The sequence below is a fragment of the Nesoenas mayeri genome (genome assembly GCF_963082525.1).
Source record: "Nesoenas mayeri genome assembly, chromosome: 5".
NCBI lineage: Eukaryota > Metazoa > Chordata > Aves > Columbiformes > Columbidae > Nesoenas > Nesoenas mayeri.
In genome coordinates this window covers 13,593,929-13,658,190 of record NC_137548.1, presented here as the reverse complement: position 1 = coordinate 13,658,190, position 64,262 = coordinate 13,593,929, and the positions used below count along the sequence as shown (strand labels likewise).

Sequence of the window (64,262 nt, the reverse complement as noted above, 5' to 3'; positions counted from 1 at the left end):
AATGTACTGGGGTAATAATCCTGCAATATTTACCCCTTTTGAAAGGATATTAAAAAAACCCAAAACTCATTTTGTCTGAAATGTTTTTTTTTTTTCACCCAAGTGGTGATTGGAGACACATGGTCTCCTTTTCTGTGGTTTCTCTGCACTTGCTAGCATTTTGCCTAGTTAAGTTTTCCCTAATATAATCAGGATAGGTTTTAGCTTGCTGCTTAGACAAGAACATAAGAAAGACAAGATGAAACAAATGTAAAATGATGAGTGCATCCAGAAGAGTTCACAAGCAAAACCTTGTATCTAAAGCTTTTACTGTGGATGTTTATTTTAATTCCCCAATTAGGAGTTGACAGTGTTCTTCTTGGGCTAAAACATTGACACATATGGTAAATGAATGCAGTTTTGTGTTTCCTGAACTGTCTGATATACACATTAAATACTGTTTTATATTGCAGGATATCTTCACAATACAAAAGCAGATGATCAGAAAAATAGCAATGTCTCCCTAGTTCTTTTCAAGTATAAAGGAGGGAGCAAAATACTACTCTTACTTTGTTGGAAAACCTACAAATGCCATCAGTCACTATAGTGTCATTGGGCTTTTCCCACTGCAGTGAAGGTGCAAACGCATCTGTGCATCTGTCTTAAGCACAAACATTCACTTCAGGCACATCAAAACGTTCAGGGAACCGGAGAGCCCTTTGTACATTCTTCTGTTAAAAGAGTTGGTGTTTCTTGAGCTGATGGGACTGGAGGGCTGAACAAAAACATAAAATGGAGATACAATCTTTCTTCTTCCAAATTCCTCTTCTGCTTCTTCTGGCTGCTTAGCCAAATTTCAGCTAAACTCTAGCTGTGAGATTTTTAAGGAGAATTTTGGTTGTAGTTAAAAACTTCTGGGTAGAAAAAAGGCCTGTGCAACAAAAGTTACCCTAAATTGAGATAATTTGAGGATGTCTGCCACAGACCAATTAGACAGGAATTTTACCATCATTTTCCAGGTATTTAATATTCTTTTTCTGATGTAACTGTTGGTTACCCTATGCATGCTATAGGCCATTTGATTCTCCTGAGGCCACCTACTTCTTGCATATTGCCGGTGGTGACTGCCACCAGCCCCCAGCTGGAAGTCCCTCTGTGACCACAGTCTCTGGTGACAGCTAAAGGCACATGGGAGCCAGTCCAGGCGGAGCAGTGGTCAGTAGGTCCCAGCTGTGCTGTGCCTCAGAAGACAGCAAACACAGAGCCGTACACGCCCAGGGGTTTGCCGCTGGTATTCTGTGGGTGCCTCTGGCTTCACAGGGGAAATATTTATCAGCAGAAGAAGAGGAAAGGCTTGCAACTAAGTTTTGTCCTCCCTTTTCCTTTCTCCCAGTCTACACTGAGCAGGGAAGGCATTCAAGTAGGCGCCAATTGAGTACATGTGGATGTGTGTGCATGTCTGTGCCAGCCAGCTCTCTACGCTGTTATGATGCTGGGAAAATATTTCTGACCATTGTGGTCCCTTCCAAGCTTAAAATATATCTACTCTAAATCCTAGTATTTGTCAGTCAAGTTCCCTGGTATTTAAATAATAAGCCTGTACTATTCAAAGCACAGAAGTACATGTACATTTAAATACCTTATATATCATCTGCTGTTTAATAGGATTATTATTGATTGCATTTTTTTTATTTAAAAATGCTTTCATATTCCAAGATGTAACACAAATTGAACTTTAGATAAACTGGTAAGCCCTGCTACTTCATTTGGACATGCCAGTATACCACCTGGATGCTGATTCAGGATGAAGGTCTTAAAATAGCCCAGAATAATGCTGGTTATGACAGTGCAGCTGCTTTTCTGCATATGTTATGTGGCAGTCCCAGAATTTTGTCTGGTAACAATATGGTTTGTTGCCTTCTCTCCTGATTCACCTCTGTGACTAAGACAGGAGCATCTGCATTTTTCCTTACACATTTTTCCTTTCCTTATGTTAGCACAGCTGCATCACATGGAGGACCCAGCAGATCTCAAAGGGAACAGTGTAGACCGAGCCTTGCTACCCCTTTTTCTCTGCCTCCAAGGCAGAGTAGCTCTGTGCAGAGTCAGCTGGGGTTCTTTTCACTTTGCTTCTGCAACCCAGCATCAGCCCAAGCACTGCCATGCTGCATTGCAGCCTGTGGTATAGACATTATCTTCAGGCCAAAATCATTCAAACTTCCCATGTTCTTTCCAAGACATCCGTTATACAAATCCTCCCACAAGTACTGGGAAAAAAAACTTCAGAGCTTGCTGCCAAAGCAATGGAGAGATAGGGAAACAGGTAGGGTGTTGCAGCAGGGATGCTCACTCAAATGCTGGCAAAAGCCCTCCGGGTGCTGAGCCCCAGATGAAGCACGCTGTGAGGACATCCCCCATATGGGGGAGCTTGGGCTCTGCCCAGCTTCTCCGTGTCAGGTTGCAGGGTATGAATAGCATGAGGCACATATATCACGTTACTAAGCACAGTGGCTTATGATTACATATCACTGAGGTGGCGACTCAAGCTCACAAACTCTCGACGGTGGCTCTGTGCGCAGCACTGGCACCAGGTGCAGAGATGAGCCTGGGGGCCCAACTTCACATGGGACCTTTATCTCCCCTACCAGCCTCTCCCTCACCTCTCACCAGTCAGTACCTTCATTTTGGGCCTCAGGATGGCCAAGGGAGCAGCTCAGGCAGCACTACCCCAGCCCAAACCAAGCAAACACTTCCAGGAACACACTGAGCAGAGCTTGGCTCACCCTTAACCTGTTCGCATCTATGTGGTTGTGTGTGGGCGTCCCCAGTACAAATTCATTCCACTGTGCATGAACTCAGCCCAGCACTGTTTGGTTATGATCAAAATAGAAATTCAGAAATGCAGAGGAGAAAACCAGTCACAACATATCAATATCTGAGCTTGTTCTTCCTCTCTGAAAGATGCCACCAGACCTCTTTATAAGGTCAGTCTGGCATGTGAGATGCATTGGCCCCATTAGATAGTTTCAGACATAAGCACACATTTTTCTATATGAAAGAGATTTAAGCATTGTTTGATAACTAATAACTGCATTCCAAATTTAAGTTTTAAGAATTCATAGTTTTTCCTCTGTTAAATGAATAAGACCTCAAACACATTTGACATGCACCAATGCCTTACTGCCTTGGACATGATTTTCCCAAGGTTTTCATGTCTAGACTTTACCTTGGGGCACAGGCGCAGCTATAGAGCTAGCTGCCTTAAGCAATGTTTTAATGTAGGCAGAAAAGCAGATATGATGGAAACGACAATGATTCCTTAAAAATAATGTGGTGAATAGGGATGCTATTTTTAAGGGGAAGAAAAGTCTCTAGTGTTCAGCCAACTGCAAGCACTGACATCAAGTAGCTTGTTCCTCAGGAGCATTAGCTGTTGGCATTGACTAAACCCTTGGACTGTTTTCATTATTATTAACCATCTTGCCAATTACTTGCCCACTCCACACTGGAAAATCTTACTGACTATGAAGGATCGGCTTTCTTCTTCCAGTCCTTGTGGACCTCAGCATATATGAGCTGGGTGACAATTGACTCAGGGTGAAAAGTCACCACAATTTCCCAGCAGGTTTTGAAACTTGGGACACTGTGCCCACAGAGTTGTTTTTCCCAGCATCAGACAGAAGGTCGAGTTTTTATTATTAACTTGATGCCACTTTTCAGTTTCCTGTTCCTTCATAATCAGGTTAAAAAAATGGGTAAAATATACATAACTGTCCTCACTAGCTTTGGCTTGGCTGAATTTAATTATTTTTTACACTGTTACACAGATACAAAAAACCAGCAGAATTGGTCTCCTGCTTTACATTTTATATCCATAAATATATGTATACATATGCTGAAGAAAGTTAAATATTTGCTTATGAACAGAAGTAACATTTTTATTTTAATTTTATTAATAACTGGATTTTAAATAGGTTATATATCGAATTGTGCTAGCAACACAATTTAAGTCATATTTTGTAGCATTAGTAATAACGTTGCAATTTGTTTTATATAAGAAAAATAACAAAATGTTTACATTAAAATATGCATTTTATTTTTTTCAGCGTATGAATGAATATAACCATAAGCACACAGCAGCAAATATCTCCTTGTACCTTGCAAATGACTAGTAACAGAGAAGCAATCACTGACTGTTTAAGGGGAGGGGCGTTAAGGTAAATGTCTCTCCTCTATTTGTTAAAACTTCTGTATGGTCTTACTTTAAATAAATTCATCTGCCTCACTACTTTTCACACTGGCTGTCATAATGATAGTAAAAATACAGAGAGATCAGATATTATTACCTGGCCATCAGAAGAACAAGGTGGGTTTTTGAGGTGTACTTCAATGAATATTTTGAAATCTGGTTATATTCCTCTACCAGCGTTGCTCTGAGCTAGATGGTGATCTGCTGGCATCATGGCATTCAGATCCCAGGTTCAAAGATTCACAAAATATGAACCTGTCTGAACTCTCAGGCTATGATAGATTGAATAGTAAGCTGAGCTGCAGTTATGCAGCAAGAAAGCTTTAGAATATACATTTTATGTCCTCAACTTTCCAACCCTTGGAGCAGAGAACTTTATCTTTTGCACTGCTAAAAGCAAATGATTATTTGCCACAATATAGCAACTATGTGAGTTGATCAAATGGAGAAAGGTGAAGGCACACTGTGCACAGGCACAGTGATCATGTGGGACACAGTGCTTCGTGTGGGATTGCCCACATGTGAGAGAGCCGCTGGAGTCGGGCAGAAGGACTGAAATCCCATAACAGCAGCTGGTCCTGGCATTCAACCCAGTAAAAACAGTCCTGAAGTCTGCATTTCTGCTGGCCATGGATGAAGTGCAGGGCTCATGCTAGTCCTGGACCCCCACTAGTTCCATATGGACCTTTAGGCAGGGGGTGAGGTTTTAGACTGTAAATTCTCCAGAAGAGGTACTAATTTAATCACCATCTGCACTTAATCAGTAGCACACAACAGATGAAGACATTTAACAATAAAATTAAAAACTCTTTAATGAGAAATGTATTTTATTGGTAAATTCAGACTGGCCCAGGATACCCAGCCCTCTGGCTACTTGTGTGCTGCTGAGGGCATTTCCCAGCACTAGAGATGCCTGTGCTGTGCCTGCTCCTCACTGACCTCACAGCCTTTACAATGCCGGGCCTCAGGAGAGAGAGCAGTAAATGTTTTCAAACCTAAATAGCTATGAAAAGACAAGCAAAAGAGAGCAGGAGTTTGGACTAACCCTGTGTCCCATCAATTTTCTAAATTCACCTTGTAACTTCACACCACTTAATGGTTCCCTGCTCTTCTGTTCGGCTCCCAAGTCTCTCTTGATCTCTGTGTTTATAGGAACGTGCAAGGTGGCAAAATGTCCACGCGATGGCAGTTCTGTCCCCAGCAGAAGGGTGACAGACAGGGAAGTTCAGCGTGCCTGAGCCCGCACTCTCTCCTCCTCACTGCAGCCTGTGCTCCCAGGCAGGTAATAAATATATCAATGCAGTCACTTGGTATCATGTCCTTTACTCAGGGGTATAGAAACATGTTGGGATACAAACAGAAGTTGTTATTAGAGCTTCTTAGAATACAAACAAAAGGTTTTATTAAATCTTGTCTTTCAAGTCTGAAATACAAGTTAATTTCTGTAGTCCACGCAGGCTGGATACTTAGGGAAGGGAAGTTATCAGCTGATAATTACATCTGCATGGGAAGATTTTTTCTGAGAGCTTGCCTGTTCTAGACAGGGATCAGAATTATATTACATGGCCTCCCTATCCCATCAAAATTTATAAAATGCCAAATATTTTATTACCTCCCTGTGAACTGCTCTCAAACAAGGCACAAGCAGAAATTTTCCAGAGGAATTATTCTGAGTGATTTCAAATGAAAGAACACCTTACAGATAGTTGCAACCTATTCTTGAAATATGCTGAAAAAATATACTTTGATGAAACTCAGAAAACCAATGTTTCAGCAGGAAGTTAACTAAGTGGCTTTAAATATGTGGTTTCACTAGCTAGCTTTAGTTATTAAGCACTTTCTCTTGGTGATGCTATTCTTGTGAGTAGCTAAATCTTTCCTAGTGATGGGTATTCATATAATGAGATCAAGATATATATTGCCTGACCAAATAGGAAGGTATGTTAACTTTTTTTTTCTGAAAATAAAAGGTTAAAAAAACCCCAGCCTTAACAGGCAAAAAGAAATTTCTATGTTTCAATTAAGATAAACAGAAACAGCAGTTAGATAATGTTATTGGTCTTTAAGAATATAATGGCAACGTAATTTCCAGAAAAAACATCTGTGTGAAAGTATGTGTACCCAAAACAGAGGGGAAAGTCATTCCAGGGCTGTTGCAATTATTTCAAGCCAAAGAAGGAACTACCAGTTCTACAAAAATCAGTGTTAAGATTAAACGTAACAGAAAGCCAAACAATATTTTTAAAAATACAACCAGCTTTTCCTCCATTGTGTACCAACAGCTGGAGACTTTGGTTTCTAATGTTTTGTACCATCCAGTTGTTACCAAGAGCCAGCATTTCTCCAAGGACATACTGTGGCATTACCACCAGACTCCTCTGCTGGGCAGTGTGAAGCCAGAGGGCGATGCTGGCCACCAAGCATGTCCTGCAGAGCCGCCCTCCCCACCTGCAGTCTGGGAGTCCACAGATGAAGTGATCAGGTGTGTTTGTCCTCATAGGGCACCTCAGGTGTCCTTCCTCCCCTCCACTGAGCACGGTGGACACCCAAAAGTAAAAGCCCAGGAGCTCCTGACAGGCTTTCACAGTTTTACGATGAATTTGGCATTGCAATACCAAACCTTTCTTTAGCCTAGCTCACACTACCTAGTCAGTGCGATCCTGTCATTTGCCACCTTTTAGAGCATTTTGTGATCTATGTTTCCATGGCAAGTTTAGTTGAAGTTGGCCAGTAGCTGTTAGCCAATAAGTTGCTTGTGAGGGACAAGTGGACACACATCCACATAGAAGAGCACCATGAATCAGTCACTACAGTGCTCCTTAAGTTCCCCTTCACCACTGACCCCCCACTGTCTCTCTGTCACTAACAGCCCATTCAAAATCATTTATGTTTTGGAACAAAAATGAAACCTCTCACCTTACACAGGCATGTGCTGTTGTTGCTTTGATAGCTTGTCTCTGCTCTCTCTGATCTCCTAGTCTTGAACACAGGCAGAAATGACAACAGGAAGCTAAGGAAGACCTGCAGATTGTGGCCTTTTAGCACAGTCACTACTTCAACTTGGAAACTGAAGCAAGCTGACCCTTGGAGGTGCCTGGCAGATGATTGCTGCATCAGATGGACAAAAACAGGGGGTGCCGTGAGTTACATCCTCTCACTCCTGCTGCGGAGAGGCACGGCCATATGGGAGCTGCTGTGGGAGGGGAGCAGGGGAAGGGCACCCCACTGGAAACAACAGGGATGAAAACTGCAGAAGCCTCGTATGGTGCTGCAAAACAAGTCAGAGACTCACAGGCAGCAAACAGACATGGTAAAAATCTGTGTAGCTTACTATTCTGTCTCCAGACGGTTGAGTAAATCTTGTGTGGGGAAAGAGTGTGTGAATGGGGTTCTCCTGTGAAAGCCTGATAGGCAGGTGGTATGCTACTTTTCTTTAAAGTGTGTCTTGCTTCTCCTTCCCCTGCTGCAGTCAGGGCCGTGGCAATGGTGGAGAGGGGTGTCTGCCACCCTGCGTGTGAGGTGGGCAACCCTCAAAGGGAAGGAGTGGGCACCGCATGCTGCAGCACCAGGAAGGGACTGAGGGTGTAGGCAGCGGGTCTTAGAGGAGGAAGGAAGAAACGGGGGGGTTGTAAAAGACTGTGGAGACTGTTGCAGGGATTAAAAGGCTGAGGGCAGGATGGGAAAACAGGAGGATGCAGTGGAAGGTCTGTGTATCCTCAGAGCCTGGGCCATTCAGGGAGTCTCCATGGGCTGTTTGGAGCCCTGCTGTCTCTCCCGGGAATCCTCAGAGTACAGAGCTCTTTCTGAGAAAAATCTCTTCTTCTTTTAGGCCTGCTGCTGGATCACTTCAGTGGGTGACTCCTTATTCTTAAATGACACAAAATAATCATTAGTTTGCCTCTATTCACCACCAAACCACTGATCATTTTTCAGACCCTTGTCATCACCTCCCTCAGTCAACTTTTTTCCGGTTTGGAGGCCTAATCTGTTCTGTCTGTCTTTACACCAAGCTGGGAGGAAGAGCACGTGTGGTATTCATACATACACAAGGCCGTGCTCCAGATTTAGAGAGTCCTCTATATACTAAACCAGTCAGGCATCTTGTTTTGCTCACTTTCCCATTGCTAATCGCTGCCAATGCTTTGCTCGCTTCTTTGATCTGTACTGAACATTAAGCTGATGTTTTCCGAACAAGTGCCACCACTGAATTTATACCACTTGGTTGGATGTATAGTTTATATTTCCTCGTGCACTACTTTTCATTTACGAGAAATGAATTTCCACCATTTTATGACTTGGCCCCTTGTGTCCTGCAATCCTTATGCAATTTGTGGCAGTCAGCTTGAGATCACCCATTTTGATTAAAACTGTATCATCTCTCACTCCCATGCTTTGATGATTAATGAGTACATTGTATTAATATAACATGGGGCCGAGAGCAGACTGCTCTGGAAAACTTCATCTATTGATTCCTCCAGGCATCAACAGCATATGCCCTTTCATTTTGTATTTTAAAAGTAAAACACAGAGCCTCTGCCTTCCTGTCTTGTGGCAGTTTAGGCTCAGTTTGGAGCCTTCAGTGATGAGCTTTATTTAAAACACTCTGTAAACAAATCCATGAAGGTGCAGCACCCTTCCAGGCCTCCTCACACGCTTGTGCAAAGCACCACCTCCACCCAGGAAAGCAGACAAGCGCGCTCCTGCCAGGCACCTGGGTGGCTTTGCACCTGCTCCGAGGCTCCCGGCTCAGCACCGCAGCCGCCGGGCTCTTTAAGCGGGACCGGCCCCGCCCGCCGCCCTCCCTGTCACAGCCGGGCCTCTCCCGGGCCTCCCGGTAGCGGCCATGGCGGTGCTGGGGGCGGTGTGGGGGCTGCTGGCGGCCCTCGGCCTCCTGGCCCTCGGCCTGTACTGCTGCTATGTGAGATACATCCACTCCAAGTACGACCACATCCCCGGCGCCCCGCGGGAGAGGTAAGGGCCGCCGGGCAGGGCCGCGGTGGGGAGGCGGGGACCCGCGGGGGTTTCAGCCGTTCTCACCGCCGGCCCCAGCCCCGTTCCCGCGGCCGGCGGAGCGCAGCCTGGCACCCCGGCTGCCCGCTCTGCCAGGCTCGGGCCGTGGAACAATGTCAGAGCAGAAGATAACAGCCCAGCCCGTATCGCTGCGGGGCAACCTGCAGGACGGGCGAGCAAGGGCAAGGAGGTCAGGCTGGCTGGGAACAGCTTCCCAGGGAAGGCGGGCACCACGAAACTGGTGAAGGGGTTGGAGGGGAAGCTGTATAAGGAGTGGTTAAAGTCACTGGGTTTGTTCAGCCTGGAGGAGACTGAGGGGAGATCTCATCATGGTCTGCAGCTTCTTCACAAGGGCAGGACGAGAGGAAGGCACTGAACTCCTCTGTTTAGTGACCAGTGACAGAACTGCAGGGAAAGGCAGGAAGACGTGCCAGGGGAGGTTTAGGTTGGACATTAGGAAAAGGTTCTTCACCCAGAGGGTGCAGGAGCACTGGAACAGGCTCGCCAGGGAGGTGTCACAGCCCCAAGCCTGACAGTGTTCAAGAAGAGACTGGAAAACATCCTCAAGACACGTAGTGTGAACTGTGGGGTTGTCATATGCAGGGACAGGAGTTGAACCTGATGGTCCTTGTGGGTCCCTTCCAACTTAGGACATTCTATGATTCATTGGGCAGGACTGGGGATCCCACTGCTTTGCTCTGCAGCACTGTCTGGTTGGTGGGATCTGCTGGCCTACATCTCCCTCCCTGGATGATCACTACAGGTGGCCACAGCAGCGTGAAATGAGCAGCTTAGAGTTACCCATCTGAGCTGTGCATTTTCTTATATCACCAAAGATGGACCTGGCAGGCAGCACCAGCCATGCAGGAGGGGATGTCTGTGCTGGACCAGCACAGCCTACCCTCCCACACGTCACCAGAAGGCACATTGACACTAACTCCACCAGGCACCTCTCTCTCGTGTGCCAACTGGTTTCTGCCAATAAAATGTGTCATAAGTGGTAAAGGTCAGTGAGAAAGCTGCCAGCGTGGCAGTGCTGTCACAAGGAGCCGTGGTTCTTCCAGGAGTGTGTGGGAAATCCAACCTCACCTTGAGGTGCACGTGCTGCCCATAACGTGCCATGGGAAAAGGCACCACAGCAGCACTCTCACACACAGTCCTCCAGGGACACCAGGCTTGGCTGCCTAACTCCAGGTTTCAGCCTACTTGTGTAACCAGGGTCAGATACTAAGATTAGAGAGAAGATGGATCTTGTCATACCTGAACCTGGTAGTCCCTAGGTTCATTTTGAGGTGTCAAGTAACACCCTAGAGTAATGGCAGCTTGAGAAGCCCTGTGGCTGCTTTTCTGTCCCATCTTCAGGGTTTGAGCTTGGTGTTGGTGATCAGCCTAGGATCCTTCCCAGGAAGGTTTCTGGTATTGGTATGTCTAGGTGGAAGTTTGTATGTCATGCAAGCCCACAGTACTTTATAGCTTTTCAAAAGTATAAACTGCCAGGGACAGTCCAAAACATCCATGTCAATACTTGTTGCACAAACACTTCCACTCTTAAATGTCCAAGGTAAGGAAAATCAAATGCCTCCACCTTTGACAAGTCACTTATTAAAAAAAGAAAATAAAGCCAAGTGCTGTGCATGGTGGTGGTGTCTCCAGTACAAGAAAGACATTGACACACATGGTGTGAACTGTGGAGCTGTCATATGCAGGGACAGGAGTTGGACTTGATGGTCCTTGTGGTCCCTTCCAACTGAGGACATTCTATGATTTTATGACAAACTGAGTTGAGTCCAGTGGAGGCCAGCTGGGATGCATGGGAAGCTGAGACCTGGCTTGGCTTTGAGTGGAGAAGCAGTGAAGAGTGAAGAGCAGGAGGGATCCATTGGCTGTTTTCAGCTACCTAATGGTAGTTGTGAGAAGATAGAGCCAGACCCTCCTTGGAGTTTCAAAGTGAATGACAAAGAGCAATGGGCACAAGTTGTCCCAAGGAAAATAGCAGTTAGATGTAGGGCAAAACACCTTCACCGTGAAGGAGCTCAAACACTGGCACAGGTGACTGGGCAAAGCCCTGAGCCTTGTACCATATTTCTGACGTTGAATGGCCTGGAGCAGCGGACTGGACCAGTGGCCTCGTGAGGTCCAGGCCAACCCAAATTACTCTGAAATGGGATTCATCCAAACCTAAATGCTTCTCAATTGAGAGTGCAGCTGGTAAACTGGAGAAGAGCAGCACTGGAAGCAAAGGCTGGCTTGTGTCCATTTTTCTTCTCACCAGGACCAGCCTTTAGGTTGTGGTCAGCAGATCTGCTCCGCAGCCAGCCAGTCTACAGCCTGTATCCTTTGAAGGTGTTATTCTGTCCCAGGTGCACAACTTTCACATTGCCCTTGGCTCTTGCCCTCTGATAAAAGCTTAATAAAGCCTTATTTTTGGATGAAGTGCAACAAGATCTTATCAAAACCTCAGGCTGTGTCTAAGGTCTTATGGCTGCATGATGACAAGATAACATTAATGCCTTTGATTTCCTGGGCTGATTCATTTTGTTGGAACTATCACAGCACATCTCTAAATGAGTCTTGTGCAGGACAGGCTGGAAAAGTGAGTGCTAGTGGCTCTGTGTCATTTTTACTGCATGAATTGCTCACCTGTGAAGAGAGGAGGCCATCTCTTCAAAGGCTTGCTTCATATTAAAGACTTAATAGAAAGAAATGGGAAAAAGTGATTTCTTTGCAAATACCTGTTTTCAGGTGATAGTGTCACGTAGTTGTATATCCCAAACCAAGCCCTTGCTTAGCTTTTTCATGGCACACGGTAAGTGGGACTTCTCATTAGCAGATGAATGTTTTAGGCCTGTTGTAACACTTGACTTAATTGAGTAGCGATGGAACAGGGGATGAAAAATATCTCTGAGGATTCCTGTGTCACACATGAGGAGCCATGGGAAAGACCTTGTGTCATGCACTGCAGATTGACCGTTTTCTGGAGCTTTAGCTAATGAAGTACTCTTCTGTCTTATTTTGAGCTTTCACATCTTTTTGGAGTCCAGTTACAATGGAGGAGACAAACAAGTGAAGGATTATAAGTTTCTGTAGATGCTGGGTAACTTTGAGTGCATGTTATTTTAAGTGCCTCCCAGTTCCAAGAGAAATAAAATGAGAGCCTGTTTTTCCCCTGTAGCTTGTTTATACAGAAAAGGATGATAGCACGGCTGTCTGTCTCTCAAATGGAAAACAGATCTTGATTGCTTCATTTATAGAGGAGCTTGGCCGATTCTTCCTTCAGATGTACACGAAAGTGGGAATTTGTCGCTTGCCGCCAAAAGAAGGGATTGATCTCTAACTTTTTAATACAGCTATTATATTAGAAGAGTTAACCTTTGTTATTCATTTCTGCAATTTCCATATTAGCCAGTGATTATCCTTCTAGGTTGTCCTCTTTTTTTCAGCCTTTGAGCTGATATGGCTTTAGACAGAAGGAGAACATTCCTAATTTTACTCAATTTGACTCCACTGACAGAACCTTACGAGGAGAAGAACATGAGCAACAGTTGTATTGCATCACTGAGTAGCAATCCATATGAAATGCTGTGCTGACATCCCTGTGACACTCTTAACCTTCATTTTCTGCAGCTTTATATTTGGACATCTGCCGATCTTGTGGAGAATGCTGAGGAAACAGGAGTTTATGCATGATCTCTTCCTGCAGTGGTAAGTTGAGACACATCATTAACATCAAATGGGGTAGCTCTGTAGCACAGGTTGGGAAATCAAGGCACAGAGGCCCTGAATTACTTATTTATTGTCATTCAAAAGGTTGGTAGAGGAGCTAGAAAAGAGATCATGGGTCTTCCTCTTAATGGCTTTATTTGCTGAAGACTGTGGTAGTTCCCAGTGCATACTGCTGGGGTCCTTTGAGGTTATTAGGTCTGAACTGTTACATGTTGATGGTTTGTACCGTAATTCTCTTTTTTCTCTTTGTCTTATAGGGCAGAGAAATATGGACCTGTTGTACGGCTTAATGCCTTTCACAGAGTCTCGTTAATGATTGTGAGCCCTGAAGGAGTGAAGGTACTGCAAAATAAAGCTGAATCAACAGTGGGGGTCGGCCCGTCCCTCCAGAAAGAGAGTTGGTGCCTGATGTTCAGGGCAGCGTGGTGCAGCCAGTCCATGTCTGCAGAGAGGACGGCTCGGGTGGGTTGGGAGGACGAGGTGTGCTGCTCTCTGGGCTGTCCTGATTTATTTTCTTCCTTGATCAGTTGATTTACTTTGTTACCTTTATTTAAACAACAGACAGAGCAAGTATCCACCATTTCTGAAAAGCAGACTCTCTGCAAGAGCTTAATATCTCAGATGAGTGAGGCACAAGGGACTGAATTTCTTCCTCTAAATCTTTGCAATAACCAGAGGGTGAGATTTCAGGTCATTGGGCAAAAAGTGCTAGAGGTGTGCAAAGCAAGCTAGCAGCACGGGAACTGGGGAATCAGGGCACACCAAATAATTCATGTAGTCTTCAGACTATTGCAACAGGAGAAAAAGAGTGAACATGTGAGTGGCTTTTTATGTTTTGTCTGGGAAATGGATTGCACTCAGTGTTCACTGACCTGAGATTTGATTTTAGGAGTTCTTGATGTCACCACAATACTCAAAGGATCCGCTGGTGTACAGTCGTATCTTCAGTATATTTGGCGAGAGGTAGGTGAAACCTGTCTGAAGCTATTTGGATCTGAAAATAAGTGAAAGATTAATAACATTGCAGGCATGACACTTACTTTGACTCAGACCATTTACCTTAGTGTGGGGATTTAATAACTAGTTCCAGACATATGTAAGCAGCATGTACCTATAGAATTATGTGTCAAGTCAAATGTCTTCCCAGTCAGGGAGCAGGTTATGTTGGATTTTTTTACATTGATAATTTTTTTTCCTCCCCATGAATGTTCAGTTAGTCTCAGAATAGTTTGCTTAAGACCATCACCAAACGTCTCACTTAGATTGTAAAGCACTGAATTATTCCTTAATGCATGGGAGTTTCCAGCTTCTAAGTTCAGTAACAAAAAAAGAGGATTATTCTCTGTTAGTCTGAAGCTTTTAAAAATATAATAATCCCATTATTATATTAATTATTTGCATGAAAACTGTAATGAACCACCATCTTGTTGGACTTGGCAGTCCACATCTACCAGGCAAAACACCTGCAGTTCAGTTGTTGTCTACAGTGATGTACTTGAAGCAGCGTGATGCTCCCTACATGTGGGAAAAATAGAAGAAAGTAGATGTGAAAGAGTTTATATCTTCGTGACTACATAGGGTTTGGCTGGCTGAAAACTGTTCCTTTCCTTGTTATCCTAAATGCCAGGTTTATAGGGAATGGCTTGGTCACTGTTTGCAACCACGAGCATTGGCACAAGCAGCGGAGGATAATGGATCCAGCTTTCAGCCGAAAGTAAGGCAAATATCTCTGGGACGATATCACTGTTATTTCTACTGTATTTTCATGATTCTCCCTGTCATTGATCCATTATTTGATAGTGATTATTTGATCATGTTTTACTTGGAGGCCAATGCACCATTTCCATGACAAGTGCAACTTGACCTGGCTTCCCATGGAGCAGTGACATCCCTGTGAGCTGAGTGACAGCAGGAAGGTCCCAGGGCTCTCAGTGAGAGTAAAAGATCACTGGAACCGGCTGCCCAGGGGGGTTGTGGAGTCTCCTTCTCTGGAGACATTCAGAACCCACCTGGACACCTTCCTGTGTAGCCTCCTCTAGGTGTTCCTGCTTTGGCAGGGAGATTGGACTAGATGATCTATTGAGGTCCCTTCCAGTCCCTAACATTCTGTGATTCTGTGTTGCGTATCCATGAGTGTGGCGATCCTGTTGGAAAACAGACCTTAGGGATTTGACATGGGCAAGCCTCATTGTTCCCCCGAGTGCTTCCCTGTGGGAGATACGGTGTGACTGATAAGCAAGGGGTTGGTCTGGTTTGCTTGTGTGTGCCTTGATGCATTGGTTTAGGGCCTGAAGATAAAGTCTGTTTGCTTTGGCATCCACAGGCCAAAGTCCTTTGCCCCAACAGCTGTTGTTTACATGGCAGGATGGAGCAGGGCTGTTATAAGAAGAATTCAGCTCATGTTATCTGTTTGCTTTTTAAACTATTAAGGCAAATTTATTATAAATTAAAAAGCAAAAATACTTTACAATTTTCAATGGAAAATAATGAAAATAATTTTGCCTGAGCAAAGATGTTCTTTTCAGAGCCCCCATCACTCATCTTTATTAATTATTCAGCTACCTGATTGGTCTGATGGAAACTTTTAATGAAAAAGCAGAGGAGCTGATGATGAAGCTAGAGGAAAAGGCAGATGGAAAAAAAGAGTTTAGCATGCTGACGATGATGAGCCGGGTGACTATGGATATCATTGCAAAGGTACCAGCTGTCCGCTTTCGTGTTTTCACTGCAGCTGGCAGGAAGGAATAGAAGTAGCAGGTACCGGCGGCAGGATGAGAGCAGGAACTGGAGCCAGGGAACAAAAGCGTTACCCAGCAGTGCCAGGAGAGCTGAACTGTGCCACTTCCATTTGGGCTCAGCCATAGGAAAAGGCAGTTAGGGAAGGATCTGCGCAGTCCTGGTGTGGCCTGCAGGATGGGGACCCTTTGCAAAAGCTGTCACAGCCTCATACCTCCCACCCTCCGTGCCGAAAGGGTCATACCAGTGCTCATTCATGTGTGGATGATGTAATATTACCATTATATGTCAGCCTGAAATCTGCCTTAGGCTGGCTTTTCCCTTCTCTAAGCAAAACAGTTTGGGATGAATGGAGTGTAATAGTAAATTATTAATCCCACCCCCAAATAAGGAGGAAGCATAATGTAGATATTACCCTTCCCTTGCAACCTCCTGTAAGGCAGGTTCTAGCCTGAAGTGCTTTTAGGGGAAAAGGTGGCGATGTGAGGTTCTGCTCTTTCACCTCAGTCCCAGGGAGCCAGGAGGATGCAGCGAGTTGGCTTTTTCTCTCCCGCTCCTCAGGTAGCCTTTGGCTTGGAACTGAACGCACTAAGCGATGACCAGACACCTCTCCCTCGTGCTGTGACTGTGACTTTGGAAGGAATGACCAAGACGCGCATCCCCTTCATACAGGTCTGTACAGTCATCACTTCAGTCCTCTCTCCTTGCATCCAGCTGGAGCCTCTGCTCCTGCATGAGTTGGTGGGCTGGAGCTGTGCAAGGTCCATATGCGATGGGGAGGCAGTCATCAGTCATTCCCTTTCCTTCCAACATGTATCAAGATAAAATCCATTAGTGCTTTAAAACACTTGAAAGATTAACATTTAATGCTTCCTTTGTGTCTTTCTTCCTTCTCCTTCCCCCTGCATGTGTCCTCTCAGAAGGTTTTACACTTTCACACTCACCACTGCAAAAATTGAGATTTTTGCCATTTGTCCAAGAAGGATGGCAGCCTTCACTCAGGGTGGAAAAAATTTGAACCTTCTTACCATAAAAAAAAATATATTTTTGGCCCAAATTCATGTGCTAGGAAATTATGGATGTAATATGAAATATTTAAGTTAAAAATCATTCCACAGTTTCTCATGAAAGCTGTAGTTCAGGCTTTTAGAGCTCTTGTTTTCCTTTTTGGGCCCAGAGGTGAGATTCTGTATTACATGCTGCAGTTTCTTTCCATGGAGAGGTGAGGAATTTTGCTTACGGTGCCCAAAACATCAGCTCTGACAAGGGAGGACATCAGCATGCACAGATGGAAATATTTCTCATTTCAGACCAAACGCTTTACCTTGGGGAGGTTCACTTTGCTCCATGGAGAGCAGATGTTTGCGTGACGAATGTCATTTAGCAGAAAAGAAGGTGCTCACTTGAAAAATAACACTTGCAATATTTTTTACCAGCAAAAGGAATAAAATTACTAAAGAAATTCTGTATTCAGTACATGCCATGGAAACAGAAGCTGATAAAGGAGGTCAAGGAGAGTGTGAGGCTGCTGCGGCGTGTGGGGAAGGAGTGTCTTGACCAGAGGAGGGAGGACATCCAGAATGGGAAGGAAGTCACCCTGGATATCCTTACACAGATACTGAAAGGAGATGGTAGGCGACACGTTGCTGTTTGAGTGAATGTCTCTGTGGAATGGTTTGCCATGAAATTCAGAGAGGATTGTTTTGGGGATCTGAACTCTGATCCTCCTTTAATGTCTTTTTCACCCTGAAGATAATGAGAGTTGCTTTGAAAATTCCCTGTTTCTTTGTGTTGGATCAAATATTGGTTGCAAGTCACTGCTGAGTTGCTCATTCAGCATCTCCTCTTGATGCCACCTCAGACCAAATGTGCAGAATAGAGCAGAGCATTCTGGCTGTTCCAGCTGGGGCACAGGAGCTGTTTTCTAATATAATTTGCTTTTCTCTTGGCAGCTCTGGAAGAAACTAGAGATGATGAAAACATTCTGGATAACTTTGTCACTTTCTTTGTTGCAGGTTGGTAGCTATTTAATTGTTTGGATATGTCACGTGGGAAGCTGCACTCATTTCTTGGGCTGTCCACAGGGTCATGATTAGGGTCGTTGCTCAGTCCATGTGATGCTGCTGTAACCAGGAGTCACTTGGTTATCAGACAGCAGTATTACACTGGTATAAGACCATCTGGGCAAGGTCTGAAAAGAAATCCTAGTTTTCTTATAAGTAAATGATGTGTTATCCTCCTTCATTCATACCAACACAGCAAATATTGCCAGGCCAGTTGTTTCCAACCTGTGGTGCAGAGGGCAGTGCTGCTTGCTGGTTTGCAGGGCTGTTCCCCATGGAGCCCTAGCCCTTCCTCCCAGATCCTGCTAAACCCTGCTGAAAGCATCTTTAACATATTCCATATGTGTCACCTCACCCACATGACTAAACACCATTCTTGCCTTAAGTGCATTAGTCAGCACTTGGTAGGAGAAGTCACTGTCAAACCCATCAGAAAAAGCAGGGGCTCAGATGATATGTGAGTTAAACACCATAGAAAGATCAATCTTACAAGTCAGGAGGGTTTATGTTCTGAAGAAGTTGAGGTCAAAACACTGTTCTTTGGCAATAAAGATGTTATTGCAACAAATACATCTTTGCAGAAGTCTGTTTTCTGTAACACTTCAAAATAGCACATATGCGTATCCATGAAAAAAACAAAAACTATCCACATAAAGCAGACATTTCAAGGAAAGATGGTTAGAAGCTCTGTTTTCCCTCAAAACCAGTGAATCTTGGCTTCTTGGCAGAACTGCATGTCCCATAACATGACAAGGCCAATATTGAATGATGCTGGCCCTTCTGTTCAGGAGCCCATAACCATGAGGTGCCGTATGCAGCCACTGCAGCTTTGAGTTGGGCAAGATGGCTCATATCTTTACCAGCTATGTCTTGTTCTTGTCACTCTTGAAAGCTCCTTATGTGGAATTTACATCCCTTTTAGTGTTTCTGTTAATTTCTAGCATACTTGAAATAAAACATTTGAGGCCTGACATTTAAAGTTTCCTGTTCACAATCACACTAGTAGACCATGTTTGTATCATTTTATTATTTCATACTAACCTTTACATCAATTTTTGGTGTTGTTAGGTCATGAAACTACTGCCAATCAGCTGTCATTTACAGTAATGGCACTGGGTCAGCATCCTGAAATACTGGAAAGGTATGTGCTCTCCAATTTGCAAAGCCAGTTTGCTGTTGATTTCAAGGTGAACTTAATTACAAGGATTATTTAAAAGCTAGGATCAATTCTCAATACCTCAATAGCCTCAGTTACAAAACAAAAAGCTTCGTAGTCCCAATACGTCTAAATTTTTTAAAAAGCTTAAGATGAATTATTCCAATTCCATCTAGGTGACCTTTTTCAAAGTTTTTATACATGCTGGTCACGAATCCCTGATTCGGCTCCACTGTACACACATTGCTCCATCCTGATACGAGGCACAAGTTCAGGCAGGCTGGCTGGGAATCAGTAGGCATTTTGCCTGAGGATGGGAGTCAAAGTCCAACTCAGTGCCTGGAAAGTAAAAAATGTAATTTGTTAACTTGCCTAGCAAGAAATGGGTGTCTGCAACTAACATTTTTTAATTTAACTGCAGGCTTCAGGCTGAAGTGGATGATGTTCTTGGTGCCAAAAGAGACATTGACTATGAAGATCTTGGCAAACTCACCTACTTATCGCAGGTACTGTAGGAGTGAGGTAAAATACCAGTCAGAGCTGTTTGGTAGCACCTCTGCCATGTCGTGGAGAAGCCCCATACTTTTAAGAACAATGCCTGTATTTTATCCTGACAGTGTTTATCCCCAGAGAGTCAGCAAGAAGGCTGAGCCATTTGCCATGAGCCATTTGCAGCAGCCCAGTCTTGTTGGGAAGGATGGTCCTCAAATTTATTTCCAAAATCCCACATGATTCCTTCACTGCTTTCTGTAATTATTACTTAGCTAGGAGCTAGAGTGGAGTTGCTTAATCCCTACCTGTTTAAGCTGAAACCATAGCTGTATTTTAAGAATGGTTTGCAACTTTGAGCCCAACCTGTGTGTGAATCCCACGCAGTTCCCAGACTCACAGCTCTATTTTTGATGATTGCTAAGGCATTTCCAGCTATGATCTCACCCTGCACCATAAACTCAGCAGGATTTGAGGACATCCAAAAATAATGGCTAGTTTTTGTAAATTCTATTTTTTATTATTCAGTCTTGAAACCTTACTCAGTCACTTGATGGGGTGGGTGTTGCAGTAAGAGAGAGTTTAATCCTAAAAGAGGTCTTGTGCGTAAAATGCCAGTCAGTAACGAACTGCACAGCCAGGGCTTGGCTGCTCACTAGTGTTTCTGTTGCGTATCCTTTTTTACAAGATGAGGGACACCAGTAGCCCCCAGGAGAGGCTGAATCACAATCCTGGCAGCTCTTCTTCTGCTTAAATTTCCCCTATTTATTTTAGTAGTCTATCATGATCACTTTTCTCTGTAACTGCCCTGCTGAGGTAGATGATGGTGTTTTACCATTTGTCATATCCCATCTCACAAATCACTGTGCCTTGGCAGTGGGTAGATTTGAAAGGTGTATTTTTCGTAAGGAAAAAGCATCTCTTTGTCATTATAGAAATCAGCAGGTTTCCTTAGGCTCCTCCAAATACCCTCACAATTATATCACTCCAATTAGGATGAGGTGTCTAAGCCTTTTAGTTTTAAGACAGATCACATTAGAGCCTCCCAAAGCAGTCTGTTTATTTAAAAGAACAAGCTTGGATCTGTGCAATCAAAATCATGGTCACCCTTGGTCAGAGCCAGGCCATCACTGGAGTATCAGAGACCATGGGACTCCTCTCCTGTCGCTCAGCCTATTCTGAATCCTTTTGTCCATGCTTCTCTTTCATTACTCCACTCATGCATACACACTGTTAATTGCATTTGCAGTGCAATGCTAATGTGCACTGTTAATTAGGTTTCACTTTGATGAAATAAGCCATTCTTACAGCTCACTGCCACCAAAAGAAATGGTCTTATTCCATTTTTTTTCTCACTGTACCCTATTCATTTTCCTTTGCGAGGTTGTTTTTTGTTATTTTGGTGCTCTGACCTGGCTCAGCTCCCCAGGCAGCAGAAGCAGGACAAAAGCAGGAGTGGGAGCTCAGTGGCATGGGGCTTCACCCTTAGATATTCTCTTTGAATTTACTTCCCAGTACTTTTTCACTTAGTGGTTGACCTGACTTGACATGTTAGGTCTGTTCAATGCTTGGTATCTCTTGGGGTTTTTGCTTCATTTTCTCTGTATTTTACCAGTTGTAAGAAAGAGCCAGGCCTGAAGGAGCTGACTTAGCCATGTGTTTTGTCCACAGGAGTCCAAGGGAGATACAGCAGCATCTATTCCACAAGTCAAAAGCTCCCATTTAGCCAAAGCAAAAGGCCACAGGGAGGTAATTAATTTTATTTCTGCTTCCTGCACTGTATTAACTAACTGACCTTTTGTGCTTTTCACTGACCCAGGTTCTGAAGGAATCGCTGCGGCTGTACCCGCCTGTCCCGGGGACGGTACGCTGGTTGGAGAAGGAGCACGTCGTCAATGGCATCAGAATTCCTGCAAACACGACGCTTGTTGTGAGTCTGTCCCATCCACCAGCAGCAGCTTTTAGGGGCTGCAGCTGATCCAAATATAATGTGTTTCAGAGGGCCAGAACACTCCCGGAGTATATTTCTTGATGCCTTTTTTGGGCAAAACTAGGGTATGAATTGGGACTCTGGATCATTTTTGCCTGAGGACTGGAAGGCAGTTACGGTTTTGTACCTGTGATAAGAAAGAGAGGTTTTCAGTGTGCTGACTAACGCAAATAAACTCTTTTTTGGCAGTTAAGCACTTATATAATGGGAAGGATGGAAAGGTATTTCAAGGATCCGCTCACTTTCAATCCAGACCGATTTAGCAAAGATGCACCTAAGTGAGTTTCTTTTTACTCTCGGGTTATTAAATATGTAATAAGGAACCATTATAGGAAGAGATTTCAAGGGGAAGAAAGTAGGGTAGAACTATTTTCCCATTCCAGTATGAGTAACACTAAAGCCTTAACCAAATGCAAATAGAAAGCAATAATGTGCAGTATCTGTTCAGAAGTTCTTTATACCACACGATACCTTGCGAAAAAAGACCAATACTAATATTATTTAATGTTTATACTGAGGTAAAAACCAAAGATTTGGGCCAAAACTAGGCTGAATATTTGCCTCACACTTAACACAGACACTTAATGCGGGGCAGCCCTGGCCCCAGGATTCTTTAAGTGTCTGCAGATTAAAGAGGGGACAATGGGCTGAGGAACAGAAGATGCTGTTCAGCTGTGGGGGCAGACAGCCTCACTTTATCAGTAGGCATGAGTGCAATAGGAGGGATCAGTGACCTAAACAGCTGGTGCTGATCCCTGCATCAAACTGCTTTGTGAGCCAGGGATTTTACTTCAGTCTAGAATTAGTGTGGTCTCCTGAACCAAACACCCCCTAACTCACATGGTTCAGGTCTGTCCAAAGGAGCAATAATTGGGTGGACCATTAAGTTCTCCTGATGGGCTGGAGAGCATTTAGAGTATGCTTGGCATTCAACTTTGAAATAAGGTTTGCACGCATCAAAACAGCTCTGTGAGCTGAGCCATATAGTAAACAGAGATGACAAGGAAATCTGCTGCAGAGCTGCACTGCTACTCTGAAGCAGAAAAAAGTTAATTTGGAGATTGTCTTAACAAGTTGGCTAAGTAGGGTGGTATTTAGACCATTTGCTTGCTGCTGTGATGAAATTTTTGCTTGTTTCTTTAGAACCAAGCCATCAGAATGAGAGATTTGAACATTATTCTTTGCAGGCCATATTACTGCTATTTTCCATTCTCCCTGGGACCTCGATCCTGCATTGGGCAGGTGTTTGCACAGGTAAGCAGAGGCCTGGAATGAGGCTTCATTAGCGAGCACTGGGCCTGCTCAGTGTGCTGGCCATGGCTGTTTGGGGGGGACTAGAGGCCACGCTGGTGGCACACTGACCCTTTTCCCTCTGGAGGGAAGCTCCTCACCATACATGGACCAAACTTATCCCGTGTCACCCATGTCCCTGCACATAGCCAAGGTACCTGTAGGGGAGGGTGAAGCTGGCTGCTCGCCCTCTGAACTGTCCTGGGTCACCCTGCTTGAATCCAAACCCTGTGATGGGAATTACAGTCAGCATCCCTTTGCCAGCTGAGGTCAGACACACAGGGGTTGCGCAGGGTCTCTTGGGGACCATCCTGTGCCTGCAGCTGGCAGAGTCAATGCAGGGACAGTGTCAACTGGCAGAGGGGCACGAGTCAGGACTGGCACTGAGAAGGTGAGAAGGGGTCTGTGTGGATGGGGGGAACAATTTGAGGAAGTACATGAGCATGGCAGAAAGCATTTCAGAACTGTAGGATGCCAGCTCTTCAGGTTTGTGCTGTGAGTTCATCTAAGCACCAGTTCTCAAAATCTTCAGGTTAGAATGTTTAGTTTTACACTCTGATTTCCAAAATGGGGTTAATGCATAAACACAAGGACCAATCCCAGTGACTTTCAGTTGCCTTCAAATCCAGAAAGCCCCACACGACTCTGTTCTTCCTGTCCAAACTCAGCTGGCTGCATGAACAGAGTAACATTTCACTTTTAAATCTCTATATTGGCAAAGCAGCATGACATAACACAGTGACTTTAAGAAGCTGCAGTCCAAGCTGTATTTGCTGTCACTGATGGTGAGTTTGCTTTTCTTCTTAACAGATGGAGGCGAAAGTGGTGATGGCAAAACTGCTGCAGAGGTTTGAATTCCAGCTGGTACCTGGGCAGAGTTTTAAACTCGTGGATGCTGGGACCGTAAGGCCACTAGATGGAGTAATGTGTAAATTAAAGCCCAGGAGCTGCGCAGGAAGCTGCCAGGCGTGACTACTCGGTGAAGTAGCGTGACATGGTAGTGGTAGCAATTCTTCTGATTTTTAAGATCTTCACACTAATCAAAGGTTAGATTTTGCAGGACCCTTTAGAGGGTTAATAGGCTAATTCTTTTACCTAGCCTTTCTCATAATTTACTGAAGAAGACTTTAGGCGAGTCACTCTAGATATGTTGGAGCATCTTTGATCTAGAAGCAAACCTGGAATTGCAAAGCTTGTTCTTTTCCTCAAGGACTGTTTGTTTCTGACCAGACTTGGAAGAGAATGTCCTTTCACTGGAGTATCCCTGAGGCTCCACACAAACCTAAACTCAAATCCCAGCTGATCGTTTCTCCTAACTTGATTTACAACACAATATGGTGTAAGTAAGCCCTTGTTTGAGGAATTTCATAGTAGACCTCAAGATTTGGGCTGAACTTGAGAAGATAATTTAGCTGTTCTCTTGGTCAAAGCAATTTTCCTGTCCTTCCTCTAAATGAGAGGAACAATTGATAAAAGCAACCTGAAACAACAGTTATTTTAACCTGGTTCATTTTCCCCATCTGGCTCATCCCAAAGCTACATGAATTCTTGGACCAAAGGGTCTAATAGGTACAGCAGACTTGGAAGTAGGTGCCTGGAACCAAATGCTGCTTAAAATTATATTGCTGCTGCAGAAACACCTGTGCAACTTGAGCCAGGAGGCAGGGGAAGGTCCTGCACCCCTTTTTTTTGCAGCTCTGCCAAAATCGGTCACTGTGTACAGGCTTGCAGCCTGGCTCTGCTAGGGAAAAATGATCATGTGAAAATGCTGCCTTCCAGAAATAGGTGAATAATGTGAGTTTGGGCCCTGAAATACAGGAAATTCGAGACATCTGGTGCTTCCACTGTTATTTCTTACCTTTTTGAATTAAAATGGTAAGAATCTGATCTGTACACTGTCAAGTTCCCATGGTGGTTTCCACACCAGGAGAGTCAAATTCCAGAGCTTTCCCTGGTTGTGCTGCTTTTGTGCTCTATCTCAGTGCAGTAGTGGGATAACAGGCCAATAAGGTTGATGTGGCTTTTGATAACATAACCAATGTTGTACAGTGTATTAATATGACTTATACCTGGAGGTACCAATACTTGTATTGCTAGGGAAGGTTTAGTCTATCTGTTGGTAGACCAGCTCTTCAATCCCTTGTGCTGAAGATCAGCTTATATCCTCCTAGACATTAATAAAATCTGATTGGGAAAACTGAGGAATCTCCAGCTGGTTGTGTGTTCCTTGGAGGTGATGTGTTCAGGAGCAGGATGCTCAATGCTAGTTGGGCTACATGTGCTGGTAGTGTAAGAAAAGGCTGAGAATATGTCAAAGGGAGGGAAGTATCTCAGCAGTGCAGTGAGTGGTGGGGGAAGCTGTGAACAGCACACAGACAGCTCAACAGACATGCTGGCAAACCGTGTTGTGGAGATGTGAGACACCACCATGCCATCTCTCAACTTGGCCCTGCTAATGAATGAGATGCATTCATTGCACAAACATGTATTCCCTTCTGCTACCTCCACAATGGGGACAGGCACTTCCAAGGAGCACTCAAGAGGGGTGGTAGCATGTTAAAACCCTGCAGTGAGTCTTGTCATACCTCATCTGCCCAAGATTGGTGCTTCCTTCCCTCAGAGGATGCTCTTCCTGCTTTGTGCAAGCCCAAGTGCCATCCAGCTCTCCAGGGACTGCTGACACAGGGCTTTCTCCTGTTCCATCCTACACCCAAGAGCTCTTGTCATACTGTCGTCTGTCAATGCTGATCGCTTTCCAGCAGAGGGCAAGCTCTCCTAGTCTGTGCAAGCTCACCTGTTCCTCAGCCTTAACAGCTCCTTCTCTTAGGAGACAAACTGCCCTTGCTCCTCCAGGGCATCCTCATACTGCAGGAGTAGATGATGCCCTGTGATGTGAAAATGCCATGAAGTGTTCTTGCAGTTTCATCCTGAGCCCCCAGCCAGGAGGTGATCCCTTGTCTGCTAAAAAATAAAAAGCAGGTTTAGGAAACCTGCTCTCTGGGGCTGTGGATGCCAACCAACTGCTAGCATAGGCTCTGCCAAATGCTGTTGAGAAACTTCAGGCCAGAAGTGCCTAGGGAGACACAGCTGTGCTTGCCATGGGCTATGAAGAGACCTGGGGGTTGCAGCATTCTTGGACATCACAGAAAAGGACAGTTTCTCCTTCTTCTGGAGAAGAGAAACATGTTATTTCATTTCTAGGGCAAGTAGTCGTTACCTGCACCAAGCACTCTGCTAGGGATCGTGGCCAGTAAGGCAAAAAAGCAGAGCATGGTCTGTCTCCCCCAGTGTCCTTCCCAGCTGCTTGCAGGAAAGTATCATACCTGCAGCTAATTTTCATCTCCTTTTTCTGGCTCTTGGCCAAAGCAAAGAAAAAATCTAGAAATGGCTGGTGGGCTGATTTTTCCATGGCTGCCACCCAGGTGGGGCCCAGCACAGCTCTGTGTGGCATTCCTGGAGGCTGGGTGCAAAAAGGTTTCTTGGTTTACATGGAACTGCAAAGCCAGGCTGCTCAGGACGGCTCCTGCCCTCCAGCAGCTCCTCATGCTTTCACCCTGCCCTGGATGAGCACATTTGCAGATGGACCAAAATTTTTTGGAGGCAGCCAAGAGCTCAGCTGGCAGGAGTCAAGGTAAGTAGCTGCCCCCAAAGGTGAGGGCACTGACGGCTACACTCATTCCCAAGAAGTGTCTAAGTCTTCCTCCTGTTTTGATGGATGGCTCCTTCAGGATTCTTTGATCCCCCTCCTCTTTGCCTCCTTCTTCTGAGTTGATGTCCCAGACTTTCATGTATGTGCTCAGTGTCAGGACTTCCCCCCCACCTTGGATTTCTCCCCAGGTTTCTGTGCTAACCCAGGAGCCTGATCTTATCTCTTCTAGATCAGTGTCATAGTCAAGAAACAGGGAAAAAGCTGCTGCCTAGACCTCTTGGGACAGGAGGGGACCAGTTAGGGGAATACACCCAGAGAAGTCTCTGTCTTTCGAAGAGAGACAAATTCCTTCACCACTGGCATGGGAGAAGGGGGTGGTTTCTCAACCCAGCTGGTCTGGAGCACAGAAGACTCCCAGTTTTGCATCTACACCTTATGTACAGTTTCACCTCCATTTCCAGGGAGGAGCTCAGCTAGTAGTGCCATCAGGGAAGTGGGAAAAATAATCACAATTTTGCATGAGAGAATTCTCCTACCCTTTGCAGGAGACCAGGAGAAGCTCTGAAGCATGAGATTCAATCACAGTAATTGCAATTATAGCACAGCCTGATATTTTCTGAACAGTGGACAATGTTCTGTGCCATCTATAGCCTCTGTGGGAATGAGTGTAGGTAAGAAAGCATAGGATACTGTCCTCTGTTGCTGGAGCCACAAATGCAAAGCAGAAATTGGGTTATTTTGTTCCCTTTCAGGCTCATCTATCCAGCCACGGCCAGCTTCTTCTAGCTGCTTTCTTTACCGCAGCAGCTTTAGAGTGCCATGCTACAGGTGTGCTGCACATCTAATCACTGTATCTTCAAAAAAAACCTGGTTCTCATAGGACATGGTTGATGGGCCTAGTGCAAGCACACGGGTTAACCACAGATGCATTTGCACTTGGTCTGGTTTTATGTTGAGAGCTGCAACAGGAGGCCTTCCTTGGATCTAACAACATCTGCTATTGAGAGAAAACAATCACAAAGCAGGTGTCCACAACATGTACCCCAAACCGTCTCCTCAACACAGTGCTCACATGCCAGTAAAGGCAATAAAGTCCGGCAGAAACTTCCCTCTGCTGTGTCACAACGGAAGGCTGGGATGGGATGTACTGGGTCTGGCAGGGCCATTGTGCCTCCTCTCTGTTTTGCTCCAAATTACAACATCTTGTGTTCTCCTGGACTTAGGGACAAAGGAAGCACTTTTACAGGAGGAATAGCATTTCCTCACTGAGGCAGTGTGTCTGCTTTTCTTCAGTGATTATCAGGGACAAGGGAGGCACCAGTGGGGTGGAAGAACTGCCCACACTGGAACACTACAATCCTGACAGCATCTCAGTAGGATCATTTTCAAGTTTCTCCATCTTCCTGCCCACGCCAATGCTTTGGTCTGCTCTGCAGGACACTTGATGACGTTATTTGTAATTAATCACTGCCTGTCTCTTTTGTGGTAAGGTTTGGAGTCAGCACCCAGGTGACACTGAAGCTGAAGTGGGGCCCTTTGCTTTGTTTCACTCCCTGTGAAACACTCATTTTCTTGCTGTAGACTCACAGCCCCTCAGTTCCAGGTACTACGAGTCAGGGAGGCTCAGCACACGGAAAATAAAACAGCATAAAGAGATCTAAGCTAGCAAGCTCAGAAAATTTTCTGCAATGCCTTCCCTTCTCACAGAAGACCTGTATGTGAAACATTTGGTGGCAAGCCCTGCCCTGCTCCCCGTGCCCACATGTGCCCAGCCACAGATCCACATAAGGTAGTGAGTATTTTTTTCCATCTCTGAACCAGTAGTGATGGGTGTTCAACAAGGCAGAAAGTACTAACTCGGGTATTTCCCGTTCAAGCCCTGAAGAGTCTTCTGGCCTTGTCCTGCTCCACTGTCACAGCAGGCTCTGGGGTGGACATGGTCAAAGCTACCTGGTTCCCACTGCAGTGAGCAGCTAGACTTCTCCCTGATGGGAGTTTGCTCTCTCTACATTGGGCACTTCTTTGCTCCCTCCCAGGACCTACAACATACTTGCTCTGCTCTGAAGTTCTGCAATGGTTTTGTACCCTCAGAACAAACCATCTTTCGATCCTCCTGTTTCAGCCAGCACAGGCTCCCAGAGCTGCTGGGAGTGAGACAGTGCTCAGGAGCAGGACCTTCTCAAGGATTGGTGCTATTTTCCCTTCTCTCTTCAAAACACTTAAGTTACATCTATATTAACAAAGGAATCATAGAATACCAGGTTGGAAGGGACCTCAAGGAAACATGCCCCAGACCTTTCCCTGGCACTGAGGCAGACTGGTGCAGAACAGCCATGTCTATTGAGCTCTCTTACCCTTCAAAATATGGTGGTCATGTGCAAGCTATGTGTGAGGAATGGTCTCTGGCACATCTTGACTCCCAGATCATATCAGGAATTGTCAGCAGGGGCTGCTCTAACAGGGAAGATCGAGTGTTGGTGCCTGGGAATGTACCTGACACTTCAACTTTTTCAGTCTGTACTAGTTTGAAGACTGTCTTTAGACTCAGTCTGTACTGGTAGGCTAACGCTGCTAGCAGGCTATTTTGTTCTAACACTGAACTTCTGCCTCTCATCCTTTCCTTCTCTCCATGCCCTCCTTCCCGCAGTGATGCTGTTTTTCACGTATCTCCTCTCCTTCTCTGTGGAAACATGACCACACTGATGCCTCATGCTCCAGCTGTCCTTCTCCTTTTTGATCCATCTACAGGATTTGCTTCCTAGCTATAGTGCCCCATACTGAGGTCCAACTGATGGTCTTGAACTCTGCCAGTGTCCTCACTGGACTGGTGTAGGAGAAATTGTTCCTTCAGTACAGACTTACTGTAAAAACAATGAGCAACTGCTTCCTTCTTTTCAATGGACTTTATTTAATTAGCTTTGCTCTCACTCAGTTTCCTCAGAAGATTACAGCACTGTAAGCTACAAGCAGACACTGGAGCATCTCCAGTGCCTGAAGAACTAGCAGCACCCAGTAAATATTACACTGGATCCACTCCGAAGATCCTACCAGGGGATACTGGAGCCAAGCACTGGGAAGGACTCCAGCCCTGTGGGGTCTTTTCAGCTCTTCTGGTAAGGGTGGATCCTTGTCTCGTTCACCTTCACCTTCCAAGTCTTCCATTCTTTCATTTGCACAGATCCTCAAGGAATTAAAGGACTTTCAAATGACCATGTACTCCTCTGCTACACCCTTGCAGCAGCACATTGCTGTGTTTACTGTTCCAGGTGTCACCTCTGTTGGGAAAGGCCACCACTTGTGCCATTGTCTGCAAGAAGCCTTGTGCAGCAGAGCCATGATCTTGGCAGGAATCCTTAAGTGCTACTATAAAGCAAATAAATAATCAATCATTATTACTTTTATTTATCTGTGAGTCTGCTCTAATAGGTTTTGATATTATTACGGTGCTGACGACAGTCTGAAATTAGATAATACTATACTCAGCTGGTATCCATTCCCTTGGAAACACAGGTAAAAATGTATTTAATATCTCTCCAGTTACAATGAATATTCATTGATATGACACAGATGTATACTTGATTTGAAAATAAGGACAGTAATTAAAGAGCTATTAAGGTTAAAAAGCAACAAAGGAAATTCAGCTACTGAAAGAGCTGTTCTGGGATCAGCCCTAAACTATACGTGCATGGATAAGCACAGGCCGCCTGAGATTTTCTGCATTATTTTACATATTGGTGTACAGTGGGCTCCAACTTCCCTCCCAAACTCGGTCATCTAGAAATGTCCCAATGAATTCCGAGTTCATTTTTCCTGCAGTCTTACAGAGCAGCTGTACTCCACTGTGGTGCTGCCACTCATACCCTGCCTCACATGCTGCTCTGGTGGTATTGAACTAGCAAGAACTGGAGGGGAAACTTTCTGCAGGCTTTTGCAAAGGAAACTATTTATAGTTGATCACTTATATTAATTATTTCTATTAAAACAGTCTTGGGGATCACCAGTCATGATAGCTGCTCTGCTGTACTCTCTGAAAATCTCATTGTGCAGGTTGTGATATTAAAGTCCAGTTTCTCAAAGAGGTTTCACAAAAGTTCCTTCGCGGGGGTGGCCTGAGAAAGTGACCTGAACAGTGTGTGCTCTGTGTTGGGAGCAAGTCAGGAGAGAGGCAGCGGCACTGCGGTGCATGGAGGGAGGCAAGGAGGAGCAGATGTGTCCAAGGGCAGCGGCAGCACTGCAGGACCAAGTGGTCGCGCTGCTTGCTCACAGCCAGGACAAACCCTGTGTACTCTCACCCACTGCGTCCTGCTGGGCTCCTCCTGGTGCAGGCAGAAACTGCAGGTGCTCAGCAGAGCTGGGTCCTTCAGGGACAGGGCAGCAGCTGGGAAATACCAGCCGCCCCAGGGAGCAGAGGAAAAGTGAAACATGCATCCTCCAAAACCCAAGTGTGCTCTCACGAGGTTACTGCACTGGGCAGTGCATTGCCATGCTGCCTTCCTAGGAAGGGTCTCTCAGGCTAGTTAGGCCACCAAAAAAATTAGGGCAGAAACAGAAGCAAACCAGATGGAGAGGCAGAGCGTTATTTTAATTTCTAACCTAGCAGCATAATGGTAAATAATAAGGTGAATTAACCCATTGGGCTGGTGTTTCAGGCCACTCAGTGTGGAAAGTTAACAGCATATTGCCTAAACTGGAAGCAGATAAAGCACACCTGTCTGGGCCCTAGGCTAACCTGACTGGCTTTCTGCACAGCAGTGCCTGGTGCAGACGTGTATAAAGCAGGTGACAGAGCCCAGGCAGGTGCCTTGTCCCACTTCTACACAGCCATCTCGGCAACGCTTTCCTCACCTGTACAGGTACCTGTGTCACGGGAGGCAGCCCTGAGCTGGCTGTGCGTCACCAAGCTGATGGATTTTCTCACATGTCAATGATCAAGTGGTGTTTTCTGCATAGATTGGCTGGTTTGGATGGAGGAGGGTTTGGGGGTGTGTTTTTTCTTTTTTTCTTTTTTTTTTCTTTTTTTCTGGGGGGGGGGTGGTAACAATTACAATTCCACGCTTTAACCAGCGTAGTGCTGTTTCAACCTCACAGGGTTTATCCTTCCAGTAAGAGTGACTGCTAGTGTTTGCTTTTCTTAGAAACCTAACCTGAGACTTTTCAAAGGCACGAGAACGTGTTATCTCCGTTCTTACTAATTTTAATGCGGTTTACATCCCTCGGTTGCATTCTGCCGTAACTTTAGCAAGACTGACGAAATTCACGCCCGTGAAATCAGCGTGTTTTGCTATAAACAGCCTCCGTCGGAAGGGTGGGGCAGGCGTCTGCGGGGTTGTACCGCTCACTCCCAGCAACTCGCATTCCCACTCCAGACCACCTCTCCTAAAACCGCTTCTGCTCCGCCACCGCAGCGACCTCCTCTCCCCGGGCGGTCGGTGCCGCAACTGCTTCGTGCGCCCCCGAGCTCCCCTCGGGCAGCGGCTGCCTCGCAGCGCCAGGCCGGCGGGGGTGGGGGCGCCGGGGAGGCCGCCCGCCCGACACGCCCCTCGGCGCCGCTCGCCTTCCCCATCGCCGCGGATCGCGGGCGGCAGAGCGGCCGGAGCTCGCTGCGGGGCAGCCGCGCTCCCCATGGCGGTGGCGGCGGGGCGGGCGCGGCGGGGCGCCCGACTGAGCGCGGCGGCGCTGCTGGCCTTGGCGTTGCTGGCCTTGGCGCTGCTGGCCTTGGCGTTGCTGGCGCTGCCGGCCGGCCGGCGCGGCGGTGGCAGTGAGGGGCGGCCGGGCTCCCCGCCGCCGCTGCCGTCGGGCTTGCGGGAGGAGCTGCGGCAGAGGCGGCGCGACCTGCGGCGCCTGGCGGCGGCGGCGGGCGGGGAGGTCGCAGCGGCGGGCGGGCTGGGCTGCGGCGACCTGAGCCTGGTGACGGGTGTCAGCGTGCTGGGCTGGGGCTTCACCAAGGTGGTGGCGCGGGCGGCGCTGGCGGGCGGCGGAGCCGTCGCCCTCAAGTCGGTGCACGGGGCGGGCCGGGAGGTGCGGCAGTGCCTGCAGCGCTACGGGGCGCCGGCCGGCTGCCGCCGCCTGGCCGCCTACAAGCTGCTGAAGGAGGTGACGCTGCTGCAGCGCCTGCAGCATCCCGGCATCGTCCAGGTACGGCGGGGCGCGCCGGAGCGGGGGGATGCGGGATGTGATCCATCGGTACGGAAATTTTTCGAGGGGAGTGGAAGAGAGGGATGCGTCTCGGTGCCGAGTCGGTCCGCCCTTGCTGTCCCCCTTCCCGGGCGTCCCGGACCTGCAGGCACTGGCAGCAGCATCTCTCTAACAATCGCTCCTTCCCTCCCGGCAGCTGCACGGTCAGTGCTATGATGATAGCGAAGATCCTGAAATACGGGTCACTGCTATGATGGAGCTGGGATCCCCCCTGGAGATGATTCAGCTTCTTCAGACCCCCTGGGAGGAGAGATTTAAAGTAAGAAAACAAAACAAAAGGGAGTTTTATCAGCCTCTTTTAGACCGCAAACTGGGTAAATGCGGAGATCCCATGGTGGCTGCTGGGGCAAACGAGATTGTCATGCTGACACTCTGTTTGCTTCTGTAGATTTGTCCTTACATGGTTTTGCTTTCACTCGTTTTAAATCACATTAAAATAGCCCTAGTCTGGCCTTTCACAGTTATATTCCTTCTCTGTCGAGAGATGTTAAAAGAACTACATCTGGGAGGAAATGGCTACAAAACCTTGCTGAGGGCTGGGGTGGTGTTTAATACACAGTATTACACTATTTTGGTAGTTTTTCTTCTGTATTGTTCCGCTCTACAGAGGGGCTTTAGTAGCAAGGCCCCTCAACAGGCTGGGTCTGAGTGGGGAAAGCCACCTTGCTGCACTCCAAGTCTGTTGTTTTCTGTATATTACATATTGCAAGCAACAAACTGAGCAGCCTCTCATCATATGTTTGTTTCATGTTTCTGATCTTAGCCCTTTGGGTATTACTGTAGTACAAACACTACTAAATTGCTTTCCTCTTGCTGTAGGTGCTACCGTTGCAGCCCTGTTAGTGAGATCTGCCTGGTCTCCTTAGCATCCTGCATAGGGACTCAAGCTCCCCAGGATATAAATGACTTATGACATGGCACTTATTTTGTTTATAGCTTGTATTACAGTTTGCCTCAAGGTCTCAGTTGGGGCTTCACGACTACTTGTTTGGCTCTCAGGAGGAAAGAGAGCATTAAGTACAAACATGGATACCTTAATGTCCATAAAAAATGCTTTGGGCAAAATAAAAATGCAATGAAAGTCCCAAAATAAAATCCTTGCCTGCATGTGGTTCTTAATGTTGAAGAGGAGCCTTGCCATCCATGCCAGAGGGGGAGTGTGGCAACCGTGCTCACTCAGCCGTGGGATGTGAAGCTGTGATTCTTATGATTGCTTCACTTGTCAAGTTAAAATAGCGTCAGAGCTTCCAGAGTAATTTCTTTTGGCCCATGGGGTTGCACTTTTGCTTACAAACTATTTCATACTGGCTTGTACATAGCTTTCCCAGCACCTCATCTTCTCAAATGTGCCAAAGTCTCTAGAAATCTGGAAACCCATGATGCTGGATTAGCTGGTGGTGAGGTCTGGTACAGTGGCATTAAGATTTTCGTAATCTTTTGGCTGATGAAGGTACTAATACAGAACTTAGACTGGCACTGTCTGGTTCTGTTTCTTAATTAGGATATCTAAACAGATGGGATTCCCCTCTGATGAGCCACATCAGATACCAGCCATTCTGTGAGCTGTTCCAAATGACCAGCCCTCCTGCCTGTCCAGATCGCTATCGGAGGCAGCGAGGGATGGCGCGGGTCTGCCTGGCACACCTAGCTGACGATAAAGTTCCTCTGATGCCGGGGTCCTGATACTGAATGAAAACTGCTGCAAAAAGCTACTTGAACAAAGTGCTGGTGCAGTATAAATGCGCTCCTCTAGCTCTGGTTTGTTCAAAAAACATTTATTGGGCTTTCTGCTGGATCAGGTATTGTCTGACCTTTCCCTGCTGCCAGAAAGTTGATATAAAAGCAAAAAAAAGCTGGCAATAAATACATCGCATGCTTTGGCCAATTCTTCAGAAGCACGATTGTGTGCCCAAATTCATACTACTGAGTGATGTAGCAAGGCATGAATCTGGTATTAATGACCATAGAGCCTCAGTCTGTGTGGAACAGCATGGGGGAAGGGAGGAGAATGTATTAATTCTATGCCAGAGTGGGAAAAATTCCTTCTGATTTCAGCTAGCAAATCAATATAGCTCCTGAAACATGAAGGCTGCTATTGTTTTCCTCATAGCTTTCTCCTCTAGTTCCTCTAACTGCAAATGTCTCTCTTTGTATATGAACATTTTTAAAAAATGTTGCTAAACTACTTACCAGTAGAATCCTCTGGCAATGTTGATAATAAATTTTGTAGCATACATATAATTACCTTTTAACTACTATATGCTCTTTTTTTTTTTTTTGCCTTTAATTTCATTGAATGCCCTCCCCTTTGTTCTACTTCCAATTTAATAGCTGTTTTTCATCTGTTTTTTCCATGCATATTCATCTCTTTCAGATTTGCCTGAGTCTTGTGAAACTGCTGTTTTACTTGGCACATTCCCCCCTGGGTTCAATAGTCCTCTTGGATTTCCAGCCGAGGCAGTTTGTTATGGTGGATGGAAACCTAAAAGTGACAGACATGGATGATGCCAGCACTGAGGAACTGTCATGCAAGGAAGATAATGACTGCACACTTGAGTTCCCTACAAAAAGCTTTCCTCTGAAATGCTCCGCCATTGGGAAATGTGAAGGAATAAATGAAAAGAAGAATCTTTTTAATGCATATCGGTATGTCCAGCGAGATGGGAGGAAAATCTGGGGTGACTGAGCTCACATTCTGCCATGTAGCATCTAGCATCTTGCGTTTCTTCCATGCAGTGATTTCCCCTCACCTCTGTCATAAAGTAGTTAAGGATTGCTTGGATGCCAGTTTATTTTCCGTATAAGGCAGGAAAAGAATGTCGTCATTGTCTGGTGAGAATGCAGGCATCTTTCTTCTGCTCTCTTTACCCAACACCCTCTAGAAACTTGCCCCAAAGGTTGCACCTGTAAATTTAATGTTTGCCAAACAAGTCCTGGCACTTGACATCCGCAGGCTGTATTTGCTGAAAGCAGTGGCAGCATGGGCTACCTGCCAAAGCCCACACGCTTCGAGGTCTCGTTGCGGGGAACAGGCTGGCAAACTCTTGCTTTGAACTCTGAGTCTCTCTACAGGGATGATGAGCGCCTGTGGAAAAGTTATGGAACGGGTCAAGGGCAATGGGCTGAGGCTGTTGCAACACAAAGCACAATGACTTCCACTCGCTGGTGATGCTTGGCAGTCAAGGACTGCGGGAAGCCTTGTCAGTTGGGTATTTACACAGAGGACTTAGTAAGGGAGCTTGAATTTGCAGGATTCAGTGTTAAAGGTCAAATCGCTGTATAGATTATTGTAGCCCTGCAGTAACACACTTGTCTCTTGCAGAACAGGAGTTTTCTAGAAGGTTCAGGCAGTGGGTCAGGGAGTGTCCAGCTCTTCCAGGGATAATAAGAATGCCAAACCTTTTCAGGGCAAGGGAAAGGTCTTGCATGAGTCTTCTTTTCTACAGATCTCTCTTTGATGGGAAACACATTGCTTAGTGCACAAAAATGGCCCCAAGGAATGACGGAAAGCTCTGTTGTGTGAACCTTTGCAAAGCAGATTTCATGCGGCACTTGGCAGCGTGCTGTGCTGCAAGGACCAGAGTTTCAGCGCAGTTCATAGGAATGGTCTGTGGGATGCCAGCGAAGTGCTCAAACATAACTTAATAACCAAAGAAGCCTGACTAGTTGCATATGGATAATCGAGTCGCAGGAAAATGTAGGCAACTTAATCACTAGGGAAATTAAGCTACTGTATTCTAATCAGTCTGTGGGATTTTTTTGCAGGTATTTTTTCACCTATCTTTTGCCACACTCTGCACCAGCTGCTTTGCGGCCCTTTTTGAGCGATATTCTGAATGCAACAGGTACCAGCTAATATTAATAAACTTCTTTATTAGAAATCTCTAAACAGTATTTAATGGAATTACTTATCTTGGTCATCTCTTTCTTTAAATGTAGGTGATTTACGATATGGAATAAATGAAACCCTGGAAGCCTTTGAAAAGGTTTTACATCTGTACAAGTCTGGGCTCTATCTGCAAAAAAGACCTCTTCATTTAAAAGGTACATAACTTTGAATGCTTTAGGTAACATAACTAATGAGGGAGTGAAACTTTTGGTAACTGGTCAAATTCTGATTTCCCATACATTCAAACAGTGTTTAGTCACTAGGAAAAGCATCAAAAGTATCTTTTTTTTTGAGTAGCCTTTTATTGTTTCTTCATGGTAGCTATGCATTATTGCATTGTTTCGCAAAGTAAATGCAGTGCAGACAATCTAGCCTACATATGGACATATGTTTGCACTGCTTCTAAATACTCATAATGTGCAACTAGACCAAAGTAGTAAACTGAGTTTCTCATGTCCCTCTTCAGGGTCATCTTATCCTCTGGACCAATAGGTCAGTTTTCCAGGCTGATATTGAAACTTCTCATTTCACTTGGTGGCTTCTGACTGCTGAGCACAGGTTGTGGCCGTGACACCAAGATGAGTGTGGCAGATTAGCTAGACCTTCTAAATTTCTTTTTTTCTGAAGGCCATCCTGTTGGACTTGTGGATGGATAAATGAGCCTTTATGAGGTGCATTCCTCCAAAAAGGACCTGTTCAGGGGTAGAGATGAGGCTAATCAAGAAGGCGTCAAAAGTCCTGTGGTTACTGTGACTTGCATTTTCCTGAGCATTCACTTGAGATGGTGGAGTGGTGGTGGTGGCATGCATAAGGAAATCTCTTTATGTGTGGAAGAACTGGAATTTGCACAGTTATGGGAAAAGATATTCAGTTATTTGCACCAGCAGCTTTAACTGCAATTACTAGTATTTTCCAATGATGCCTACCTGTTGGCTTAGCAACTGGCCAAAATGTTCACCATCTTAAAGGTGTGGGAAGATGGGGTGAGGCTCTTAATAGTCAGTGAACCCCTGGCCTTACATCACTTGCTGAGGTTTGTCAGGTCTCTTGTGTCCTGTTGGAGCAGGATCTGGCCTCTCCTTCCCCCAGTGGGGTTCCTAAGTCTCCCATACCTGTGGGTGGCACCATGATGGGTGGGTCAGTGCACCCCTGTGAAGCTCGGTGCTGGACATGTGATGACCTGGTTCTGCTGTTAGGGGTGAGGTGTAGGAGAGGCCGTTGTGAGATTGGCTTCTCCAGAGCCCTGCTAGAAAGGTGGGTCCACACAGCAGCCTCCTGCAGTCACTCACCCCTGTGGTCGCTCCCCTGTCCCTTCACCCTTGAGAGCTCTGCCCCCTCTGTTACATCCATGGAAGAACTGCTATTCTATGCTCCATAGCAGAACCAAAAGTCAGGATTTGGGTTTCTTTTAACTTTGCAGCTCCACAGACTCCATCTAAGTAGGTCAGTTCAATCTATCACTATCATGTTTCCTTTATGAGTTTTCACAGAAATGCAAAATACTAAGTGTATATTGAAACCAGTCTCTGAAACTGCCTTGGAGAGTTTCCCTAAAATACCTTGCTTCTGTTCCCAGACTTCATCTCCCTGAAGGGCTTTCGAACAGTGGAAGGGGAAGACTACAAGTGCTGGCCGTCCTACAGCCACCTGGGATGCCTGCTCTCTGTTCACAGTGCCGAGGAAGCCGCCAGAATTTGTAACTCCCAGTCACAGTGCCAAAGCTTTATCGTCACCCAGCGGAGGACATGGACAGGTGAGCTTGGGCTGATGTGACAGATGCTGCCACGTGGTGCCCCTGCTTCCTCGGGCAGGTGTGGGGATGATGCTGCTACCCTCATCCATAGTGCCTTGAGTCTATGGGCGCATATAAAAGGCTGCCTTCCTTATTCTCAAGATCAAACGGCTGCTGTGGTGGGCATCCGAGGATCCCCTGAGTATTTGTAAGGAGAGGCAAAAAGAATTATATTCTCCTTTTGCAGATTATTTTCTCTACAAATTTTGCAGGGGACTCGTAGGTATTGTTAAATAGTTACTTATTCATGCAGAGATGGCTTCACTTTGGTGTTAGGCTAAACAATTCCTGTGGTCGACACAGTTTGCAAAAAGCTATGGGGTTTTTAGAGATGAAAGAAGCTATGTAAAAGAAGGTGGTTACTATTGTTATAATTTAAAAAATCATAGCTTACAAGTTGTTATCCCCTTTATCAAAACTAAAGCCCCAAACAAATGGATTTACAAAATGTCCCTGTAATTATCTCTTTATAGCCTCTTACAGTTAGCATGTTTTCAGAATTATTATAAATTACCTCATTTAGCTGACACTTCAATCGTGAACTAAATTGTTACTTAGAAAGTGAAGCACTAAATGAGGTAAATGAGTGTTTTCACTCACGACGGTGCTGAAGAATCGCATCTTGTTGGTTCACATGACATTTAAAAAAAAACCAACAACAAACCCAACCAAACTACCATAAAATGTAGATTTCTGTGGCTTCGTGTGCAGTTGGCATGTGGCTAACGAGTGACATAAGAGCACTTACACTGATGTGACATAAATCTCTTCGAGCTGGTTTCACACTAGCAGTGGGTTGTGTGAGTTGTGCCTGACACACCACATCTGGCCTCCTCATGGGGCAGCTGTTGGCTGCTGCGTTCGGTGCCCGGCTGGAAGGAACCTGCTTAGCACAGCGGTGGGGATGCAGAGGCTGCGGCGCGTGGGACAACAGAGCCCTTCTGCAGCACCTGGCTCGGCTGCTGGTCCCTGCCGTCTCGCACCCTGCCTACGGTCCATTAATGGCTTTTCTTCCTCTTGTTTTTGCAGCACATCTTTGCAGCCAAAGATGCTGAAAGTGTGTGGCTGAAATGAAGAGTGCCTGACTTTGCTGTTTGGGTTAATGAAAGCTGTGGGAACATACTAGTCCCTCTTAGGGCAACTCTTTAAAGCAAAACAAGACATAAAAGCCTCTGGGGCCCGATTGTGCATTTATTTTGCACACTTGGTGAGCTTCTAAAGTTTGCTGGGAGTGTCAAACTGGAGTTTACTGGGAGTGTGAAACATATCTACGGCAGGGTGGAGTGACCCTCAGTTGAGCAAGCAGTGGGTTCCCATGTCTGTTGCAATAAATAGCATAGGTCAAGATGAACCTATCTCTTCTATTAAACTTGCATTTTTATTTCCTTTCCAGGACGCCCACTCGCCTTGTTTCAGAGTAGCCTGACTGATTTAATACCGGATGCTAACGCTGTAGTCTATATTAAACGATCGGCTTCCTCAGGGGAAAGACTTTAAAGACAATGAGATCACATAATATGATCCTGGGAGGAACAAACCACTGGGGAGAATTTCATCTGCTGAAAAGAATGACATATTTTATTTTGCTTTGGGATGGGATCTGCCTGCCAGCTCAGATGGAGTCAAATGCTGCTGCCTCCTTGATCAAAGCTCACATTTCTCATTGCAGCCCCGCTAGCTTCTTTATCTGTTGCCACATTGCTGTTCTGCATAAACGCTCCTAGTTTTAGTCAAATGATGCTAGACTCTGCAATACCTAGCCTTGCTGCTTCAGTAACCAGCTTGGCAGACAAGAAATGGAAATAGCTACAAGCAATCCAGCTTGGATAGGCTTAGTTAGTTTGGTCACCTCCAAAACATATGGATTAATGCACCTTGGAGAAGACAACGGCTCCTTCTGCAGCTGCCAACCAGGATTTCTTACCTCTGCAAATGTAAAGAACTGGATTTCAGCAATAGGTTGAGGTTGCAGGGTTGGGATCCATAACCAGAGGTTGATGATGGGGATGGTCTTCCAAGGAGGGTCCTGATTCAGTTCCTTCCAGGGCAAGGGAGGGAGGCAGTATATAGATCAATTCTGGAACCAGATATCTCGTCGTTTGGATGCAGGATATGGGTTTGACCCTATGTGATTTGTTAACACCAGCTCCCATATATCAACCTTGAAGGTTTATCTCTGTTACTTTCTGTGAAAGAGCGAGACATTCGAATTATTTATGTATAAGGCATTACTCTGTAAGCTAAAGAATGACTATGTTTATTTTAAGCATGCTGTGAAGAGTTTTTCTCTTTAATTTTCTAAGCCTTTACTGCAACCAAATGAACAAATGCAAGTGTTCCCCACCTTCAGCTTGCCTAGCATCATCACTCATTCCTGAGGCTGACTGGAGAGTGGTCTCAGCAGTGTATGAGTGTGCCCAAGCCCCTTGGACACTTAGATCTTGGAGGATGCCCTGTGGTTGCACTTTCAGGCTCACAGGTATAGAGGAGACAGCCTGGTGCCAAGAGCCTCCTGCATCTGCCCTTCACTAAAAATGTGGCCTTGGAAATTAGGTGAGGGTTAGTATAATTTCAGGCTATAAAAGATGGCAACATAACACACCACTCCTGGGAGTGCCTGGAAGCAGTGACCATATGGTACCTCTTCTTCTTTAGCATGATCAGGGAAAGCCCAACTCAACACTGACCTCATGCCCCACAAGCGAAGGTTCTGAAGGGTGCAGGAGAGCCAGGCTGCAGCCTCTGTCCCCTGCTGTGTTGAGTTTTCCTCTTAGCCCATGCTGCTGACTGGAAATAATTGACATTGGCATTGACTCCTTGTAGCCTACCATGGTGTGGCTGTTTCTGTGTGGGCCCCTGTAGCTGACAGGGTACCCCTGACTAAAGATGCCTGAGCTTTTGCCTGGAGTTGTGCTGTGTTTTTCATGATCTGGTCCTGTTTCTTAATGCAGGTGCTCACCTTTTTGGCTCGTTAGTACTCAATTAACCCACAGCAATGCCATTGCATGGGGGCTTTCTCATGCGCTATAACCCTTGCTGCTTGCACTGAGGCTCAGGGACTCTGGTAGTGATACCAATTAATGAGAATTCCTAGTTAGCACAACAAGAAAGCTCTTCCTAGTGGTGGCCACATTGCTACAGGCTTTGTGAAGGAGAGGCTTTTTAAATGGACAGCCACAGACCTCTCTCTCCATTACAGTGGGTCATGTGGAAGTTGAAGGAAAGGTCTTCCCGGGGGTCCACTATTGTTTCACGTCAACCCCACTGAGCAGGGCTTCAGGCATCTGCTGTGTGATGCTTTACATTAGGAAGAGGTAGTAAGAGTTTACTCCATATCTCTCAGCCTCCTAACATATAAATCAGAAGTACATTCCCCAAAGCAAGGGCAAGCCCTGGGTCATTTCAGAGAGGAAGAAACAGAGAGAGAATGCAAAAGTTGAAGTGATTCAAGTTTGTTTTAGAAAGATCTTCCCAACTTAAAAATCTCTCCTGGTAAAAAAAAAAACAAAAAAAACACATTGTCTATTTTAGTGATGTGATGCTCTTCACATGTTGCAGGTTTTTCCATGAAGTTTTCATGTATGATTGCCTGCCAGGCAGCTGGGTCCAGCCCCTTGGCAGATGGTACAGGATATGGTAGTGTCGCTTGGATAAATGTAGGTTCCAGCATCAAACCTGCAGTCAGAGCCTGGGAGCAGAGATTAGCATCCTGCCGTGGTTTTGAGCACACAGTGCTTAACAAATACTATTAATGGAAAAAAAAAAACCAAAAAAGAAGAAGCCAGGTTTCAAAGAATCTCAATGCTCTGTCTGCTCTTGCCACAGTGAGTGGTTTTGTAGGACATTTAGACTACCCCCTGCAAATAAGTAGGTGTATTGTTAGAGCCTGGACCCCCGTGAGCACATTCATCACACTAACACAGACAAATAGCCAGAGCACAGGTATACATTTATGTCCAATTCTGTTCATGTGCTAGAGACTCAGAAGATGCCACAAATATGCTGGTAAAAGTGTTTGCACCGATTCTTCTCGTACAGCTATGCAGCTCCCCGTGGCATGTAACACCTGATGGGCATGCTGGCTTCAATCTGATTTGGGGCGCCATCCCACTGCAGCCTAGTGGTGCCCAGCAGATGATGGCTGAGGGAAAATGTTTTGTCACCCCACTGCACCTGGAGCTGTAGTTTGACATATGTTTGAGGAAACCTGGTTGCTAGAAAAAGAAGTTCCCACCTTGCGTTTTCCAAGCTTCTTGCTGTTACCTGTCGCCTGCTAAGAAACCCTTTCCAATGGCCATGCCAGTTTAGAGGCACATAGGGTGAATTCTCTGCAAGCCTTCGATGCGCAGCTGGTGACCTCTGAGCTTTGGGCAGCTCATGAGCAGCTCAGGTGCAGCTTTTGCGCCAGGTCTGTGTGGAGCACCCAGGCTGCTCACAACAGGAAGGGAGACTATGGGAGCAGACATCTACTCTACAGCTTTTGGGCCCAGCTGGCTGTTTTGTTGCACGCTATCTGTATGTTCCATCTCACTCAGTCTTCATTCATTCTATCCTTTTATTAAACTCTAACTGCCTGAAGCCAACTTTAGACTTTCAATGCCAGGGAAAATTTCGGTGCACACCTAAAAACTGTATTTCAGTAACTACGGTGTGTACAAAACTCAGACGTTAACATTTGTTGCCCTTAAAACTCCCAGTTGTTGGAGTAAATTTGTCTCTGCTATCGCTGATCAGTATTTCAGCCACCATTGTGGGATATGACACAGAGCAAAGTGCTTGGAAGGAAACAGCAGGGGATCAATTGCAATGGGAACCATGTGTGCTGGAGGAATAATATTTACCTAGATGTGTCTATCATGTCTTCCCAAAGGATGCTGCCATTAGGCGAGAATGGATATAAAAATGTTGCCTCCATAGATAAAAGCTAGGAATATCATTTTTTTTAAACGTGAAGTTTAATATTCTTAATTAATTCCATATTGTAATAACAGAGATAAAGCTACATCCATGAAGGATAATATCATATACTCCCAAGATATAAGCCACAGTTTAATAAATAGCAACAGATGCCACATGATTCATGTTCAGTATGTTTGTGCAGGGGTTTACATGACTGGTGACTTCATGAAGGACTGAGGAGTGGAGCAAGGGGGACAGAGCCCAGTGAAGAAAAAGCAACTCCTGGTACATCAGACAGGATTCAAATAACAATGAAAGTCATACCTGTATTCTTACATGACATCTTTTGCAAACTTTGATGATGTTCTAAGCAGCATTCAAATAGATAAACTTTCAAACTGGTTTGGATCATTTGATAAAAACAGGAATTTATCACAGGCAGCTCTAGGCCCAGATCACACATGTGGGTTAACATTAGTTTCTGTAAGGTCTCCTATAAATTCATGTACCAAGCACTGATCTTCGTAGCTAGAAGTCAAACCACTTTGGCCATATTGAGATAAAGGACCTGGTTTGGCATGCAGTTTGAGGAATTAGTTAACTCCAGAATAGCCCCATGATGGCTTGGTAGGAAGTCAGCATGGATCTTTCCCTCTAAGTATAACACTTGCAGCAATATTTCTCCTTGATTCAACTGTCCCAGTGTATCAAAGTGCCACCACCAACAGCAGCAGGGAGATGGTTGTGGTGAAGGAAAAGTCACAGAAGAGAATTTTGTATGAGAAGAAACCATGAGACCCTCTGCCTCCTCTGCAGCATGTGCTTCATACAGGATGGTGGATTTGCCCTGAGTGATAGTTCTTGGCTAATGGCAAAATGTACCAGATTGCATCAAACAGCTCTGGATGCAGCAAAGAGGGGTGACAGCCAGAGAGAACAGCTGCCAAACTCCTCTGCTTGCAATTCAGCTCCTGGACCTGTGTGAGAGCTCCAGGCAATGGCCAGTGCTTTGGAGCCTTTGGACCCTCATCCCTTCTGGCTTGTCAACCCAGATGGCAAAAGTTCTGGGTTTAGCCATAGAGGTGACTTCTTGACACAGCTTTGGAGGAGATGGAGATGCTGATGGTTTTTTAAGAAATAAATGCTTGGCCTTTTTGGGCACCAAGTTATGTCCCTGCACTGGACCCACTACCACAACTGCCCCATCTTCACCCTCTCCCAACTACCATAACCACTGTCCATGCCATCCCCAAATCTATACCTGACTACTGCATGTTCTTGTCTCTCCCTCCTGTAATTTACTCACCCCCCACTCCCCATGTGCCATCCCAGCCCACCTACTTGTTAACCCCTTGTAGACCCACCCCCTCAACATTCCCGCACAGCCTCAGAGCCTGTTATCCTCACAGCCCACACAGAGGTGCTGGTATGGCTGAGAAGCCCTTATTTCTATACTGTCAGAGGCAAAATAGTCCTATAGGTAGCAGGAGGCCACATCTGAAAGGTATAACCGCAAGATCAGCCTGCCTTTGATTTGTTACATCTCTTTTCATTTACCATAAATGATTTCTACATTAGCAAGTCCTAAATACAATGTAGTAATAGGCTCCCACAAAGAACCAGGGTTAAAGCTGTGCATTAAAAACACAGTGCCTTAACAATATCAGATCATTCATGTGGTGCATCACATCTCCCAAATCCAAGTCTAGACAAGGCTTAAGAAAAGGCAAATTTCTACATTATGCTACATTTATCAGTATTTATCCTCAAACTCCATCAAAATCAGTGGAAGTCCCTTGTGAACTTTTTGGCTGAAATCTATTGCTCTACTTACAATACTGGAAATTTAAGATCCAGTGTGAAAATGAAGTAAAACTTCAGCCACCCCCCAAAGCTACAAAATAAACACCCAAATTTTCAGCTTCTTCTATCTGTAAGTTGTGCTTCCCACATAGTGTCTTTAGCAAGTGAATTGTTTTTCTCTGCTGGGAAAGACCCTGCTTCAAATTCCCTCACTGCTTCAGATGACAGATCAGAGAGTTCAGGCTTAGATTAAAAGCTTGATAATGAAACCTGGGGACATAAGTTAATCATCGCATTTGGTAGCCAGAGAGGCAGTTCATTAATGTCTTGGGGACACTGTGGTGCAAAGGGAGTTTTCTCAGATCTCAGAAAATGCCAAGAAACGTTTCAGCATTGCTGCTGTGTCTCATCCAGTGCTGTTCCCATTCATTTGGCAAGGCAGTCGTGAGCTCACACTCCTAATTAATCTCACCCTTTTTTATGTCTTCTAATTCTTTAAATACACAAGAAACAACTCACGGTCCCTCCCAGTGAAATTAATGCCATGGTTTGCATTTTTCAGGGCTTGACTATTCCACTTTGTCTAGCAAAACTGTTGTTCCATGATGATGATCATTATCATTACTTCTAAAACAAAGTAGCTCCACCAGCCTAAAGCCACTTGTGCACTAGAGTAGCATCAAACCCCAAAGTTTTATTAGCACAGCTAAAGGCCAGTTCAAAATGTACTCTGGAAATTACCTAATCATAGCACCAGGATGCGATGCAACACACTGTAGCAGAGCTAAAGCATGGTTTATTCACTTGCTATATGGTAACAACAATTAAAGCCTCTACAGAGACCCTTACAAATCAGCATAGTATTCTTTGCTTCACCCAGGGAATCTTAGGTAGAAGTGGCTTCCAGCACAGAATAACTAACTTTTCCTTTAAAAACAAAAAAGTAATAGTGTTTAAGAACTGCATCTTATTAAATAGCTTTTATTCTATTTTAACCAAGTGCTTCATCTTTGAAATACATCAGTGATGTGTTATTTTAATGGCGCTTTTTCCATCTCACTAAGATAACATGAGAGCATAAGGATTAGGCTCTCACCCTCACCTTCTCCATTTCCCTGCTGATAGTGGCTGTCATTCAGCGCTAATGGAAAAGCCTATGTGCACATGCTGGGCGATGCTGCCAGGGAGAGGGAGGATGGTCTACACAGCCTCGCTGCCAAGGACTCTGCAGGGTGTCACCAAGGCTGTCAAGGGACCTGCCACCCACAGGCAGGGAAGATGGAGACAGCCTCCCCCTTGTCACAGCCCCTCACAGCATCACCCGACACCACCCCACCGGGGGACAAAGGCGGTGGCTGGGGCAGGGGCCAGTGTCTGGTGGCCCGTGGCTAGTGCCAAGCTGTGCAGCAGGCTGGCAGTGGCTGCATCTGCCCATGGCAGGGCTGGAGGAACTGCATGGAGGGAGACTGCCCACCCATCACTGTCTCTGGAAGCATGAACAGAGGCAGATCTCCAGCACCCACAGACCCAGACTGGGACCAGCCCCCTGCATTTTGACACCTTTCAGCCCATGGTCTGAAGCATCACCATCCTAGGGCTGGATCTGATGATGACTTGCTAAGAAGTGCAACAGTCAACGTGCACTGTAGCTCCTATTTTAAATACAGAGATCACAGATTCTTTGTTTGGAGCCATTGTTTAGCAAAGGAGCTTCAGTCCTGCCAGTCTGTAGGTGAGCTATCTTGGGAAAGGGGAATTGTTTCCATGCCAGTAACCAAATCAAAGTCATACCTGCATCCTTAGAAGTGCAGTTTTACCTTGCCTGACCCTCCCATCCTCCAGAGGACCCTGAACTTGAGAGGATGGGCTTTGCATGTTCATGCACAGGAAAACAATAGGGAGAACAAACAAAACACTCCACCCTCTTCCACTTATGTAAGATCAGAAAAAGAGTGTAGGCTAAGCCCGGAGGACTGGATTTATGGATTCAGAAGAACCTAGTTATTAAAATGTTATGAAAGTTTTCCTCTCCTTTAAATGCATAAATATGCAGATGAAAGGAGCTATGTGAGCTGGCCATTGGCCATGCTGCTGCAGGCTCAGCTTAATTATCAGCTGCCAGCTCTGCTGCTTTTTAAGTGGTGAACATGATTAAAGATGCACAGACAATTGAAGAAAGTTAGATCGGTTCTTACAAGGCCTGCTTCTATTTTATAACCACATGGCAGCTTGGCCTTGAGACTGAATCTGCCCTTACAAGCTGACAGAGAAAAGTTCTGCTGATCAGACGTTTTCTTTTCAACCACAAGCTTCATGTGTTCTTGAATTCATCATTTTCATAGCAAGATATTTGCCAAGGCAAACTGCTTTGCTTTCCCCCTCTGAGAAAAAGAGGGCTCTGAAGAGGGGGAAAGGAGGCAGGTAGGACCTTGCCAGGTGAGAAAGGGGTCAAACACTGCACAAGTGTGGCCTGAATATTTGGACTTTCCCAACCAGAGAGGCGCTAACTTGTTTAAAAATGGGTTGTGACAACAGCATTTTCTGGGGCTTTTCATTTCCCTTGGGACAGGAAATATCATTGAGAAACCCAGATGGTCTCATGCATTTCAGGGAGAGCTGCAGTCCTGTGGGCAGGACAAAGAGCTGAGATTCCTCTTCCAGAGCTGCTGGGTTTCGAGCTGAGTGTCATTGCCATTGCAGCGACAGCAGGGCCAAACAGTCTGGCAGAGTCTGTCCTTTTGTCATTGATATTCGCTGGGGGACAGAGCCAGGCTCTGTGAAGTGACAGACCTGTCAAGACTCACACGCTGGGTGTGAATCTCACAGTGTGGGGTTTTTGCCTCAGTGCTTCCCGCAGCTACACCAGGGTCTTGTGCCTTCCTGGGGAGATCAGCAGAGTGGATGTGACTGCTGGGCTCTGCCCGGGAGCCACCATCAAGCTGCGCCATGCCTGGGGGCTTGAAAAGTGTCAGGCTTCTGACTAACTTGTTTTAACATTGTTTCATGGCCTTCCAGAATGACATGTCTTTTCAAAAGATTTGGCCAGATTTTAGCTCCACCATGGAGTGTGGCAGAGCTGTCCCAATATGGTCCTAGGAGTGAGTTGATGTCTGCACAGCCACCCCAGCCCATCCCCAGTCCATCTGGAGTCCTTCTGTGCCTGAGCATCCCTTGGACAAGCACAGCAGTTCCATGCCACCTCGACCTGCTGGGGTTGTGCATGGAGATCAGTGCCCGTGCATCAGTCACCTCTGGAGAAGGCTGTTTCTTAAGCTGGACAGGGAGCAATTTGCACTGGAAGGGTCTATCTTGCTGCAACCTGTTCTGCTCTTGATTCAGAAGAACCTCATTTTCAGATGAGATTTCACATTTCCACCATGCTGTGCCCTGGGGAGCTGCCACCTCTGCTGTGGAGCTGCAGTCCTCCACAACCATATGTTCATGGCCCCGTGCTGCAGCAGTGCCAGGCCACGGGCACACAGGATGCTCTGCCTGGCCACCTCTGCCATAGGGGCGATGGCTCGTCCAGCCTTTTGTGGGCAGCTACAGCAGAGGCAGCAGTTCTGTGTCTCTTTGGAATCAACAGAGACAAATAAGCCCTTTCTGGGGCAATGCACTTGACCTCTGTTAGATATCTCTTCCTGCATGGGATGAATTACATCCTCAGAGCACCTATTGATTATAGAGGTAGCCCAGGGTGACTGGTTCAGACACAGACATTTGAAATTAATCCTACTCATGGAGCCTGGTGCCAATACTCAGCCGTGTAAGCTAAGACGTACGGGTGGTGCACTCCGTGTGCTGCTGGAAATGTGACTTTATTCTTCTGCTGAGCCGAGGTCTTCATGTCAGAGGCTAGGGAGAGGGGAGCGGGGCTGTCTCCTCATCTCCCTGATTTAGGACCTAGGTACTCAGAGTAACTTCATCATTTGAAAAGGAGCAGCGCATGAATGAATGTAGGTCTTTCTTCCCAAGATTAGGGCCTCCTCCAGTTTCTTGCTGATTTAACCATCTTCCAATTGATAAACTGGTGGAAGATAAAACTGGAAAATAAACCTGATTATTATGTCTCATACCTGGGCAGCCTCCATGGCCCCCTTGCCCTGCTGTGCTGGCTTTGGGTTTTTAGCCTTCTTATGTCATATCATATTTGTCAAGACACAAACCAGTCAAAGAAATGCAGCTCCTCTGTGCCAAAGTTATGCCTCAGGAAGCCCCACTATAATTTTTTGTTCCCCTCAAATGTTTCCTGTTTCACTGGTGAGACTGCAGCACTGCTATTGTTCATGGATAGCCAAGGATCCCTAAAGACCCAGGTTACCATTACAGATTTGCTAAGGTGGAGATTTGCATTTTCCCCATTATGCTCGCCCTGGGCCGCTTCCCAGATCACGTTCTCTCTTTTAAGAACAAAGTAGTGTTGGGCATCAACTGCTCATTAAAAGCCATTTCAAAACGTAATCTCTTTCACTGTTTGACAAAATAAACTGGCCTCATCCTGGAGATTATTTTGTTGCAAAAGATAAGCAAAACCGGCCAGTTATCAGTGCTAATTATCCTATAAAGGCCATTCCATACTGATCCAATATATGCAGTCAGGCCACAGAAGTCTGTTTTTTCTAAAGTATTAATAATGCATAAGCGTGCTGCTCTTTCTAGTTTCAGCCAGATGCCTCTGTATTATAAGCCTACTCTCACTAATATATTCTCTGGTAGAGGAAAACAGGTTTAATCACATGCAGGGGACTGCAGGAATACTTATTTTTTAATAATTCTCTGTTTTCTTTTCTCAGCATTTGTTTGCATTTAAAAGTGAGGGCAGGGATGGGAAGGGGCAGCCTGTCATCCTGCTGGCTCTGCCAGGGTTGCTCCTGCGGAACCGTACAGCCGCTGTTAGGACTTCTGAGAGGCTCTTTCCCCAACCACCTCCCCTGAAGTCAAATGTTATCTGTAGATTTGCATCTTAACCCTGCTATCAACTCACTATTTATCCACACTCCAGCCGTATAATAGCTTTTCTTTTGGGCTAGTGAGCTGTTAAGTGGATTGGTTCAGTGTCCGGAGGCAGGGGGAGTGGGGGCGGAATATATATGTGATTACATTTACAAGCTCAGTTCACATACCCTTTTGAAAAACTTTTTATTAGTAAAGAAAGAAAGCAAATAATTAAACCGAAGAGTGAGAACAAACAAGATTGTCTGATTCTTGGCTCTGCCAAGCCAAAGCAGCCTCTCACCACTGCCAAAAGGGTCTCACAATATCCCCACCTGCCCCAAGGTTCTCCCAGGTACCTTGAGCTCCTGCTACCTGGAAAACCAATTTCACCCACTAAAATGGCAGAAAGCTTTCCAAGCAAATAAACGAAAATAAGTATCTGAGGTTAGCAAGAAAAAGCTGTCTGGAAAAGTGCCACAGGATGGAGGGAGATTGCTGAGGAGTTAGCTAGCATGTATTAGCAAAGTAAGGCTGGAGAAGAGCAAGAGGACATGGAAAGGGCAGGAGGAAGGGCAGAGCTGCAGTGGGGGTGTCCTAGGGCACCACAGTACAGGACCATTGCCCATGTGGTGTCATGCTCTACTGAAGCAAATATGAATCTGTGTTTGTGAAAAAACTTTCCCACCACTTCCTTTGCACCATCCTCTACAGCAGGGCTGCTTCACAGCCAGCCAGATCAACAGGCATCAGAGAACCAGACACTAAAATGGAAAATATATTAGCATTAAGTCAGAGAAGCTCCCTGTTGTGGAGCATGTGGTTGCATGAGTGTGGTCAGGAGGCTAGGAAGGCAGTGAGAACGTGGCTAAGAATCAGGGAACTCCACAAAACCCGCTTTTCCATCAGTCACCAGTGCTGACAGGCTGATTCACATTAATTAAGAAACTTCTCTCTGGCTCTCCACTCTGGCACCTGGGCCCTTACATCCTGAGACTCCTGTGCTTACAGGTGCTTCTGAACTATATTTAGTGGGACTTTAACACAGAATCACAGAATGGTTGAGGTTGGAAGCGAGCTCTGGATGTCGTCTTGTCCAACCTCCCTGCTCAAGCAAAGCCACCAACAGCCAGTTGCACAGGACTGTGTCTAGATGATTTTGGAGTATCTCCAAGGAAACAGACTACACAACCTGGCCAGACACATATTTGCAAATGCAACATGAACAACAATATGCACATACAAACTCTCTTCCACAAGAAATTTCAGGGACGGCCTCAAATTTGAATATGTGGGATATTCCATTTTATCATGATGCCTGGACTCCAATCTAGTTGTCCCTTTATACAGCAGAGCCTGCTCTGCCATGTTATTTTAAAATTACTTTAGTCAGTGCTAGCATTGTCCCCTTCTCCCCAAATGAAGATACCTCCTCCATGCTCTGATGAGCACTCCCGTCTCCCTGACCCTGCAGTGAGCCAGCACAGGAGCTTACATAGCATAAAGCAATTATCTTCTTTTCCAGGTCAGTATTCTGCCAGTTTAGCTTCCTGACCTGACTTACTCCATGGTCAGATAAGCATCAGTGCCAGCAGCCAGGCAAGCAGGAGGGAAAGCACACCAGATGAAACACACAGCTAGGGATGTGTAACCACAGCTATTCGTGTGACTACTAGTAGAGCTCTCAGCCTCAGAAAACCCCAAATCACTAGATATAATACTGCACAAAGCGATTCCACAGACCCATTAACTTATATTTTGAAAGAATAGTGAGGAAGGCAAGGATGATGGAAGTGCTAAGAATTTTGCACAAGTCCAGCTGTAAGAGGTTGCATGCATCTTTTCTGTATTGACTTATGGCCTGGTTACTGATGGCAACAATCTGCTCTCTCACAACAGCAGCAAAGGCAGACATGCTCTTCCTCAGCTTCCCCAGCTGTGCAAGGGCTCTGCCAGGCCAACGTGATGACTGCTGGGGAAGGGACTGTCTCATGCTGTCCTTGGTGAGACCCTGGAGGAGATCCCATGTGCCCTTGGACGCTTCATTCACTGGCTATTCCATTGCTACATGTTGCCAAGAGCTTTCTTCTGAAGAAGAGCTGTGTTCTCCGCAAGTTCTTGTGCTTGGTGGAAAGAGTCAGGCATACGGCTTGTATGATCCTCTGTGCTTTTTCCACCCCTTGGTCACCTCTGCTGGTGGGCAGCTTTGTCACCATGAGGTTTCATTTCCTTGCAAGACATTTGCAGTTTGGATCTGTGTGACACACAGTAAATTTTAATGGGATAAATGCATGATGGGTGTAAATAATTTTGATCACTCAGCCTCTTAGCAGAGATTAATTTGTCTCATCTGAGCCAGCACAAGAGAATCCATAGCCATGACTCAAGCCCATAGCTAAAAATTGTGAAGGAAATATTCCGAGGTTTAAGCAGACAGAAGTCCAAGTCCTTCTAGTATTTTCTGAAACATAAGAGAAGATAAAAAGCAGGACTAGATCCCTGGGTGGTGCCAGCACAGCTGTAAACAGTGCACCAGCCAAGACCTGGCTGGCAAGTGAACAGCACCTCAAGGAAGTTCTAAAACTGAAAATAGTGCTCTCCACAAATGAGAGAAATGAGTGTAGGCTATGCATATATGGCAAAAAGGCACGGGGCCTTAGGAAGAAATTGCCTTGTGTGCCCTCTTTCACAGCCCGCCTTGCCATCATGACACGAGGCTTCCTTTCAGTGACGATGAAAAACTGTAAAGTTCCCTTCACGTTAACAAAGGATACCTTTTAAGATCACTTCCAAGAAGACTTGCGGGAATTTCCAAGCTCTCCTTCTGGCACAGCTGGCAGAGGTGATCACCCCAGGTGGCATCTCTTTGGGCTCCCCTCCTCATCCAGCTGCTCAGCTCCACCTCGGCGGAGCTGGATGGAGCTACGCTGGCTCCGTGCTCAGCTGTTGTCTACACAAGGAAAACAGCGCCTGCTATGCACTGATTTTTTTTAAGCTGATTTAATTAAACTGATACCAATCTTGCTAATGTAAACACAAAACATGAAAAATATGTATTCCTGCTTTAAATCCTGAGTAATATTGCAAAAGGATGGTAAACAGAATGGTTGAAAGGAGTTGGCATGTGTGTTTAACTTGGGAGGCTGCATTCAGTGTTTGATTTAAAGGTAGCAAAGTAAGCTGCTGCCTGGCATTGCCAGAAGGTAGGACAGCAAAAAGGCAAATTTGCAACTGTGAAACTGTCATTATTACTGTTAAAGCTGGCAAAAATCAAATTCTCCGTGGATTTCAGTGTGAAATTAGAAAGTTACCTGGGAAAGGTGAGAGAAGACGATGGTACCTGTGCTGGTTTAACTGTATTTATCCTCAGCCTGAGGAGCACGGGTAGGGTGGCACAGGAGGAAGCCTGAGGAGGAAGAGCTGCTGTGGAGCAGGAGCTGGGGTGGGAGGAGATGCGAGAGGGAGGGACGGGGCAGCACTGGTGATGCTTTGGGGAGAAGCTGGGCTGCCTGAGCTCAGGGGCTGGTGTATTGCTGACTGGAAGGATGTGGTGGGAATTGCTGCTGGATGTCCACCACAGGCTGGTCAGACTCCCAGAAATGCTTCCCATCTTAGCCATGGGTGCTGGTCTACGTAAATATTTCAGGTATGTGAGGTTCCTCTTTGCAGCTTCCCTGGGACCATGGACACTACAGTAAAAACTGCATATGCAGAAGTGGAAAGCAGATACTCACTGACTCTGCTGCACTCTCTGGCATGAAGTATTGTGGGAAGCAACCACATCTTGTTCCTCAAAGACTGCTGTGCTGTCCAGTCAGGCTCCTCATGCCTCATATGGAAGTTTTATTCATTGATCAGATGTGCCAAGGAATGGGAGAGGCCATGGGACTGTCTTCCCTACAAGTCCTGGGAAGGACAGATTACGTGGGCTGTGCCGCTGGTGTGGAAGTTGGAGGAGAATACAGGATGGGTTGAATCTGTTTGGTCAACAGATTTCCCTGCCATTCATCAAAGTGAACTAACTCGTAGCATTCATTATGTCTTCAGGTGCTGAAGCTATGCTGACACTGTGTTTGCTGGCTCTTGCACACCACGGCTCTGGTGCAACTCCAGATGGGGAAGGGGATGCTCCAAGGGGGCAGCACTGCAGGCTCCCAGTGCTTTACAGCTCCTTCCTTCTGCTGCTGAGAGCAGTGCAAGCATGGTCCATTGCCTAGTCATGTTATTAAGGCCTAAGGTGCAACTATAATGTTTATCTCGTCAAGATAAGCCTCATACAATTCAGCAGACAGTGGTGCTTATTATCCTTACTTTTAGGTCAGATTTGGCAGATACAGCTGCCACATTGCTATCATTCTGTGACATACCTCTATGAAATCCAGAATCAGAAATCGGTTGCTGCATAGTCCAATCAAGAAGAAACAGAGCAAGTTTGCGGCACTTTCTTTAATCATTATAGCAAGTGGAATCCTAGGAACTGCAAATTTACTAGTGAAGATAATCTCAAACTGAGGCAGCATCCTACCATTGCCCACTGAGTTTGTAGCAGAGCTATAATAGATATAAAACACTAAATGCCTGAAGGTATTTTTGCTGGTGTTTCTGAGGCTGACAGTGAAAATAGTTTATTAACTTCAGCACACAGAAGCTCCAACAGTGGCTGCTCAGCTTCTGACTTCAAGCTGCTTTGTACCCTTTCAGCTTGGGTATGTCCCCTGTGGCACAGAGAAAACAAATCTGCCTACAAAAGACTGGACAGATACAACAGATTTCTGGTCTTACTTTTTATCTGTTAATTTATGCTTTATCCCCATTGCAGGTGTGGTGTTCAGAAGACCCTGATATTGTTAGTAAAATAACACTTGAATATGTACTATTGTAACTGGTTATGATAGAGAAGAAGCATACCTTATCCTGCCATAAAATACGAAGCCAGCATACATACCAGGGAAGTCATATGCTTACTTAAAGTCTAAGCAGTGGCACATCAGAGAAGACATACAATTAAATGATTTCACTCTTTACACCTTCCATTTAGCAATCAGTGAAAGTTCTCCCTCCAGGGAAAAGCTAGATGAGGGGGGAGAACTCAGCTCATTGTTTTGCCTGAAGTGCCAAAAAGAAATACATAATGATTTATATGTTAATGAGCAATTCTTGTTAGGCAATGCATTCTGCAAGGTGTTGCAATGGGGAACTGGGAGGTTGATCCATCAGAGGAAATTAATTCATCATCAAAGCAAGACAAGGAGCTCCCTGGTGAGAGCTGTAAATAGGGCATTGGGAGAGTGACAGAGTGGTGGGTGGCATGTCCTCCCTTAGCGCTCCCATTGACAGCCCTGCCTCCGCCTGCTCTCAGGCTCCAGCTCATGCACATTATTTATAGAGCATTTCACATTCCTGGTCGGTATCCAGTCGATGTTGGTTTCAATTAGAATAAATGCTTATTGATTGAGAGGAGATGGGCCAGCTGATTAGCTCCTTGGGAAGTGAAGCACGCTTGGCAGAGGGCAGGCTGGGCTCCTCGCAGAGGCAGGTCTGCGTGGGGCTCTGAAAATCTGTCATGGAGGAGAAGTCTTCTAGATTAAATCAATTAATTTAAGAGTCCATCTAATAAAGATAAATGGCTAACTTCATTAGGGATTTAATGATAGGCCTGATAAAAACCTCAGTGGGAGTCCTATTGACTTTGGCAAGCTTCGGATCCAGCCCAATATTTGCCTTCAAGCAGCGGTTTCCAGCCTTTGTTTCGGCCACTGGAAGATACGTGTATGACCAGGCAGTAAGCAGAGCAGACACACTAAGGCTGTGCTTGAGCTGCAGATGGGAAACTGTAGATGGAAACCATGCATGAAATGCTAGAAAGGCTCACCCCCCCCAAAAAAAAAAAAGACAAACATTTTTATTTACATTAACAAGGAAACATTTTTTTAGATACTATGGAGAAGAATCTCAGCAGGGTAAGTGCTTCAGGAGCATGAAATCACAGCACATTTTCCCTTCCCCAGTCCTGCATGCGTTATCACGAACACAGCAAGATCTAGACACCGTGATTGACTTGGCTGCATGTTTGGGCATTTGCAACATTTAACTCACTAATAGTCTCATGCCATGTATGACAGACACCGCTGATCTGATTACACACACTCCTCTTGCTCGCAATAATAGTGGCGGGGTGCCTGCATTTATTCAAATAATTTACACATGATTAAGTCGTTAGGGTCTTTACCAGTGTGCTACCACGATTCTGGGATCCGAGGGGTCGCACTGGGCTGGTGACTGCCCGCCCCGGCAGGGCGGCCCCGGCCACCCCTTCCTCCCCTGCGGCCCTGCCTGGGGCGGCCCCGACTGGGGCGGCCCCGGGGCTGGGGGCGCAGCCGCAGCTTGTGGGGGCCGCTTTTGCTTCCCGTGAGGAGTCGCTGGGGAAAGACGCGGTCTGCTGCCTGCTGCAGCGTTTCCCTCCTGTGGCCGGGATCGGCCGGTGCAGGCGGAGCTCTGAGCAGGGCAGGCAGGTGGTGCAGGCAGGGGTGCAGGCAGGGAGCACGGGCAGAGCAGCTCTGTGCAGGGCAGAACAAGCAGGGAGCACAGGCAGGGCAGCTCTGGGTAGCACAGGAGGCTGGTCTGTGCACAAGGGCAGTATAGGGGCTGTATGTGAACGAGGGCAGAGGCAGAGCTGGGGAATCCTGCCCTGGAGGTGGAGGAGAGGGGTGGGAGATGGAGGAAGGGAGATGGGGTGCTGGGGGGGCAGAAGAGAGGGGTATACTGAGGAGAGAGAGCACTGAGAGGCAATGGATGGAGGGCCAGTTATATTTTCGAACACGAGGGGTTTTTTTGTTTATTTGGTTGGTTGGTTGTTTTTTTTTTTATTTCCTTCTGTTATTTGAAGAGTGCATCTCCCTTTGGGTTCATAGCTGGTCTGTACTTGGACCAGTGCTGTGATCTGCAGGCCAAGGCAGAGATGCCATAGAGTCTGAGCTGTGGGCTGCAAAACCTCCACCCTCTCCCCGATGAGGCCTTCCCCCTCATAGGGACAGCGTGACCTTGCCAAGCACAAATAGCAAGCACTCAGTGGGATCAAAAGCAAAAGACTTCATCATGAGTCTCTAATACCGATGAATCCACAGGAACAGCAATTCTGTAAATGATTAATGAATCCCTTCATTATTCATGCCTCTGTTAGGTGCTGCCAAAGAAAGTCCCATTGCAATCTGCCATTGCCTGCGTGCTGCCTCAACAGAGCTGCCACATGTGCAGGTGCTCCTGGGATGTGATTTCTGTGCAGTTTTGCTTTGCCAAATGCCAGATTAAACATCAATGGCACAAAAGTGCTGCTGGATCACCATTGCCTTTTAATGTATTTGTTTGTTTGTTTTTGTGTTTGAGTTTTTTGTTTTGTTTTGTTTGTTGTGGGTTTTTTTTGCCATGGGCCACTAGTGGATGGGTGTCAAGGTGTAACAGAGTTAGGAAATTCAGCATCAGTGACTTGTGTTGTAGGTCATGCAGCATGTTATGTGGGAGGATAACCTGAAAGATGATAATGATGATTTCTAGTGGTTAAAATTTAACAAAGGTCTCATTTACCATTCTATCTGTGGCCAGCAATAAGGAAGGAAATTCCCTTGGAGTCCACAAACAGAGGAGCAGGAGTCAAACCACGTGAGCTGGACTTTCCCTTAGTCCCAGGATTTTCACATCTGGCCTAAGCCTCTGGAGATGAGGCTGGGTTGCTCTGCCCAGCAGGGACATTCACAGCTGACCTCCATGGCTCTTGTACCCTGCAGCTGGAGCTCTAATTACCCGCATCATTATCTCAGCCGGCCCTGCTGGAAATGTTATCAAGGAGTACAGGGTTGCGCTAGGAACGCTCCTTCTGATGTAGGACGATGTAATTATTATTGCCATCAGAGAACGGAATGACTAATAAGGACCTTCAGAGACCGTTTCATTCATCCTTCGCTCCATGGCTTCAAAGACAACTTTAAAAGGCATAATTAAGTAGCTCAAGTGCTAAAACTGCCTTGGCTCTTTTAGTTAATTTCTTTCCAATATCAAGACATAAAGTGGACAATAATTTCCCAGCAGGCCAACATCTCCAGCCTTAGTGAGCTAACGGAGCTTACATCTGTCTGCTCTCCAGTTTTGTTTTTGCTGTGCATTTCTACCTTTTCTACTTTTGTCCTCACTGATTCCAGTGATATTGCCCAGAAGAGGCAACAAACCCATTTTCATCTCACTCCAATGTCTCTTTGCAGATAAGCTCCTCACATCCACAGCAAAATGCTGGTTTTTGATGACCATCTGCATGAAAGATCAGCCTAATTTGGCAAAAGACTTGAATGAGCCGGTGCATTTATCACTCAGCACTGGCTTTTTCACCAGTTTGGTAGAGCATGGGATGTTTTTCAGTCTTTCTGGGCCTGCAGAGGGAAAAGCTAAATGTCAGCATGGGTGATGATGGGAATCACTCCCCTGTTACCTTAACCAACCATCCCTGATGTGACCCCACAAGCTGACACCATTAACACAGACGTACACAGGTACCTTTGCTTAAAGTATTGTACTGACAACATTTCCATACAGTTGAGTGTTGTTGTGATGGTTTTTGTTGTTTTGTTTGTTTTGTTTTTCTGTGAGGATGACTAAAATACAGAGAAGCCCTATGTAATACATCCATCAGGCTCTCAGAACACGGCTGTGCTGGCCTGCCCCTTCCCAATTCAGCGATGTTCACACCAGCAGCCAACACACAGGGACTTGCCCAGCACAGATGCAGTGTGAGTAGAAGCGGGCAAAGGGCTGTATTTGCCCTCCCATCCCATGAGTTGCAGCATAATGCCTCTATTAATGGGAAATAAATTATTGCAGCTCATCCCTGCTTCTTCTAGTGAATTTGTCCTTCTGGTACTCCCTGTAGTATCAATGCCAAATTTTTAAAACCATGCATGAACCTAAGACACAACCAGGCCCCTAATTCTCATGGAATTAAATGCTTTCTGGTATGAATTTTAAAATCTGATGCTCTTTTCTCTTAAAGCAAATCTATCTGCTTTAGGCTATTTCTTCAGTAAAATGTCTTAAAATGAGTTATTGTAAAATAATTTTGGAAGGTTAAAAAAAATGTTTAAATAAACCCACAGATGGTGTTCTGACCATTCTGGATGGAAGTCAGCTTCCAAAAATAGCAAAGCAGGTGTCTGGAATTCCTTTATACCTGCATGAGTCAAGGGAGGTTGTTAAAATTAATAGAGTAATACCAACATAAAGGAGGTATAATGAATTTGATTAGTTTTATTACTTCCCCCAGTGCTACTGAGAGATAACAATATGTTTGCAGGAGATGCTGCAAGACAATTTCAGGCACATAAAGACTTTATCAAATGTAATACTGAATATGGGGCAAATGTAATGGGCTTCCTAAATGATTAACTACCCATCCTCTTTCCCACACTGGAGACTAATTAGCGACGGCAGACTTTTTTTGTACGGTAGTCAAAACTAGGCCAGACATTTTGATCTGAGGCGTAAACCCAACCTTTCTGCCCCACAGTTGCGGATAAGTGAGCCGTGCTGCTATGAGATGTTACACCCCTGCTTTTTGCCTGGCTCCTCCATCACACGATGCCAACCCTGGTTTATCGTGGGCAGCTGTCATGTCTGTTCCTTGACACCGTGATGCACAGCCCAGCGGCAGCAGCATCAGTGGTTGCAGCATCGGTGGTTGCAGCATCGGTCACACCAGTGGAGTCTCTGCTGGGCGAGGCTTGTGCAGCCCAGGCAGCCGCTTCAGCCAGGATGGAGCTTTGTGCTATGGACTGCGTTTGAAATCTGCCTCGGCAAATGAAATTTTTAGATGGGAGCTTTCTGAGTTGCCCAGAAGAAAAGATCATATCTGAGCAAAATAATAATGCTTAGTAATAACAGAAGGAGACTTTGTTGCTCTTGGTGATCTGTTACCACCTGGCTACAAAAAACTCTTTTAAAGTGAATTTAGACACTACTACAATTTTCTCCACTTAATTAACATATTTAAAACCATTAAATTTGGTTTGGGTTAACCCCCCCTGTATTCATTACTTAATTCTTTACAGACAGTCAAATGTTATCTATGTTTTGTGATGAAACTGCTAAAAAGTTAGGTGGTAATTCGCAAAAGCACAAGAAATCCATATGTATCCTTCATTTAAACTCAGTACAGTCATTGCTATGATCAATGTATGGGCAAGATAGGGAATGCAGGTTAGAGATGGGTGTACCTGCACCAGTTACTGAAATGTTTCTTAGTAGATCTAGTAAGATGATAATATTGCTAAAAAAAAAAAAATAGTGCAGGTATATTTATAAAATACTGCATGAAGAAAATATAAATCAAATCAATTATAGCCATGAAATTAGAATTGCAGAAAATTCAGGTATATGTGCCTTTGGCTCACATGTATGTATGCCTGTGTATGTTATATACATAGTATATGGATTATATACGTGTGTTATGTACATATGATAGACATGATATAACTCTAAAGTAGCAAAAGGTGTAATCTCTGTGAGCCGCATGTTCAGCTCTTTGGAAGAATGCACTAGCAACTCCATCCTCTTCCAGGAGAGGGCAGTCGTATATGTCCACAGCGCTTATTAGCGGTTTATAAACGCCGAGGGTAGATGAGGAAACGGGTCAGCTAAAAATTCTGAACATTTATTTCTTCTTTCATGGCCTTACTGATTCCAGTGCTGCTCTCAGACTAAAACATGACCCTGAACTTTCTGAACCGTCAGTCTGGGGTCAAAAATACTCTTCCTAATGCTACAGTAACAGTTTTCACAGACCTCCTGAACGAAGTCCCGTTAACAGATGACAGTTATTAAGGCACTGTATAAATGCCGTAGAGTAGGTGGTCAGTGGACATTTCTCCTTAGCGCCGCTTCTTTGGAAGGCTTGTGCTCATGGAAGAAAGACTGGCAGCAGTCAGTAATAGTCCAAACAGCAGCTACACCACTGGGAATCATCTGAAAGGTGCTATTAGTCTCTTTTGTTATGCTAATGGCAGGTGGAAGTATTAATTGCAAACCTGTTCAGTCGAGTGCTTTGAGCCAAGCAGGCATGTAATACAGCTGAGAAGCTTTGTGTTTTATTTTAATTAACTCAACAAGAAAGGCAATTGAAATTAAATGTTTTCAGTTGTGTTCGCCAGTGCTAATCAGCAGCTCGTTATCTTTAATCACACCGGCACTGCTGTTCATTTCCAGCGCTGTGACAGAGGGACGGAGCAGGAGTGCGGGGCGGTGGAGGCTGCAGGTGGGGTGAGTGCAGCAAGGCGAGGGGGAGCTGGGGAGAAACCCAGTGCAGAGAGCTGAGTCTTGTCACCAGATGCACAGGCATCATCATTGGAACCCACTGGACCAACAGATTCCCCTGCCATTTCAGCAGCCTGTACCGCACAGATGTTGAATGAACAGTGAATGTGCTCCAGAAGTTTGCGTGGGGCTGTGCTGCCACCAGGAGGGTATGTCTTGGCCCTCCCTAACTCACTTCATCCTTGCAAAGCTTTGGTGACTTTATGGGTTATGCTGCACTCACAGAGGTGTTTGGATCCTAATACATAGTTGTAAAATTGTAACTAACCTTCCTGAGGGCCAGTCAAGGCTAAGGGACCTGGTTTGGCTGAGTGTCCTCTCCAGCTCCCTCCAGGCCTGCAGTATGCAGCATGCTTCAGGGTATGAGCACCTGTGGTCTGCCCAGAAGCAGACCCAGCACCTAGATCACTCAAAAGTGCCAACCCCAGGAAGTGATGGAAATTCTGGGGGTCTCTTGGGGCCCTAGCCCAATTCCAGGGGCATCTTTCCCTCTATAGACCATGCAAGGGACCTCCATGCCTCTCCAGCTGCAAGGCCAGCATCGCTGGTCTGACTAGAGCCAGCACCCACTTATCTATAAAAATATGTGAGACTTTGAGTCCTGAAGAAAATATTTATAGCTTGCAACTGCCTCTAGTTCATTATTTTCCTACACCTTTCTTTCTTGCCAGCAGGAGGTGCCTAGCCAGCAGAATGACAACTGTTAGTTCTTGCAGCTTTTTGGGTACCAAACCCAAATATCTTCTTCTATCTTGAAATCATGGGTCTCTGTTGTCTTCCTCCTCTGTCCTCTTTGTGAGACCCCAATGTCCAATATTGATGTATCTGTCTCCTTTATGTGTTCTTCATCGCTGATTTAATAACCTGTGCCACCTCACCATAGAGTTGTACTAGTGCCCTTGTTCTGGGAGTCATATTGGAAATATCAAGTGTCTATATGAGTCTCAGAATTTCAAAGTTTGAAGGTTTCCTTCATTCTTGTGTATTGCCAATCTTGCAACATTTAATACTGATAAATTCAATGATGCTACTCATAAAAGGACCATCTCTAGGGCTGTAGGTATAAGCATGAAGCTTATATATAGGGAGATGTAGGTAGTGGATAACAAGCTGTAGATAAATTACCCCAAATAATGAAATCCATGTTTGGAAGATCCAAAAGCTAAATTAAACCCTAATGCAATCTAGAAACAGAGCCAGACAAAACCCCAAGTTCTGGCTGTGCTTTTATAAAAACCTTATCCAATAGATTGAGTTTGCAGAGCCATCCCACCTCTGAGATTTTTATACATCTGGATCACTGATAAGAAGAGCCAGCAGTATTAGCTGTTGCCAGATTCCAGATGAAATAATTCAATACAGAGCAAATGCAGATGATTGGCAGGGTAAACCTTAGAGCCAGAACACCAAAGGTGGAATTCTACTTTTGGGTTTTAAAAGCCTACTTTTGGCTTTTACAAGGTCTATAACCAAGCTGTCAGCATTACACACTATTGGGTATTGGCCTGGTACCCTGAAAGCTGATGGCCAAGCTCCCACAGACCTCAGTACTGCAGGAGCAGGCGCTGTGCAGCTGTCCAGACCCTGGACCAACAGGAGCAGAGTCTGTGCAAACAGTCTGTGCCGAGCCTGGAAATGGTCACTGCCACCACGGCACGTGTCTCTGCCACCATGGCACATGTCCCTGCGGAGGGCTGCTGGGTAACACCGCAGAAATGCATTTCCCCTCCAACAGAGAAATGGGGCTTGGCAGCTTCAGCCTTTACTTGCTACAGAGCATAAGGAAAGATTGATACCGAAATCCTTTCCTGCTCATAGCCTAAAATCCATAACTTGGTGCCTGAAAGCCTTTGTGGTTCATATCACCTCAGTTCTTCCCAGAGTTAATGTCTGTGCATCTCCAGCTGTGTCATCTCCATCTACTGCAAGATGATTTGCTTTGTGATGGATTCAGTACACATTGTATGAGCGTGTGTTACATCAGGCAGAACTTGTATAAAGGTTACCACTTTTTTCTTCTTCTTTTTTTTTTTTTCCATTTGAATTGGCTAGAAGAAATACAGCTCATCCAACATTTAGTAGGTACAGAAGACAAATTGCTTTATTTTTCCTCATATTTTCAGAGAGTCTGTGCAACCTTTTTATAAAGATGAAGGTAAACAAACACCATTGTTATGAAAAGGAGGGAGGTAAATAACCACCAGAAGTACTTATTGGGGATGACAGGCACTTAAGAACTAACAACTAGCTGCATGTGTTAGAGCACCAGCCACAACCAGAACATCCATGTTTGGATGTGTGTGATATATTTCAGGTTTTCTGGCCATCCTGGCCGCATAATGCTATGGATCAAGTTCATTCCTGGTGTAAGTTCAGTGAAATCAAATCATCTGCCTTTGGATTACTGGTGCTGCACCAGGGACTAATTTGGCCCATGGTGCTTAAGTCTGATCATATTCAGTTTGGATTAGCATTGGTTATTTCACACAGCAGACAAGCTTTACAAACAGGAGTTTTCTCTTCACCTCCTGCTGTGTGTGTCCCAGCACATCTTCCTTCAACTCTGAAAAATTATTCTCTTTAGTCCTATTGTATCTAAGGGAAGTATTCATCAACAGAGAGAGAAACATGGATTAGCCCCACATCTGCTCGCCCCTCCACTAAGGAGCGGGGTGAAGCAGAGGAGTTTTGCTAAGGGAACCAGTAGCAGTGAGTGCTGTTGATGTAGATAGAAGTAAAACGTCTGCCCTGAGGACAGCTTGTCAAATGAAGCTTCCTATGCCATTAATTACAGTTCCAAGGTGCAGATGAAATATGTATGTGATAGAAGAGGTTTGCTTTTTAATGTATTTTTTGAGTGATTTTTTAAAGAGACAGCATCAAGCCAAGTCTTTAGCCCATAAATAGAGGGTTTGCTCATAGACTCTTGTCATTTCACTCCCAAAACACCGATGGTAGCTCTGGTTACATCTCGAAATTTCTTCCTGGGGAACCTATGGGAAGGGACCCTGACAGACTCTCTGTGGCCACCTTAGATCTCATATCAATATCTAGAATGTAAAAGCAATC

The 64,262-nt window shown here is 45.6% G+C and overlaps 2 protein-coding genes across 2 annotated transcripts; both read left to right on the top strand.

The window, feature by feature from the left end:
* Positions 1–9,071: 9,071 nt before the first annotated feature.
* Positions 9,072–23,657, top strand: CYP46A1 (cytochrome P450 family 46 subfamily A member 1; the record flags this gene model as incomplete). The annotated part of the gene is made up of 15 exons (XM_080346110.1): positions 9,072–9,199; positions 12,863–12,940; positions 13,219–13,300; positions 13,851–13,924; positions 14,589–14,675; positions 15,520–15,658; positions 16,259–16,369; positions 17,172–17,328; positions 17,650–17,712; positions 18,829–18,901; positions 19,338–19,422; positions 21,225–21,335; positions 21,585–21,673; positions 22,583–22,649; positions 23,496–23,657. The coding sequence occupies 15 exons, from the start codon at positions 9,072–9,074 to the stop codon at positions 23,655–23,657; spliced, it is 1,506 nt and encodes a 501-aa protein (XP_080202236.1).
* Positions 23,658–31,956: 8,299 nt separating this feature from the next.
* On the top strand, positions 31,957–39,707 carry LOC308041344 (extracellular tyrosine-protein kinase PKDCC-like; the record flags this gene model as incomplete). Its single annotated transcript, XM_080345951.1, has 7 exons — positions 31,957–32,469; positions 32,666–32,788; positions 34,904–35,175; positions 36,295–36,374; positions 36,469–36,573; positions 37,995–38,171; positions 39,604–39,707. The coding sequence occupies 7 exons, from the start codon at positions 31,957–31,959 to the stop codon at positions 39,705–39,707; spliced, it is 1,374 nt and encodes a 457-aa protein (XP_080202077.1).
* Positions 39,708–64,262: the final 24,555 nt, after the last annotated feature.